The following is a 72089-nucleotide window of genomic DNA, read 5'->3' on the forward strand; positions in this document are numbered from 1 at the left end:
GAGAATCAGGGTGGGGAGAGAGGAGAGAAAAATCAGAGACATGTCCCAACACCAGCAGGGAGATTTCATCTGGATTTCCCCCAAATATGAGATTATTCAGAAATAATTCCAGAGGCTTCTTTCTTGCCATCCTACCAGAGTGCAGGTGCAAATGTTTTGAATGGCCTGAATGGATAACTTATTTATGCAAATGAGTATTTTGCATAGTCCCTGTAGATGTGCCTGTCTACTCTCTGATATCACTTTCAGGAGGTTTTAAGATACACTGGGTTCAAGGGTATAGACAGTCCTCGCTTTATCTGGAAGACATTTTTAGGGGAGACCATCTTGGTGGTCACTCTGAAACACCCTAAGCTGCCTGTGAAGAATGATGGCCACCAGATGGTGACCCACTTTCCCAGTTAGGCTTTCTTACTGCTATTTGTCTTTGCTGCTCTCACCAGCACGGCCCCCATGCTGTTCCTCAATTCTGGATCCAGAATTTCATTTGGCATTTAGCCTGTCCAGTGCCACCAAGCCTGGTGAGCAGCAGGGTGACCTTTGTGTCAAAAGACCCTCATGACTTGCTGGGCAAGACAAAATCAGTACTTATGCAGTGGGGTTTCCCCTCCATTTTTATTCTGAATTTTAGCTTTTTTTCAGTATTTGATATTGAACTATAGGGGCTGAAGACTGACCTGTAAGATCTAGGCCTGTCGCCTGTTGCCTGTCTTCACATTTAGGCTTTTTTGGCTTCCAAGGTTCATTTTGCTTTTCTGGTCATTCATTTTTTATTTATTTATTTATTTATTTATTTATTTATTTATTTATTTATTGAGACAAACTCTCAGTCTTTAGCCTGGGCTGGCCTGGAATTCAGCCCAGATGCTGTGGTCATCCCTTAATTGGTTCTATATTTAGGATTCCATGATAGTGGGAAGGGCAATCTTATGCAAAACACACATGTGAAAACAGCTGCTAATTGTACAACATGCTGACTGTAGTTAAAAACAATCTATTGTGTGCCTGAAAACTGCTGAGAATAGATGACAAGTGTTCTCACGGTCCAAAAATGCTAAGTATGTGTGGTAATACATGTGTTAATTGGTTTGGTTTATTCATCCCATAAGATATACATATATCAGAACATCATGTTGTAAAGCTTAGATATATATCATACAATTTTAATTTGTCAATTATAAAAAGAGTAGCCCAGAAAGTAGAAAAAACCTGCTAGAATTATGAAAAGCTTTTCCCTGTACAGAAAAGAAAATACTGGCCAGAGGAAATTTGTCTGGCAGGGGCCAGCTTTTTGCTTGGTCTTCTGAACTTTTCTGAGGCTGAGAATTGAACCTGAGAGGCTCAAAGTAGTTTGATTCAAGAACCAGAGTGCCTGTCCCAGCAGTGAAGTTTTAATTAAGTTGGGACAGGGTGTGAAGCTCTTCATGGGAAAGGTAAAGCAAGAGAGAACAGCAAGATATGTGCTGTAGGAGACACGTGGCAGGGGCCACCTTGCTAGGCAAAATGGAGGGGCCCTGAGTAAGATTGTGTGTGTGTGTGTGTGTGTGTGTGTGTGTGTGTGTGTTTGGTTTCTTTGGTGCTTAAGTATAGTTGGGGACATATTCAAATGATGGAGAAAGCCCCCCCTCTCTCTCTCTCTCACTCTCTGTGGGTGCGTGTCTGTCACTGTGTCTCTCTCTTACCACACTGAGCACTCTTCAGTACCACCAGATTCCCCCACCTTGCTGTTTCTCACCTTGGCAGTTCAGAGGGTTTGCTCAGCCTGTGGGTGCCCAGATGTGAGGACAATAGCCACAGAATGTTCCATGCAAATGTTAGGACAACTGTTGACCTGTGACCTCCCAAAGAAACTGAAATGCCATTTTCAGGGCCCATGAGCCATCTCAGAGTACAAGAAGATACTCTAGAATCTAATCATTAACATTCAAAATTTAAGGAGGATGGTGTAAGGCAAGATATGTATGAGCCCTAGTTCCTTATTTAACTATGGCCAAGAAAATGATTGACTTTCTGTCCCCTGTGAATTTTACAGGATGAGAGAGACAGAGACAGAGACACAGAGAGAGAGACAAAGACAGAGAGTTTTGTTCAGCTTGTACTAATATTTTTGTTGTGTCTCTTATTACATAGTTGTCCCACTTTGCCCTCTTTGCCCTGGGGGTAGATCTATATCATCAGCAGAGAAAGAGAGACAGAAATATATATAAACACACATTTGCTTTTAAAGATAAATATAGTCTTCTAGTTAGGAACTGATGTGTACATCAAGTGAGCATCTGCCCTTGTACACAGCAAGGGCATCACTGTCATTGGTCTGTAATGACATCAGGGCTTAGTCTGAGACTTGGACCCCTAAGGGCTTGATAATGTCAGAGAGGCTCTTTGTCTTAGCCTTGCTTTAGCAGTTAGGTCTATTTGCTTCCTTGATTTTGTGATACGGATCTTTTAGTAGACAAACCAACTAAGGCAGGAACTCCAGGCCACTGCAAATCATCCTGTCTTGTCTGCCCACACCATTTGTATGTGTATGGTCTGTATGTGTATATATATATATACAGGAGTGCATGCACACACATGCACATAGGGGCCAGAGCTTGATATTCTCTTCAATCACTTTCCAACTAGTTTTGAGACAGGGACTATCACCAATTCAGCAAGACTAACTGGCCAGCAAGTCCCAGGGAACCTCTTGTCCCTGCATTAATTTGGATTGCAGGTGCATAGTGCTATGCTTGGCTTTTTTCCTGGGTGCTCAGGATCCAAACTAAGGTTTTCATGCTTGTACAGTAGGCACCTTATTAGTAGAGACAACCCCCTCAGGACTTGACTCAGGTTCCATGTCTTTGCACAAGCCTAGGCTGGGATAGAGCTTGTGGAGAAGACAAGGCAGGTTTCTATTCAGAAAATACGTTTCTAGACTGTATTCCAGTTCCTGATATCGTCTTGGCTTTTACTTCACCTCATAACTCTATTTCCTTTGTATCTGTTTCTCAAAGAATCATAGAAACAGAATGAATGGTAGAAATCTGATGATCATAACACTTTTACTGCTTCCCTTTCAGGAATCTATTCTGTATTTGTGTAAAGTATCTGCTCTGTTTGATATGTCCATAGTTACTATTTAAAAATTATTATGGGGTTTACTATCTATCATCTATCTACCTATCTATCTATCTATCTATCTATCTATCTATCTATCTATCTATCTATCACCTATCAATCAATTATCTACCTACCTACCAGCATTATCTTGTTGAAGTTGACTATCAGGCAAACGGTCTCATCTGTAGGAATTTTTCCATAGATGCATGCCTGAAAATCAGTTCTCTCTCCCCCACCCCATCTCCTGAGAGGGGACGTATTGTTTTGGCTGTTGCTTTTCTTCTAGGAGGGGTCAGTTCAGTCTCAAGTAAAGAAAACAATCCATACTTAATAGGACTTGCTATCAGACACTTTGTTAGGTGTTTCATATGTATATATGAATATCCACAGTGGCTGTGGCTACAAAGTGACATCTTTTTGTCTCCTCACACCTCCACCAATACACCAGATTGACTCTTCTCAGGAGTGTCCATCTACTTGTTTAGAATAAGAGTGGAGCTAGAAATAGACTGCTTCATTTTGAAATCAAAGTAATCAAAGTCACTAAAAGGTGGCTGACCCTGGGCTAGGATCCCCATCACTTTCGGCTTTTGCATTTGATGTGTGTACCTCAGGTCTATATAACTCCTACATACCCCTTATCACTCCTGCTATTTCCAGTTAAGTCAGGCAAGAATATGGAGGAGGCTAAGGTTGCTTCCCTAGAGCCCTCCCCTCCCCTCCCTCCCTCTCCCTTCCCCTGCAAACACCCTGGTGGGTGGAGTTAGAGCAGCTTGGGTTGCTCCTGATTCATCTCTCCAACAAAACTCCAGCCGGCTGTTCCCTGGGGCCTCTCTCTCAGATCTGGAGCTGATAAACTAATTGGGGCTAATGTGATAATGGGCAATGAAGACATTTACTGTTTTTATCAGGCCCAGGGCATACATTTGCATGTTAACAGGGCCTTTGGCAGGTAGACATGATTGAACTGGAGGGGAGGTGGGTTTATTGCTGGAGGTTAGAGAAGCAGAGGGGCTTCACAGACCTACCCCAAACTGTACCACATTAAGGACCCCAAACTCCTTTAACACCCACCTTCTTCCAAGACCCGTCCAAACCCACCCTTGCCCCACCAGGGACTTTTGCACCTGAAAATTCTCTGCATATGTTGCTTAAACCAAGCAATAATGCGGCTGCCTGGCTCCTCTCCCCGTTAGCAGTACAACAACCATGTGGGGTCTGCTCCTTTTACGAGCCTTTGCTTATATATTTCTTTTTCACAAATGGGACTTCTGGGTTATGATCACAGAATTGTTATATCTTTGCCAAGACTCCTCCTGTCTCCCACCAAAGAGGGAGGAGGCTCAAAGAGTTCAAGAAACCTGCCTGGATGCTTTGCTCATAGAAGGCTGCTGTCCAGAAAGACTGAAGGGGGAAAGTTAATGGTTAGGGGATTGTATTTTTCCTGGCCAGGGCACTCACTCACCTGTGCAGGTGGAGAAACATTTGGGACCCAGTGAAGCAAGGATAGGAAACTCCCTGCACAGCCATGTCTCAGGGGGATGGGGTTTGTGAGATCAGACGATCTCAGTAGTCTATATCTTGCTCAGACTCTGTTGGCATTTTAGTTTTCTCTGTTTTAAGTCCTTCAGGGAGGTTTGATAAACAGTCAAAAAGCATCTCCAAAGTGTAGAGGGTGGACCACTGCCCTTAGACATCTCATAGTGGACCCTGCCAGGACCATCCCCTTCTAGTCTTCCTCCAAGGCACTTACCTGGGGCTGGGGAAAAAGCCTGTTCAAAGTCCTCTGAAACTGTCCAGAGTCACTACAAAGAGCCAGTCATGGTGCCCAGAGAGAGAATGGGCTAGAAGCACCTTCCATGCTTGGTACCTGCACAGCCAGGGCAAAGGTCTTGATGCCAAAGCGGAGAGGACCACATACAGGTTAGAAAAGGAGACAGATGTTCAAGAGCACCTGCGCAGCCCTCTTCCTTCATCTGCCCGCCAGGAACTTGGGTTTTTATACCCCTTCCCCAGGCGGCTTTGGGAGTTGAGGTACTTTTCACCTGAAACTGCCTGTAAGCTGAAAAGCACAGTCACCACCAAATCAATTCCTCATCCATTAACAGGTTGTCTCTGTTCTTGAGACACAGTCATAACCTGGTTAGACCTGTTTTGTTTGAACACTAACGTGTGAGTTGGCCAAATGCAAATGAGCCAATGTTTGTAATCCTTTATTTTATTTTTTTAAAGGGCCGGGCAGCCAATCAGAGGAGGGGGAAGTGACTTAGGGAATTCCCGGTTGGTGGCTTATTGCTTAACATCCTACAAAATGATTTTAAATTATTGTCATATGCATTTATCTTCACTCTGATGAGAGCTCAGACGTGATAAGTTTGTGGCTTCCCATCCTGGTAGGAGCTAGTGTGGTAGCTACCTGCCTTCTTCATCGACAGAGCTATAGGACTGCCCACCCAGAATCTTTAGGTAAATGAGGTAAGTCCTTGATTTTCAATCTTCTTTTGAACCTGGAATTCAAACACCTGCGTGGAAAGAAGAGAAGCCTGTCTTGACTCAGACAGGTGAAAATAAACCAGAGGCTCCGGGAGGCAGCTGCCAGGAAGTAAAGCTTGTGTTACCTGGCCTCACCTACTGAATCTTGTTCGAGCTTATTTGGGTGAGAGCAGCTAGGCTACTGTGAGTGTTATCTGTGAATTTCCTATATTGTCTGGACTTCCAATCAGCAAGAGTCTAAAAGTCCCCTCGTTTCTCTCTGTCCATGTGGTATGACAAAGCCATATCCCTGGGTTATATTTTTCTAGAACAAAAAGCAGATGGAGACCGATGGTTCTGATGTCGCTCAGTGATGACCTGTTGGCTAAAGGCTGGTAGGGCTCAGGGAGCATGATCTCATAGTCTAGAGGTGGCTTTGCTGCTATTTTTTCCTGACTTACAAGCAGTAAGGAAAAACCAGTTCACCTTCAGCATATTCCAGTTTGGGAAAATGGGTATAGATAGGCAAAAAGAGCCTATGTTCACAAAGGGAACAGGAATCAGCTTGCCAAGTTAGGCAGCCTGTAGCCTTAAAAATGATCTTGCACAGAAAGAAGACTCAAGTTAGGTAAATGATTTTACCATATCACAAGGGGACAGACCAACCCTTTGTTTTTCCACAATGGGGATACTATGACCAGACAGGCAGACATGACTCACCAGCAACAAATGCCTTCGATATAGGGACTCTTTTGATTTTGTTTGTACACCATGAACAAGTGTTGGGCCCAGTGTCGATCGAGCAGAGAAGAGAAAAATGAGGGGATGAATCTTGTTGGATTACAAGAGCACTTTCCTTTCCTTCTTTCCTTCCTTCCTTCCTTCCTTCCTTTCTTTTTAAATATCTCTTTTCAGGTGCTCTGAGTATGGCTGTGGGTGATGCATCTTTAAGATGAAGTATAAGATTCTCTGAGTTTGAGTCCTCGAGTGTCTCTGCTGTTACTCCATGTTGACCTCAGGGAGAACAGGGGAGTTTGGAGTCTGAGATTTCTGGTGGAAGCAGCAATTGGTTTTGTAGGTATTAGTGTGAGGATGTATAAAACCATATCTTTCAATGTATAAGGGGAAGTTAGAGATCAGGAATAGCTATCTATGTGCTACTTCCCCTGAGGTCCAGAGAAGAGTCAGTTTCTAGCAGAAGAGAAACAGCTATGAAATAAGAAGAATTTCACAGTCAAAGATGGGATTAGAAATAAGAAGAATTTCACAGTCAAGGATGGGATTAGAAATAAGAAGAATTTCACAGTCAAGGATGGAGCCATGTGGGACTGGTTATAGCTGCATCACGGGGCCCATGGTTTTTAATAACTGTAATGGAAGACTCGAGAGTTATTTGGAAGTTTGTAACCACATTTAAACACACCAGATATCATGAGTGCCATCTTCCATATTTCTGGATTGTTCAGCAGATATTCTGAAAGACAGCAATCTTGAGGAAGCTACTGTGTTGGAAGTTGTATGACTATTCAAGACACCTTATTTAGGACCCTTTGTAGGTACAGAAGTGTGTTGGATCCAGGCCTCATTTATGCGAAAGGTCTGAGTCAATAACATTTTGTTGTTGTTGTGTGTGCTTAAAAAAAAAAACAATTATATTACCTATATCCATACAAGCTTCCTGACATTTTTCTTAAATGTTACTATTCTGTGATTTCCCATGGGAGCGCCCTGGGCCTTTCTAGACTTCTGACAAGCTTCAATGACACTCATGAGTCCATATTTGTGGGTTCCACAAGGGTTTCCCATTCATCCTTTTTCAATACCCCTTTTGACTCCTTTGAAGGCTTGAGACAAAAATGGAAACTGAGACTTTAGTTGTGTTTTCAGTGACATTCTGTTAGCTAGCTGTGATCACCAGGTCAAAAGGTGAATGCTTCCAGGCCATGATCAGCTCTAAGGAAGTGGGATTGCGCTTTCTGGAATCATACTGGGTTTTATTTCCTTCTTATCATCGCCCCTCAATCTCTGGGGGTGTTGAGAACTGAGCTGTGTTTGTTGGACGTTCTTGAATTTTTAACTAAATTTGAGAATCTTACTTCGTATCCCATCGTCCACACACAGTTGTGGAGGCTCACACAAGAGCTCATCCACTTCCTTTGGATGAAAGCATCCCCTAGGCCTTTCAAACAGATAAAGCCTTTGAAGACTTCTGGGAGGTGAGGCAGGAAGGTTACCAGAACACCGAAACAGAGTCTGCCAACACACAGCACCACGGTTCGAAGGAACCAGAAAAAACTCAAAACCCGATTCAGTGCCACCACTTTGCTGGTGTTTTAAGCAATTTCTCTTGTTTAGCTGGCTGGCTCTCATCTTTCATGGAGGCAAAGCAACAGACTTCTCTGTTATGGATGGGGCCCAATTGCGGAGCATTGGCTTGGTGTTTCAAGACCGCACACCCTGACCCTGCTTTTGTTACTGTTTAACTGAGCACAGAGCAGTGGCTTTCAGTTTGGGTAAGCTAAATCTGTAGCAGGGGTCTTCCTCAGAGCAGCGAGGCAGGAGGCTGCCACATTGCCCAACTTTTCTTAATTCGATTCCCAACAGCTGATGGGAGAGGGTGGGTAATTCACTTTATTTGATATTTTCACATCTGTTTATAAAATGATTTGAAGTGATATGACTTGTTCTAGGAACAGGCATTTTTGCTCTTATTAAAATTTGTGATTTGTGATTCTTTTTTTTTTTTTTTTTTTTAAAACACCGGTTAGAACTTTAAAGGACCAGAGTATGAAGATATGTAGGAAATCAATAACAGTGATGCCATGGGAACATGGGGAGAATAGCTGCTCATGACAGCTTATTTTAGGATGGGGTGTGTTCTCCAGCCAAATGGCATGTAGTGAGGAAGACAAGATACTCTGGAGCAGACATTTCTATCAGTCCTTTGGAGGTAGTTGATGAAAACTTTACGGCCTTTCCATGGGAACAAAGATCCAAGGGTTGTCCCTGGAGGCTGGCTGGTGCTGTCTTTGGAGTGATCAGAGCAGAGTACTGGGAAGGCAGTTGGTGGGACAGTGCTCGGAATGGCAGTCAGAAGACCTGGCAAGGCTGAGTGGCTCAGAGCAATACACTGCACCTCTCTGGGTTTTAGTTTCCTCTTTCATACATCCTGAATACCTTTAAGATATATTTGAACTCACAGATTCTGCTGGCTATGGCAGCCAAGGGTAGGTGGGACAACTATGCTGAGGGTCAGCAGGATTTGAGCCTATGAGAACATAGAGGGGGTGACAGATGCCCTCAAGGCAGGAAGACTTCTGGGGGCCCTTAAGTGTTTCCTTTAGGCTCTTGAGAACTTGGACTAAGAATAGACTGTTGAAGGGTGAAACCAGCAGCCTTCTTTGGTGGTGGTGGTGTCTCAGCAGTTAATGGCACATGGTGCCCCATCTTAATCAATAGGCCCAGAGCTGATCAGCTTGCGATAATAGGGAGCAGGTGATGCACAAACAACACTTGAGGAAGCCCAAGAGCTACCTCCGGGTCAGCCGAAGGTGAGACTTCCCATGCTGGTATCCACTCAGCCCGAGCTGCATGGGTTTGTCTGTGGGTGACTGGGAAGATGAGAAAGATGTGAAGTCTGTCCTGGAGGAAGACTCGATGGTAATCTTTTGTGGGGAATAGGGTTGGTTGGGTTAAACCGGAGCTTTGTGCTGTTTCCAGATGGCTCAGCTCTGCATCTGCAGCAGACAGAGCTTACAACAGGCTCAAGCATGGTGTCCCACTTAAAGAGGCTCCTAGGGTATTAATTGACTTGGTTTTAAAAGAGACATCCCGTAAAATGCTCCTTTGAAAATGATTTCACTAGCACCTAACCACGGTGTGTCTTAGGTTTGCTGTGTGGGGCTGGGCTCCTTATCACCTGGCTTTACTTGAATCACCTCTCCCAATCTCTTGCTTATTTCTCAGTTATAATCATTGTTAAGGGGGTTTGACCATTTATTTAAATTATAATGTGTATAGATGTACCCAAAACATGACTTCTGATGACATAAGCCTAAAATAAAAAAGGGGCGAGGAGCCAAGCAGATAATTGTGTGCCTGTTAAGAGAATTGAACATCTCATTAACCCAACTATTTCACTATGAAAACTTAGCTTAAACAACCTTGTCTAGATGCATGCTTTCTTTGATGTAACCATGGTGAAGTCAAGGTGGCCTCTCAGCTGCTTCTTGCTCTCCATTTGTCGCAGACTCATGATAAACAGTCTTCGGGGCTGCAACTGTATGCCAGGTATGGATCTGAGAAACTTTAGTCACTATTAATCTTTCCACCAGCCTAACTATGACGAGCCTCTCTCAGAATAAAGAGGTCATTCTTGTATTACAGAGTCTGGTGAACATGACCATCGTACGGAGTTTGCTGTGGAATTTCTTAGGAGCCTTTGGCAAGCTTCCCTCAAGAGGGCTGCTGTTATAGTCTTGAGGAGAGATGAGGGGAGAGCTATTAGCAGTTCTGTCTTCCACAAGACTACTGACCAGACTTGTTTTGGCTTTGTGTGGGCTGTAGATTTGGCCTGAAAATTAGTCTATGCCTAACTTAGTTCTTTTTAAGAAATTAAAGAATAGCTAGCTGTGATTCTGCCCTCTTCTTTCCATTGGCTAGAGCTGTGTGGAAGATCACAAACGAAGAGTAGATTTTCACTGTCTGTGTCTGAAGGGGCAGGCAGCATTGAGCTGTCATGAGGGTACAGGTTTTGCTGGGATATGGAAAGATGTGGAGTCAGAGTACCTGGCTTTAAATTGGATACTGCCACTGAATAGTTAAGTGCTTTGGGGGAAATTCTGTAAACTTCAGCATCCAAGTCTCTTCATCCAGAAAAATAGGTGAATAACATCTACTATGCAGGGCCAATAAGGATTAAATTAAGCAAAGAATGTGACAGCACCCAGACAATGCTCATAAGTGATTCGTAGTAGTAATTTGCAGGCTGGATGTCAAGGAGAAGTATTCAGTCTGGGCGTTTTCTCTCCATCTCCACTGAGTTGGAGCAGATGAGTATTAAATTCTGTTTTTTTTTTTTTTTTTTTTTTTCAATCGTGATTCTTTTCCTAATAATGGCCAGCTTGCATTCTAGACTCTGACTCTGGGGAAGAAATTGGATACTTAATTTTTACTATAGATGGTGGCATCAAGAAATGGGAAGGTGCACGTTAATAGGAGACCCCAAATTGAGCCTCATGTCGAGCTGTCTTCAAGGCACAACACTCATGGAATGGGCTTACAGCACATTTGTATCCTGTGCCTTGATGCCTGGTATGTAGGAGGCCCCAGAAGAAATGTCTTTCTTCAGATTGTTCGCCAGATAACCCAGTTCTTTTGTTTTGTTTTTGTTTTTTCGAAATAGTGCTCCTCTGTGGCTTTGGAGGCTGTCCTGGAACTAGCTCTTGTAGATCAGACTGGTCTAGAACTCACAGAGATCCTCCTGCCTCTGCCTTCCAAGTGCTGGGATCAAAGGTGTGTGCCACCAATGCCTGGATCCTACAGTCCTTAAGAGTTTTCTCAGACATCTACTGATCACTGCTGCAGAAAACATGTGCCTTGGGCATCTAGAGGCTCTGTGTGTATGTGTACTTGCTTATTTTGCTAAGACTTTGTAGGTCTGCCTCTTACTAAATTGCTGAGATGTTGCAGACAGTGCAAGTCATTTCTAAAGACCAAGTTGAATAGTCCTTGCTGTTAGTTTTAACCCTCTGCCAAGAGGAGAGAATTCTGGGGACCTAGAAATTCTGATGAGGAAAAAAATGACATTATTATTTTCAGTAACTTTCTATTATAATTTAACATATATCTCAATATGAATGTAAGCAAAACTCTCTATTACTATTCACTATGACTGTGGTAATTCCTAAGAAAAGTCATATTTTTATATCACATTGTACTTGTTACAGATGTATCAAACTATTGACGTCTGAGATCAAAGAGATGATTAGATATGTGACAGATGTTCTAATTCAGCATGTTAATGAAGCATTCATTTAAATATCACAGTTCCATGTAATTGAGAAGAGGCTCACAAGCCTCAACAGACTGCACAAAGGGTCCATGGAGAACGAATGGGGGGTTAGGAACTAGGGTACAGCCTTCTCTTGCACAAGAAATATCTGCTGAGTAGATCAGCTGATCCACATTCTTCACCATGACAGGGGAATGTGTTCTTTCTGCTTATAGATGGCCTTGGAGTTGTGGATATACTTGGGGGCAGGGCATGTGAAGATAGTGACAATAATGCTAATGTTAGTAAATGCTGTTTGCTGAGTGTATGCTGCAGGACATGGATGGGAGGGGGAGTCCCAGCTATGTTCAATGTTAATGTTTTGTTTCATTCTCCAATCTATCTGAGAAGGCAAGATCATGGGGGCAATCAGAGGCAGGAAAGATCTGTCTACCATCAGAGTGATAGTCTTGATGGGGTAAAGGAAAAAATGGGACTGATGTCTTAGTGAGGGCCAGCATCAGAGGAGACTTATATGGCTTTATAGGTGGGGCTGTGTTACATGGGATCTGTGCTTAGGGAGACTGTTCAGTTTAATGCCCTGTTGCTATGTTGTTGACCTGTATATTCTCTCTGTCTGTCTCTGTCTCTGTCTCTCTCTATCTACTATACAGCTAGGACTGTCTTGGAACTCACTATGTAGTCCAGGCTGGTTCACACGCCTTATCTATTCTCTCTTGTCTGTATCTCATGTTCTGGTATGATAAGCATGTGCCATCATATCTTGCTTAGCATTCTTAATAAGGTTTGAACAGGGGGCTCTGCCTTTTCCATTTTCAGAGTCCTTCATTCTATAGCTTATGCTGCCTTTTATCATGGTGAGGTTCTTGAAATATGTGACAATTCTTGGGGCCCCACCATCTGGGAAGTTGTTTTGGAGAACCTCTATACATGTTCATCTTACTCATAAACTAACCCTGGTATAAAGCAGAGGCTTGGGTCAGAAGAGGGGAAGATGGAGTTGTGGAGTTGGTGAGTTCTTGTTTTATTTGTACACTGAGAGTTTCCTCTGAAATAACCATGGGATGGGGCCAAGTCATTATTAGTGTGGTGGTATTTAATTCCTAGGAAAGATTTGTGGGATTAGGTGCTTGACTTCATGGTGGGTTTTCATTCTTGAATTTCCAGAGAGATTATTATATACATAGACCATTAGGTTAGGAGAAACAGAGGTGTGTTCTGGAGGGAAATAAAACCCAGTGTACTTATTTCTTCTTAAGTGTGCTTATTGACTTCTTAAGAAGTCAAGTTTAAATTTGCAAGGAAATCTGGAAGTTATTTGCTTCTGAAGCTGCAAAGACGATGATAGAACTTTACAAGGGTCTCTGGGGTTTCTGGGTTGAGTTTGGAGACCTACAAGGTTTGGTTCTGTGGTGGGATAAATTGTGGGAGGCTTTGCTGGATCTCTCTTGGTGGAAATCAGATCCCCATAGACACACCCAGTCTCTTTTGGTGCTATGGTGTTCCTGACACTAGCAGGTCTTCCCTCAGACCTCCAAAGGGGCTATAAATTCTCCTTAATTTTCATCAGGGTTTCCTGCTATTATTAGTGCTCTTTTATTAAGGCTAATAGGTCTGAGGTGGCTTCAGGCAGCTACTTTAACCCCTGAGTCAATCTGGGGCTTTCAACAGGAAGCCACACAGAAGGGTTTTGGTTCTGTTTGGTGTTGGGGATTGAAGCAAGGTGCTGTTACACACTCAACTGTGCTGTATCACCCAGAGACATCTTCAGTGTCTCCTCCATCCAGATTTAAGTTTTCATGAGTATGTTTTGGGGGTCATGAGTCAGTATCCTTATAGGATCTAGACTCATGTTCACTCAAGGCCACCCTTCCTTCTAGAGCACAGGACATTCAACAGATCTCCTTCTGACATTTAGGGAACAACTTCAAGGAGCCATTCTAAGATGCTTTTGTTGTTGTTTTGGTTGGTTTTTTGCTTGTTTTTGTTTTTTGAGGCAGGGACGGTTTCTCTGTGTAATAGCCCTAGCTATCTTGGAACTAGCTCTGTAGACCAGGCTGGCCTCAAACTCACACTGAGATGCTTTTAAATGTAAAGTATGAGGTTCTAAGAGATGGCTCTCTATTCTTTAGTGACAGAGAGACCTATTTTCAAAGCTACAAAGAACCATGCTGCTTTCCCCATCCCTTTCCAATGCACTTATAAGCTCCCGTCTGTTTACCAGATCGTCAGGTAAATTTTTAACTTCACTGTGCCTTTTCTTTTGTAAAATGGAGGTAATAGTAGCTATGTTTAGAGTTCTCAGGAGGATTCCAGGAGATCATTCATGTACAGTTTGGCTCTATTCAGACTATGTAGTAAACCCTTGATAAATGTGAATTGCCTTCTCTATCTTAGTTTTTGTTGCTGTTCTGTATTTATACAGTTTGTGAGATTTCAGATTGGTGGTTGTTGGCTCGACATTTTGGTGTTTCTCTCAGAGAAAACTTGACTCTTGAATTGGTCAAATCCATTGTCCTAGTCCATCCGAACCCCTCCCTGCCTCCAATCCCCACCCTGTACCTCCCTCCACCCTTCCCACATTCCTGTGCAGTTGGTCTTATTTATTTTTCAGTCATCTAAGGGTGTTGTTAAACCTCTTCTTTTTCTGCTGCCTGATTTGATGTGAGGAACTCCACTCCCTGCCCTGCTCATGACAAGAATGCCTGGGAGTGCTTAGCCAACCATGTTCCACCCCTACAGGATCACCCTGTCCTTAACACTCAGAGGAGAAGGCACAAGCCCTGCCTGTTCCACAGTCTCTCTCCATTGCTCTCTGACCCTTTAAGCCCCTGGTGGTAATGGGCCTGTGGTTTAGAAAAGGCTGGGGGAAAGGTGTTTTTGTGTGTGGGGGGGAGGGGATTGACATCTATTGTCTATGACTATGCTTGAAAAGAAATATGAAGATGCTTTCCTCTGACTATGCTGAAGGCTGGGTGATGAAGCCACTGGCTAATTGATGCTGCTCATCATCTTTGTTTGAGTGATTTGTTTAGAACTTTATGGCTTTTGGGGGGGGGGGCTAACTCATCATGTGTTATTGACAAACTAATGAGAATTGAGAGTACCATGTTGTTTGGATTAGAGACAAGAAATCACACCTGGGGCTTCTCAGGTCCTTTCCCCCTGGGACCTCAAAGCCCTTGGAAGAGCAGGAGTGAGTTTTTCCAACCTGGTTTTGATATAGGTATGGCTAGACTCACTTCTGAGATGGGAAAGCCATGGTCTAGTAACTAGGCTTTTCATCCTGACTCGATGTTGGGCATCTGTGGGAGAGGCTGGAATGAGACTGGGGATGTGTTTTCCACTTTAGGTTCCCACCTCCTCCCTGAATACCCTGACTTAAAGAAGTCAATTGTTTGAAGAATGTGGTTTGGGATCATCACCCAATAGTCCCTTCTCCACCCTTGTTCATCTCATTTCTGATCTGAACCCAGGCTGGCTGGAGGCTGGCCATATCATTCTGCAGACCTTGGATACCCCTCAGTGCCCTTGCAAACCAGCCAATGGAAAAGTACAAAGTCTTCTGGCTCCTGGGCCCTGCCAGTTCCCACTGGCCTATTCGATACTTCTTTTCTTCCAAGGGAGTGGGAGGATAGCTTCAAAACTGAAAGTGCAGGGTTTTCTCTGGTTTTTATAGGAAAAACAAATTGGCATGAAGCTGAGACAAACCAGCTCAGGCTGTCTGGGCAGATGCCTTTCTTTGCTTTTTTTTTTTTTTTTTCTGTTTATTTTCCAACAAATCAATGCTTAACTGCATTGTTATCGGAGTAGAGCAACAGGTGCAAAAAAATAATCCTGCTGCCAACTCAAATGAAGAGGTAGGGCTTATCCCCTCTAGGAGGTATTCAGAAGATAACAGAAGCCCCTGCCAACAACTGAATTAACAGCTCTGTGGATGGTGGGTTCTATGTTAAAAACCCACTCCTAACCCTCTGACACATAAACACACCATTGTCCTGGGAAGAGACTTTCAGCCATGTAGACAACCAGCTGCTTTATTCTGCCCCAAGTGGAGATTGGTTTTGGCTGAGACTGCTCTGTGAAACTTAGAGGCATTATCCTGTGCCAACTCCATGTCGCAGCAAGGGTTTTCTCAGAGGGCAAGGGGATGGGGTTGTTGGAGAGAAGAGGATCTGACTTGCTTTTTAAAGTTGTTGAAATTCTTTCTGTGGCTACTTCTCCCCAGATACCAGAGAGGGTTGCCTGGCATTCTCTGTTCTTGCTCTCGCTCCATTACCAAGGAGATGAATGAGCTCAGGCGACTTTGGAAAGATCAGTTACTGTTTTGGAAGTGTGTCTTGGCTGATAATCTATTAGTGCTGGGTGGCATCTGTGTTTTGTTCGCAATTATTTTTTTTCTCCAGCACCTAGCAGGAGGCAGTGCACCTAGTATGGATGTTAATTGGAAGGGACCAGTACATATTTGTAATAGTTGAACAAGCATCTCTCAGAGACGGTTTCTTTCTTCTGAAGGCTGATTCATCAGTTTTGAAGGCTTAACACCTAGGTGGTTAAATAATCTTTTAAAAGTGGAGGTGGGGCTAGGTCAGGTCAAGGGTCACCCAACCAGTCACAAGATTCTTTTGAAGCACAACAACAACCAAAGACATTAAGGCCTGCCTAGAAATGCTGGGTCCTGAGTATCTGTTTATCTTCAGAGGTGCACATGTGTAACTACACACTGTTGAATGTGGCAGTTTGGGGATCCTAGCATCAGTAACTGGCCTGTTTCATGTTGACAAACAATTTATAGTAGGTTCTCCACAGAGAGACTGGGCCTTGAATTCTCCTGATGGAGTCTTTGTCCCTTGGCTTTACACGGGTTGTTTTAATCTTTATGGACATTTCCATGATGGCAACTGTCTGTAGGAGTTAGTTACCTGATAGGGAGAAATGAGTCTCCAGACCAGACGTTTTTAGATATGAGGTTCTCAAGGATTCAAACAGAGGGTCTTAGAAATACAGGCTTTGGTTTGGTGGTTTGGGTAGAATGCTGTGTGGGTTGACATTTAACTCTTCCTGGGGTGGTGAGCAGGGCATGATGTATCTGCTATGCTTGAGAGTCAGTTCCAGTTTCTCAAGATAATTTGGAAGGTGGTTGTTGTAGGCATCATCTGGGATGTTCCAGTCTCCACACCTGTCAAGTTCCGTCCAAAGCTGTGGTGGGAACGAGGCTGTGGCTTTACTATACTTTTTTTTACCGTGGTCACTGGGCTTTAAAATTCAGAGGGGGCCATAGTGAAGAGACAGGTTTTTGAGGTTCAGAGGTAGTAAGGCAAATGGTGAATTCCTAGGAATGACCCACCTGAGATGTGGCATGGTTTAGGTGCCAGTGGTCCCAGTGGGAGGCACCCAGGCAGCACCTAAGCCAGGTAAGAGAACAGGGCTGGAACCTTGCAACATCTTTCTTAGAGACTGTACCCCACTTAGCTCTATTAACCTGTGTCATAGTTTTCTTAAAATTCTAATCTCACATGAGCGCAGAGATTTATAATATGTTTTATATTAACTAAAATGTTATCCACGGTAACTACAATGGTGTCAGTAGATCTTTAGGCATCAATAGCTGATCCTTATAGGGACTGTGACCCATAGGGCAGAGGTGTCAGAGCAGAAGCACATGCACATTTTTGTTAGAAAGAGAGAACAATTACTTCTATTGAGGTCTCAATAGGCTCTGTGATCTTTTGAGATTCAATCTAGTGTATCGTATCTGAATGAAATTGACAGAGGCCGTGTGGGTTATTCCAGGTAATCTTATTTTGATCAGTTTTGGTGCCTGCCACTGTCAGTATGTGCCATCTTGTCTGGGTCTGGCACCGAGGCTGATAGAGATCAGGACAATATGTCTATTTCCCAGTGGCCTACAGCCAACAATGTGTATCTACTGTAGAGCCAACTTCACCCTCACCATATTGCATTATTGATCATGAAAGCACTCAATATCCCAGGAATATACTTCAGATGTTGCGCCTGGAAATAAGAAGTGTCTGTCTCAAAACACACTAGGAAGATAGGAAGTTAGTTACGGTGTAACTCAGAAAGGATCAGACATGTTCTCCAAGCTTGCTTCACATTTTGGTTCATTTGTAAAAGCACAAATTGTGGCCGGTATTCTACTCAACTACCTTTCACAGGAACATGAATTTTCTTTTCTCCCGCTTGGGAGTAGTCCTTTGAAAGAACAGTCAAATTGAAACAGGAAGTCAGTAAGCTGTTGCAACATCTGTAGCACAAATGCTGTGAATTCACCTGCTGGCAATTTGAGTAAGGATGGAGAATGGTCTGGCTGTTGCTGTCACAGAACAAGTAATTATTTAGGAGTCTTAATTGCTTCCCTGGCTTGAGAAATAAATGTATCCCATGGCAACCAGTTCTGTGACAGCATGAAGGGTATGTGATTCACTGAAGAAAAAGGGAACTGTGAAAGAGTGGCCTTCACTCACAGATCCTGGGGCTGAGGACAGGGAATATAAACTCTCCACCTGTACACACACACACACACACACACACACACACACACACACACACACACATTCTCAAAATTTTAGTCACTATAATAAAAATGATGACTTTTATAGCATTTGATCCTTGCTGGGATTCTTACCACTGAGCAAGTCTATATTGGCCTTGTTTGTCTTTTCTGGGAGGTTCTCTGCTTGTTGCAGAGGAGAGGCCAGTGGAGCAATCTTTAGTTTTGTTAGGAGTCTTGAGGCTAGGCAGAACTTCCTGTATGATACAGGAGGACTTCATTACTCTCTCAGAATCACAAAGTTGTCTCCTTCCTTTCTTTTTCTGTCCCTATACCCCAAGTTTCAGAGCCCAATCTTTGGAGCCATTGAGTATTTCTGTATTAAAGGAATCCAACAGGGCAGAGAAACCTGTGGCCATGTTTTGTTACAGCCATGCTGCTCTCCCAAGCTATTACTGTTCCAGCACAATAGCCATGGGCAAAGCTTTGGGCAAAGCAAAGCCTGTTGTGGTCACATAGAGTTTGGGAATGTATGCCCTTCCACTGGGCTTGGCAGCCTCAGGCACAATGTGATTGGTGAGAGGTGAGGAAACAGGTAGGATAGAGTGATGGTTTTTAGTCCCCCAGGCAAGAACTCTGCCCATAGGGGAAGAACACAACTCCTGCGAACAGTCCAGCTGTTGCCTGTCAGCTGTGGAGCAATGGTGTACTGGATAGCACCAGGTTTGGGATAGCACGGGAACCTGGGGAACAAGCTCAAGGCTTGGCTGCTCCAGCAGCTGGAATTGGAGATTTGTACAGATGGCAGAGACCTGAGGCTTTGCTTGAAATGAATTTGGCTCCCAGTTTTCGCTTTGGAGGTTCAAAAATGATGAGGAAAATGATTGCTGGTAATATTATCATTATAAAAGCCACCAGATGTTTATGAAGCCTTTATCATGTTCCAATATTTTCCTCAGCATATATTAGTTGTCACTTCATTGTTCTCACTCAGAGGTCCTTTTCAGAATATCCTCATAGTGTAAACAAGGGAATTGAGGTCTGGAGAAGTTAAATAACTTGTGTGAATTTGCCCTGTAGATAATCTGGCAAAGCCAGGGCTTCAAGTATGGCCATTGGACACCATAGCTAATGGCTCCCAGACTCTTACACTCTTTTGCTTTTGAGGAGTCTAGCCATACCCTAAGAATGTTCCCAAAGTCAGTCAATTTCCAGATTAAAGAGAAATTTTATGGGTCAATCCCATCTTAAGAGCTAACGAGGACTGAACAGTGACAACATGTACAATGCTTGGGTCCTTTCTAAACATTCTTATTTACCTTTGTAACCTTTACATTTTGTCATATGGGGACAATGAGGCTGTAAATAATCAACATGGCCACCAAATTCCCACTCCTCATAGTTTATGTCATGATCTTGGCATTTAAGGACTATCTTGGAGACCCAGGCAAACTGAGCTGAGTTGAAATTTTCTGATACTCTTGACATATCTTTCAAGCTTAGATCTAGGTGAGTCAGTTTCTGTGGCTAGGCCCCTCTAACTGCAGCAAAAATCTAAGGCTTAAATTTTAGAGTCAGGCCAAGTGTTCCATTTATCTTCTCTCCGTATTTCTCCCGAGTGGTCCAGTCTGTGTGTGGTGGCTGGGCTGTCCCTCATCTGGAAGAGAAAGGAGGCTTTGATGATGGCCTGGAAGAAGAGTGGTCCCAAAGAAGCTCAGGCGCAGCTTCTAAACTCAGCATTTTAGAGTGCTATGTTGTTTTCAGTAAATTATCCATTAAGACAGCAATGGACACAGGGCTCTGCCTCTCCTGCAAAAATAAGATGATAATGACCCTTCACCATAGCAGTCTCTCTGTAGAATTAAGTTCTGGGCTGGCCAATCCTTTAGTGGCCCATGATCCTCAGAGAAGCTGACAGCTCTTTACTGTAGGGAATTTGTTGCTGATTGTCCAACAGGTCACCTAGCATGAGGTGGTTGTCTGGATTTTACTCTGTGAGTAGCATGACTGGCCCCTCTTCTTTAGATAAAGTACAGACTTTTGTCCCCTAAACATACTCCTATGAACTTCTGCACAGAAGGGTGTCATGTTAGGTAAATGGAAAAGTCTAGCTTATCAATAAGGATACAGAGCCAAATACTCTTCTCCATGATTATCTCTATCCATGAAGAAGGGATAAGAGACTGAACATTTTTTTTAAATTCCTGTATAATTTATATTTTATTTATGCCTCAGGTATGAAATAAAATTTACTTTGTTATTCTATAGTTTTCAATAGACCAAGTCATGATTTATATTTTATCTTCAGTTAAATGCAATCTGGGACCAGGACGTGCCTAGGTACCTGGTGCTTCTTCTCAACCACTGATTAGCAATGGCTTTGTGTACCAGGCAAGGCTCTGTAAGCTCACCAGTCCCTGTTGAGTTTAATTCTCAGTGAGCCTATGTAGCTAGAACAGATACTGTCTGCTCCTCAGGAGAGGCGAGAACAATTTAGAAAGGCCAAGGTCCAGCCCACGGTTGCCATACCAGCAGGATCAGAGCCTCAGCTGCCACCTCCACAGGCTTTAGTTTGAACCACAATTCTCAACCAGGGTTGGTGATTTTGCTCTAGGGAATACATAAGGAGAGATCTAGTGGGTAGAATCCATGGCAGCTGCTGGGTACCCTACCTGTGTGTGACAACTTCTGTACCAAAGAATTCCCCAGCTCTACCTGCATTCCCATGTTACAGCAGGATTGATAGTGGCCAAGATATGGTTCATTGACAGATGAATGGGTAAAGAAGAAGAGGTACATATATGTAATAGGCTAATATTCAGCCATGAAATGAATGAAATCTTGTTATTTGTAGCAATGGGGATGGAACTGGAGGGCATCATGTTGAATGATAAGCCAGACAGAGAAGGACAAACACTGCAATACTCCTACTCCTTGGTGGCAGGTTAAATAATGATCTCATAGAAGAAGAGAGAATAGTGGACATTAGAGGTTAGGAAGGTAGAGAGAAAGGGAGCACAGAGGAAAAAGGTTAATAGGTACCAAAATGCAATTAGAGGAAGAATTAGTTCTAGTATTTTCCAGAACAATAGTGTAATCACAGTCTGCAATCATAAAATAAATATGTATTTCAAAACAATCAGGACAGAAATACTGTAAATATAAGCAAATAACATGTTGAAAAAGAGGAAATACTGAATATATATTATATACATGTATAAATTGCCTCCAAAATATGCACAAATACTAGGTCTTAACTAGAAATTTCAAAAAAGAATTATTTAGCCCTGATTTTGGTTGTGGAGATGCTGTGGAGAAACTGGGATTAGCTATTGTCTGGCATGAGGAAGATCTGGTTCTTTGTGCCTCTACCCTGCCCCCTGACAGCATCATCAGCATCCCTCAAGCTGAGGATGGAGAGAGATGAGCCCTTTCTTTGGCTTGCTTCATACACATAGCATACATAGAACATCTCTCTCAGCCTTGGAGGTATAGACCCAAGGCCAAGCAACACCTTGACATCTGCTGTTTAAAGAAAGAAAAGGCTACTTTTAAATTGGGATGTGTGCACGTCACGTACTAGACTGCACACTTCTAAAACCATTCTTATCCTCCAGAACAGCTTTTCCTTACGCTTAGTGAATCAGAATACCTCATCTCTCACCCCCATCATTCCTGGCTGGGAATGAGGAGTAGATTCAAAGTCATAGAGCTAGGAAGTGAAGTCTGGAACCTATCTGGGATCCTGCAGACTCTAGCTAGACTCAACTTACTACTTGCTTTTTAAGGAAAACTATGCTGAAGGCTAAGTAGAGAGCTGAAAACAAATCCTAAATAGCCCTCACTCTTCCTTTTAATTAAAAGGGTAGCTCTTTATACCCCATAAAGCAATCAATATACAGCATGGAAAGTCTACATTAGTATACGGGGGTGTGGGTACCTTGGTCATAACAGGGCCTTTTTATAGTTCTCAAGGCACATTTATTATCCATTATCTCATTTGATCTCCTCAACCGTCCTGAGAGTCTATTGGAAGACAAATGTCTGCATTTTATATTTGAAAAGCTAGGCCTGGAAGAGAGTAGGCTTGTCCAAAGGCCTTGGCTAGCCTAGTTCACATAAGGTACCACCTGCTGCTCTCTGCAGCTACTGTCAGGGTCCAGAACATCTCTACTTGCAAGCCTGGGGGAGCTCCTGTGAACTCTGACTCACTAAGGGTTAAGCCACATAAACTCTTTTATGAGTGGTAACCATTTAATGGGCCCTGTAAAAAGGGCCCCTCACCATGCTGCCTGCTTTCCCCTGGAAGGGGGGTGCTGGCAGGGAGGAGGGCTTAGGAGGGGGTACAGAGTGGGAGGTGACAGGACAGCTGAGACCCTGTTGTCCTCAAGGCTTTTCTGTGAGTTGGAAATAGTTGTGGAAGTTTCCAGAAGGTTGCGTGGAGAAACCTGCTGCCCCAAGGAAAGGAGTCCGACTAGAAGCCGAAAGCTGGCCCAAGACACCTACCAAATTCTTTCTTTAAATGTTCTTATCCTTCTTATTATTAATTTGTTTAGATTTATTTTGTTTTATGTGCATGAGCGTTCTGCCCACATGTGCTCCTTAATGTGGGGACATCAGATTCCCTGGAACTTGAGTTAGGGATGGTTGTGATCTACCATGTGGGTGCTGGGACCTGAACACAGGCCCTCTGCATAAGCAACAAGTATTCTCACCAATAGAGCCCCAGTTCTTATTATGACCTCCTAAGGTCTTGACATATATAGTGCCTGATGATTCTTTTCAGGCTTTGGGTTTAATGATCTACCCATTTTGCAGTTGGAGACAATGAGGCTCAGGAGGTTTTGGACCAGACAGCTACAGAATTCAGCATCATCCATAGTGAGCAGAGCAACTAGAGTTTCAGTTCCTTCCTCAACTCAGAAGAGTGGGGCCAGCCCCCAATCTACCTGCTTTTTCTTAGCAAGTGGTCAAGAAAACCCTTAACTGGCCCAAAGAGAGGCTCCTACTGGATCCAATAGGTCTTGTCTCTACTAACATAGCCCCTTTGAAGCTGTCCTGTCACCTCCCACTCTGTACCCCCTCCTAAGCCCTCCTCCCTGCCAGCACCCCGCTTCCAGGGTGGGAGGTCTATCTTCGTCTGTTCTCTGAGCCTGCAGTGCTGCTCTCTCCAACAGGGCTGGGCTCTGAGCTTCAGCCCTCTTGGGGTTAAATAGTAACCTTTCTACTGCTTGTGGGTGAGCAAACGCTGCCAAGGCAGAAACCCAGCCTTGAGCAAACATGAGCCAGGGCTGGGCCCTTGTTCCTCCCCAGACACCAAGTCCCCCATGGTTGAATTAGCTTAGGGGGATTGTTCTAAAAAGCCTAATGGGAAAATGCCTCTATTACTGTATGAAAGAAATGTTTGATTTAGTTGGGTTTTCTTCTCTCAAGGTGAGAACAAAAAATCTTTTCTAGAAAAAATCTTTGGGTGGTGGTGGTGGCACCTGCCTTTAATCCCAGCACTTGGGAGGGAGAGACGGGGATCTCTGTGAGTTTGAGTTCAGCTTGGTCTACAGAGTGAGTTCCAGAACAGCTTCTAAAACTACAAAGAAATCCTGTCTTGAAAACCAAAAACATACAAACCAGTTTTCACTTTTTAGATTGGAAAATGGAGGCCCTGGGGTGTTTTAAGTCCAGTTTATCCACAGAGGTAAGCCACTTCCCTGCAGTGGTTTCACTTAGCTGTCAGACTTTGTGCCAAGTGTGAAAAGTACAGAAATGCATTTGATCCCTAACCAGTGTCCAGGCTAGATGTGAGCATCTGCATTTACACACAGGGGAATTCAAGGACTAAGAGATGTGTGAGCCAGCATTCACTATGGCTAGTAAGTGGGAAAGCATGCAGGAATCTCAGCTCTTCTGACTTCAGAGCTCTCATACTGGTACCAGGATGGAGGCTAAAGCTCTCCTGTGCATCACTAACTGAATTGTCTGCCATTTCTACTCTTCCTTTATTTCCCACTTTCCACTCATGCCAGAGGCAAGCCTACGTGTTCACCAAGCAACGACGGTGATGATGTCAACAATTACAAGTGGTATCTAGTCCAGCTTAACCTCTAAGCACTGCTTTGTCCTTTTAACCTATACAGTACCTAGCTCTTCATCAGGGCCATTAGTATTTGCTGAATACATGAATGTATGAAAGTATTACATGCTTTTCCAAGGTTATGTATCTTTTCTCTGAGGTTCTACATAGAAACAACCAGAGGAGCTGAAGCTCAGTTAAAGAGTTAAGGGGTTATTTTTTGTTTGTTTGTGGTGTGTGTGTGTGTGTGTGTGTGTGTGTGTGTGTACGTATGTGTTCTATGAGGGGACCATTCCAGTCTGTTGACATGAGTGACACCTGAGGATGCAAAATTTCCTCCAAATAGGACAAGAAAAAAAAAGTCATGACCTGTGGCTATCCATACCTCAACATTTTATAAAGAACAGCAACATTGCTTCTCAGCCTTTTGGCCAAGATCAAGTGTGAAGAATGAGAGACTTTTGCAGCCTCACTAGGTTCAGAAAACACCCTGCCCTCCCTTTGATTATTGCACACACTCCCAGGCTCTAACCTATAGTGTGGAGGGTGTCTAGTTTGGGGCAGGCACTTCATAAATGCTAGGGAAGTTTTCTGAGATGCAAAATTTTTATGTTGTTCCAACATGCCAGATGGGCTATGGATGGAAACTGTTCTCCTGGGTCCCACAGTAGAAAATCTGAGGAAGTCACCTTGAGAATGGCCTCAAAGCCTGTTGAATTTTCCAGGTCTCCATCAGAAGAAAAGCTATTCATAACTTTGTAGCAGCATGTAAAATCTTAGTTTTCTATATCAGAAAGATGAACTGTATGTCCCAGAAATCAAAGGATTCCTAATATTAGCTCAAACCAAACCGCTTAAAAAGCTCTACTGAGATATAATGGTGTCCTCAGAGGATCAGTTCACCTACAGGAGGACTTGGCACTGAGGAAGCCTTCCTGTGTTCTCAAACCTAGGACTGCTTATACGGGGGACTCCCGATAGTGTCTCGCATAGGGGCTGGGTCTGAGATTTCACTGTTTGAAATTCCACTTCACATAAAATCTCTCTGGTATTTTCACTTTTGTGAAGCACTTGGATACTGGCCAGGCTTGCCCTGTGAGCAGGTATTGTGTTTTCTACACGGCTCTGTTTCTGATCAGAGATTATTCATTTATGAATGGGTGGCTATAAAAACTTGCCTCATGCATATGAAAATTGAACCTGGAAAATTTTAATTGCCATAAGTTTTGCTTTTACTGAAAGGGCTGTGGCAATGGTGGAAGGACATGGTCCTTCCTTCTTCCCTTCCTTTCTTTTTGACTTTCTTTCTTAAATGAACTCCATGAGCTGCACTCTCCAGTGACATTTGTCTAAGAGGTGCTAATTAAACGACTGTTTGACCCCTTGTAGATCATGATTCTGGAAGGAAGTGGTGTAATGAATCTCAACCCAGCCAACAACCTCCTCCACCAGCAGCCAGCCTGGACGGAAAGCTACCCCACATGCAATGGTAAGGCCTCTGCAGTTGGTGGTAGCACTGCCCATGCCCCTAACCTCTCCTGGTCTGACTTCTTTTCCGACTTGATGCATGGGAAAATCAGTGTTTTATTCAGTGATGATATGGAGGCTAGGGGCAATTCTCTCTCTCTCTCTCTCTCTCTCTCTCTCTCTCTCTCTGTCTCTCTCTCTCTACTCTCTTCCCCTCTCTCTTTCTCTCTCCCTTCCCTCATTCCTTCCCTCCCTCTGTCCTTCCCTCCCTCTCTCTGGGTAATTGAACTCTGTGCTTTGCTAATCACAGACTCTACCACTGATCCATATTTTCTTATATGAGGAAACTTTTAATGCTGTTTGCTCTTTAGGCCCCCGGGGCTCTGTGCCAAAGCCTATTGAGATAGACCACCACCTCCTTACCAAATGCAAAAATCTGGGTTGGCAATAAAGGTGGGAGATGAGATATCCCAAGGGAAGGGAGGCATGTTGGTGAAGTTTTCAGTAGTGCTTTCTTGGGATTTCAAGAGAGGTTCATGGAGGTGAGTGTGTACACGTGTATACATGTGTATTTAACCACAGCCTACACAGGATAAAGAAGAAAACATCATAGTAGTTTAAACTTTCTAGCGTTTTTACTTTCACTTCTGAGTTTAAGGAAGAGATTTGTCAGGGAACCAGGTGCCCATCTTTTAGTGCTTTACCCCAGGACATACGCATGGACTTCAAGCAGGAGACTCTCATGACAAGACTCGTATGTACTGTTTGGTGATCCAGCCTGTGGCTCCCAGTGAAAGCTGAATCAGCGGCTCTATGCCTCTCGGTGAAGGCATTTGCACAGCCAGGCTTCTGGGTGTCCAACAATATCAGGCATTAGCAGCTCAGGGACTTAGTTACCCCCCACCTGCTGCTACTCCCCACCCCATCATGCAACTCTTTACCTTTTTACCTTGCCACACAGATGTGTCTTGTTTGAGAAGAGTTTGAGGAACAGGAGTGAGGGTAAGGGTAGGGTGACATTCCCTGCTGAGTGGCAGACCCACGTGGCACTCCTCACTTAATTAGGAATCCCCAGCCAAGCATGGCAGGAAGCTTGAAGGTGGCCTTCCAGTCTCAGATCACTTGTCTCCTAAAACTGCTGCCCTTTCTGGACAGTTACATATTATGTGGCAGACCTTGAATTTGCTGTGGGGGCCTGGGGGAAAAAAAATCTTCCAAAGAGAGCAGGAAGTCTCAGCATGCCCCAGGCATCATCTCTACTATTTGCTTTGGAGAAAGCCAGAGCAGTGGACTTAGCAGGGAGCAGAACTGAGATGTCACTTTTATTTCTTTAGCTCTGGAGGTGTCAAGAAGACTCCGATCTTTATCAAGACTGAAGGGGGGTGGGGGAGTCAGCTGCATGGCAGAGAACAGAACCCATTGACTTTTCAGTTTCCCTGACATGAGGGACTCTGATGATTCCCTGCCTGAGGAGGAAGGCATCTTCTCCCAGCCAACTCCAGGCAAGTTTCTGGCTCTGCTCTCCCAGGTCAGAAGCTGCCTGGAATTAGGTTCACATTGAGTGCACAGCAGAGAGGACCCTGGGCCCACCACTGAGCTCACGAGACTTGTTCTTTTGTTGGCAAACCCACAGCTTACTTATTATAGGAAATAAAATTATTTTAGGAATACAGACCTAGTTCTCATCCTTGAACAATGCCATGTGTGAGATACAATGATAATAAAAATATTAATAAGGACATGGGAATGTTCATCATGAGCTTTGTACTAGAGGAGAATTTCTATAGACCTCAAGTTGGGGGCTACATTTTTCCAGGCCTTCCTCCATTTCCCCTGTTGCTCCCTCGCTCCATAGGAGAGGCTGAAGGGATGCATTTATTTGGCTGTAAAGTGGGGACAATGAAGCTCATCCTATGAGTAGCAGATATCAATGGCAGGCAGCTTGGTGCCCTGATTTGATCTTGCCTTCTTGCTCTTGTTGCTTATAATGGCTGGAGGCCAAGGCTGGATTATGAAGTGGGAGAAAAGTGAGATTTCCTAAGACCCTCCCCCTTCCTATCTTTCTTCTGCTAGGAGAGGGGGTTAGTCCAGAGGCATTGTGGGAAGGGAGTCCTGAATCTCCCTGTCACTCCACAGTTGAGCAGCAGCATGGCAAATCTTGCTAGAAATGCAGAAATTCAGGCTTTAGCCCCCACACCTCTTGGACTGGGATCTGCATTTGGGCAATAGTCCCTGGTACTTACAGCTGTAAGTATTTCACTAGCATGATTTTGAAGGGACAGTTAGGGGTATTTTCCTTGTAATTATATTTTCCTCATAGACTATTGTCCCCTGACCATGGCTTCTGGAAATTGGTGTATCTGTGACCACTCATAGGAGTGGAACCTATTAACATTACTTTGTAGAGGGAAAATTAATGTAGTACACAAGACTCCACCCCTCTCTGAAGATAGAGAAGCAGTTAACAATAAAGGGGTGGGCTGGAGAAGACTTCTTTGGTGGTACATTGTTTAGCACCACCTACACTCCAAAAGGAGCCCCTCACCCATGTTCCTATAAGTAGCCTTAAATTAAATTCAACAGCTCACCAAGATAGACTTTGGGACTGATTCTTTGGTCTGCTATTAGTGACTTATCTTGGGTGAGCAGACACTCGTTTACATCTCCCCAGGAAAAGCCATGCAACAATGGTCCAGATTATTTCAAGTTCAGTTATATTTGCCCAGCTTGGGCTTGCTGGGGTACAAGGTATCTGCCTCTTGGCTTTGCTACTTACCTTTCTTGGAAGAGGGCTCTTCCCCTTTATCTTTATTTTCAGAAGACCTTGAGATCCCTCAACCTTGAAACACAGCTCTTGTCCCCAGCTCCCATGCCTTTGGACCAATTCTGTGAAGCTCTCTTACATTAGCACAAGGCAGCCATGTTCATAGACCAATATATATAACATGTTCAGCAACTTATCTACTAGAATGTACTTCAGGTCTTCATCCAAATTATCTCACAGTACAACTGTATTCCTCCATTATTTGTCCTTCAGCTGAAAGTGAACCATACTGAGTTGGTAATGACTTCCACTATGGCTCCAAAGGATTTTTATGGATATATGAAGATGAGTAAGACTGGAGTCTATGACCTTCAATATACAGTTTGCAGAGGACAATGAGCCAGAACTTAGAAGCCTATAAAGATAAGCAGAACATAATAGGTGCCATTGAGAGAAATCCTAAGCATGATTCCTGGAAGTTTGGTTACCAAAGCAAGTTGGGGAAACTGTAACCCTAAATCCCAAAGAAAGAGAGCTAGAGGCTCAACAGCAGCATAGGGTGGTACAGAAAGGGACCTGGGGACCACACAGAAAGAAAATCACAGAGGACACTAGTCACTTCAAAAGCAATTGACCAAGTGTTTCAGTGCCCGGAATGGTAGTTTTCTGTCTTATTTCAGTGAATAGTAGGGACTGAGTGGAGAAGGGGTGTTGGAGCACCTGTAGCCACCAGTCAGGGGCAAGGAGATGTGTCACTTCAGGGAGAGCAAAACCATCAGAGAAAGGGAAACGTCATTTAAAGCCCCATTTTTGGTTGAAAATGACCTGTGTCAGCTTTTTCTCTGAATCTTTGTCTCTATCTCTGCCTTTCTTGTGTGTAAGAGGACAAAAAGGGAGTGGGGAGTGGGAGAGAGGACCATGGTCAGCCCTCTGCATCCCAGGATTCCACACCAAAGACTCAACCAACTCCTAACTTTCAAAAGATACCTTTTGGTGCTACAGAGATGGGCCCATGGCTAAAGTGCTTGCTGGGCAAGTATAAGTATCTGAGTCCAGACCCCCATTTCCTACTCGAGAGCCAGGCAGGTGTGGTAGATTGCATCTGTAACTCCAGCACTGGAAAGGTAAAGGCAGGTGGATCCCTGGATCTCTCTGGCCAGCCAGTCTAGTCAAATCAGTGAGCTCCTGGTTCAGTGAAGAAACCTTGTTTCAAAAAATGGAATGAAAAGTAGGAAAGTGATGTTAAACCAAAGACATCGACTTCTGGCCTTCATGCACCCACTCAACATACAAGTGCATGCACTTGTATACACACGCACACGTGCGCACACACACCATACATCTATACTGAGCAAATACAAAACTTTTCTTTTTGTCATTTCCCAAACAATCTAGCATTAACTATTTATACAGCATTTACATTATTGTGGGGATTGTAGTTAATCTAGAGATAATTTAAAATATAGGGAAAATGTGAAGGTTAGATATGTAAATATGACATGCTATAGAAGGAATGGTAAGATTTTGGTGTTCATAAGGTATTCTGGCAAGGCCAATGTATTTGCATATGTGCAATCAGCTAGAAAGTAGATGAAACTATAGCCAACCCTTTCACTTTGCTACTTACTTGTGGGTGAGGTAGGGAGTGAGCTCAGAGTTCTTCAGGTATCATGTGTTATCTAGTGTTCAGAGATGGATGTGACATTAGGAAGAACATGAAGATGCCATGCCACTATTGGGTAAAACCCCCCACATGCTAAGAGCCTACTATGCAGAGCACATTCAGTAGTCAGTATGGTGTGTGTGCGTACGCATGCATGTGTCTGAGACTACCCAGGAACAAGAAGGGGCCACTCACAGGGCTGTATCCTATTTTTGCAGTTTCCAGTGGTTTTTTTGGAGGCCAGTGGCATGAAATCCACCCTCAGTACTGGACCAAATACCAGGTGTGGGAATGGCTACAGCACCTCCTGGACACCAACCAGCTGGATGCCAGCTGCATCCCTTTCCAGGAGTTTGACATCAGCGGAGAACACCTGTGCAGTATGAGCCTGCAGGAGTTCACGAGGGCAGCAGGCTCTGCTGGGCAGCTGCTCTACAGCAACTTGCAGCAGCTCAAGTGGAATGGTGAGTGGTCCTGGGAAGTGCAAGGGCTCCACAGCTGGCTGGGCTCCCTGTCAGAAGTGACCCTCCAACTTGCCATTTCCCTAGACAGGGAAGTAGCAGAGAGAGGAGAGGATAGGCACAAAGCCTAAGGAATGATGCATCTAATCCCTCAGAAGCATTGATGAAACTCTTCTTGTGGCCACCTTCATTTCCAGAGAGACATAGAATACTTGTCTTAAATACTTGTCTTAATAAGACAAGCTTTTCCTTTACACTAAAAACAAAACAAAACAAAACAAAAACAATTCATATGCACTTTATTTGATTATTTGAGTGTTTTGCCTGTGTGTGTATGTATTTGTACCACATGCATGCCTGGTGTCCCTGGAGAGGTCAGAAGAGGGTGCCAATCTTCTGGAACCGGAGTTCCCATGTGGATGCTGGAAGCTGAACCTGGTTCCTCTGCAAGAGCAGTAAGTGCTCTTAGCTGCAGAGCCATCTTTCCAGCCCTCCTTTACATTTTCTAACAGAGTCTAATAACTTAATTCTCAGGCATTCGTTTGCATGTTATAAAGATCATCAATAACTTTAAAACAGAAAAAGAAACTTTATTGACCTAGGAGTTTTTAATTTTAGTTTTTAAAATTTTGGTTTGGTTATCTTGAGATTGGGTTGGACTATTTGGTTATATAGCTGGCCCAGAACTCTCTCTGTCACTCAGGTTGACCCTGAACTCAAAATCCTCTTTCCTTAACCATCCATGTTCTAGGATTACAGGAGTGTACCAGTATACCCAACCAAGACCCAAGTTCTTAAAGTGGTTTGAGTCCAGTGTATTTAAGATGGCAAGTGAGACTAGCCCCATGTTGTATCTGGAGGGGAGAAGGCCATCCCCACCCCTCTTTTTTTTTTTTTTTTTTAGAAGTGTATAGCCAAGGCTGGAGAGGTGGATCTGCTGTAAAGGGCACACACTTGTGTTGGTTCCCAGCACCCACACCAGGGGCTACAATCTCCTGCAACCTTGTTTCATGGGATCTGACACATATGATGATCTGTGTTGCACCTGTGATCATGTGCACATACTTACACACATGGGGACACACACAAGTAAACATAATAAAAAGTATAAGAATAGATGTATAATTAAAATACTTCTGAAAACAGAATGAACATCACTATTTCTGTAGTGATTTCTGCAATAGTTCCAAAAACCTCCTTGGATCTGTCATCTCACACACAGGAGACCACCTTGCAAACTGTCCATGGTGACAGTTTACACACACACACACACACACACACACAGAGAGAGAGAGAGAGAGAGAGAGAGAGGTGCATTTATGTTATAGCAGAACCTGTGTTTGAGCACGCAGTAAATGTGAGCTCTAGAGCCCTATGGACAGCTGCCATCAGCAGGGAGTGTGGCAGTGATGCTGGCAGCCATGGTGTCACTTTGGATGTTCTCATCTGGCACCCTGACACTCCCTCCTTTTCCATTTACCTCATGGTGGTGGTTACTCATTTTTTTCTTACTAGCATCAAACAAAAAAAGGCTCAGGAATAACCCTCACGAATCTTCTCAAAGAGCAGATTTATAGATGAAAAATTAAAAATACTACCTCAATTATGTCCACTCCTGTAAAGCATGAGGCAGGGAGGCTATCTTTGACCTTCCATGAATTGTTTGGTATAACTGGTCTTGCCTTTAAGTGCCAAATGGCAAGAGTTTCCACTATGGGGTTGTTTCCTTTTCTATACATATTCTATTAGTTTACATTTGTTGCGAATACATTTATAATGTGAATTGACTCATCAAATGAATGAACTTATGGCAAATATTGTACCCATTTTAAAGATGGGAAAACTGAAGGTCAGAAATAAGAACTACTGGTAATCTCTACAGGGAAGAAAATCATTGTATATTCATTCACATGTGTGCTTTTGGACATCATCGTTGAGGGGAGGGTATATGGCATGCATCATATGTGTGAGTGCTGAAGGCATAGGTAAATGGAAGAAAGCTCATGGTATTTTATCCATATGTGACTCATAGATGAATCTAATAAAGGTGGGGTTGATTGAGTTTAAGGTCAAAGTCGTAAGTGCTAGTAAAGTTAAGATGTCCTTCTGTGCATTTTCACTTTCACTTCACATGATAGCGTATCGTGAGTACCATAGAGATCATGTGAGTAACTCTATCCAGGTTAATCCCCTGAATTTACAGAGGAGGAGACTGAGACTAGAATAGCAAATGTTTTGCAAATCCTATTATTGAAGAAGGTGGCCTTCTTCAATTTTTTTTTACTTCTAACACCAATTACTTCCACTCCTGCAGGTGCCTGGAACTACCAGTTCTCTGGGGCCAGAGATGGTCCCAGACTTGGTGGTGCTGAGGCCGGCTGGGGAGACTCCCACTGGCAAACCAGGAAAGACAGCAAGATGGCAGACACTCTTCAGAGAGTCTTATGTTCTTTCTGAAGCTTCAAGTTGTGACTCTGTCTGAGCTCTCTGACTTTTCCATCTGTCCTTCACAGGCCAGTGCAGCAGTGACCTTTTCCAGTCCACACACAATGTCATTGTCAAGACTGAACAAACAGGTGAGTGGTGAGAGGCAGAGGGAGCCAACTTGGCCAGGCAAAGCCCTGGGGAGAAAAAAAGGAGGGAGAACGGGAGGAAAGTTAGCAGGGAACCCATGGAGGTCACTTCCCTGCCTCTAAGGCACCACCTCGCCATAAGCTTCTTCCTTGCCAAGGGACAAATGACCACCGATTTTGTCTAATGTGTAGATGGATGGTGAGCCATCCTTCCATCAGTCACAACACTGTCCAGACACAAGGCCAGTAGCAGGGTTAAAACAGACTCTGAAGTGGATTTCCTTCTCAGAAAGAGTGAAGCTGGGTTCAGAAAAGCAAGGGGAAGGAAATCTTTATTCTCCCTCTCCATTTGGGTGAGCTTCACAAGGAGGGAGCCACTGTCTTGATGTGGCAGGTAGCATCGTCTCTGGGCCCTAGTGGAGAGCCCAAGTCTTATGAACATATTTTTACTTGAAAGATCCTTTCCTGGGCTCTGAAAAAAGTTTCTAATTTCATAACGCCTACATTCATTTTTGTTCTCTTTCCTCTGTCCCCCAAACTTCATGGGCACAAAAAGACTACACAGGTGCCACTGCTCCTGGGTCACTCCCTATGTCCACATCACGTAGATTATATGCCACGTGGGCTGAATAAGTTTGCCTCAGGTATCCCTGAGGGTTGCGTGCTAGTCACCAAGGGCAGAATTTGACCTGGGGGTGGATTTTGAGTCACTTGGCACCAAAATTAGCCCATGCAGTTATTTACTCTTTTATAAGGGCCCTGGTCTACCATTATTAAAGAAAGAAAATAGCTGCCAAACATGTTAATTAGGCCTTCCTAGGCCTGCCCTTTTACTTGGATGGTCTATGTTTTGTAGGTTTGCCCAGGCTTTGCAGACAGACCAGGATTTGGCTTAGAAGATGGTCTTGGCCTTACATATAGCCTTACCTCAAGGGTCAGGGTGACATTGGAGAGGCCCCAAAGAAAATGATAATCCTCCTTGACCATCCAGACTTTCTTGTGTTGCCAGTTCAGAAAAGTTGAGCTCAAGGGTGGAGAAGGTCCACCCTGGGAATAGGGGAGAGGAGGCTCACAGAGGGGCCAACACCCCCAAACCTCTTTAGAGGTTGTTTTTAGAGACAACAACAGATGTACAAGGTGACCCAATAAGGACAGAAGGTGTAACCCCAAGAGATTGGGCTTAGAGTGTCCAAACATGTAGCTATGAGTTCAAATACCAGCTAAATCCCCATGTTGTAAACAGAAGGACTTAGCCAGTGAGTCAGGCTTTATATCATTTATGCTATAAAAACAAAACAGAGCTCAGCCAGTGGCATGTCATCATGGCCCTCACATATGGAACCTGGATATTGGGGAAGCCAAAGCAGCCCAGATTGGGGGCCAAAAGCTTGATGCCAGGGAAAAGGCAAGAGCATCAAGCTCTTGGCCAGCCTGCAAAGAGAATGCTTGTTTTGGAAGCTGGCCTGGTTCTGGCTATTGTGTGGGAGTTGGGCTCACTTGGGGCAGGTGGAGGGAGTTTCCTTCTAATCAGCAATCTGAAGAGTGTGTCTCACTCCAGCTAACTCCTGAAACATGGCATTTAGGAGAAGCCTGGAGGGAGGGGCTCATTTCTGCTTCTCCCAGAGAAGCACACCCCTAAAAAGCTGTGTGACTTGGTAATATTTTCCCCTTCTCCTGAGTTTTGAGACTTTATATCACTCCTTAAGCTACTTGGAGAAAACCTAGACAGCAATGGCTATCACTCTTCTTAAGGGAAGCCACTAAGAAGTTCAGCAGCAAACAAATCATGAGAAAACTAGCCAGGTTTTTCTAAAAGAAACACCATCAGTTCCCTACCACCCTCAGAAAGAAGAATGCTTATAAATCCCTTATTATACATTTGTTCATCCCCAACAAAGCTTTCCCTCCATTCCAGAGTAAATTTAGTCTGATGATTGTGTGGTTGGAGTGAGGTCAAATGAGGTCAAGCAAGGCTGGAACAATTTCTGGAAGAATGGAGTATTGGTCTAGGATAAGATTTTATAGCCTGGAAATGTAATTAAGTGTGTATCACAAGGTTAGATCCATAACAAAGCTATTCTCATGATGCTGGGAGAAAACCAGGCTGATTATCTCTATAAAGTAGCACATAGGTGAAGTAGATTCTAGAGTCTCACTCCTCTTGGCTGCCCCCTCTCCCCACCAACCCTATGAGCTTCTTAGATGAGCAGACACTTGAATATGAATTCTTTAACCTGGAGAGAGCAACTGTTGACCTTTACTACTTTCTGTTCCTTGCAGATCCTTCCATTATGAACACATGGAAAGAAGAAAACTATCTCTATGACCCCAGCTATGGTAGCACAGTAGGTAACTAACTCCCTGACCCCCGAAGGCCCTTTTGCATGCTCGCCCTGCAGCAGTGTTGTATCATGAGGAGGGTCTCTCAGTATCACCCACCCCACCCCACCCTTTTTGTTTGTTTGTTTCCTGCAGATCTGATGGACAGTAAAACTTTCTGCCGGGCCCAAATCTCCATGACAACCTCCAGTCACCTTCCAGTTGGTAAGTTGTCGAGACATGGACTGGGTTTGCCTCCTGCCTGTGTTTACTAATTATCAATAAAACTTACCACTACCTACATTTCTACTTTGCTGGAATCTTTCTCACTGAAAAGCTAGGGAATGAACTGAGTTGTCATCTGAATGAGTAGTTGTGCTTCCCAGACAGTATGTATACACCAAAGATTACCAGCTCACATCCTGCCAGAAGAATTCTACTATGGCACTCTGTGCAACTCTTGAGACAACAAAAGTTTCTTGTGTCTAAATCTATTTATAAACACAAATTTGCTTTGGAAATAAACTTGGTAAAAATTAGTTGTATTTGTTGGAGAGAAGGTTCAATTTAATTTTCAATTGCATCCCAACCATCCATTTTGAATTACATTTGGCTTTAGAGAACAATGAACTCAAAACGCCCATGGACCTGTGGGCATGGTCTGTAGAAACAGTGATTGGGAAGTCTGGACAGCAGCCCTGCACTCATATCTCCCCACCCCCAGCCTGGTTTCCATGCCTAACCTTGATGGCTCATCAGCACTTTGCAGTTAGAGCATCTGCCCTGTGTTTGTCATGTCCTTACCAGTTACATTGGTCACGATTGGATACAACTAGGGGCCATCCACAGTGTTTTGTCAAAGATTATAGCAATGTTGGCACCTTGGGGATTAGGTCTGGGAAGGGGCTTTCAGACAATAGGTACATTTATATGTGTACTATAAGAATTAGCTAAACAAAAGATTTTGTGTGGTTCCTTGACCTGGTTCTTTCTGGACCTCTTTGGGTCTGTGAGGCTGAGACATTATTTGTAAGAGAAGTATTCTTCTCCAGGGATTGACCTTGGGCCGGTGACAGAACTGGAAATTAACAGGGTGTGTGTGTGAAAGAAAGGACGGGCTTAAACAATAATGCCCCCTCTTCTTTTGCTATGGTTGAATGGTGTGGTTGTGTGAACTGAACTAATGAGAGCTTTTAGTCTGAAGTTTTGTTTGGGTCAAGCTCCTTGAATGAGAGGCTGGGAGCTAGTTTAAACACTTTTGGAATTGTGGTTGAGATCTGAAGACAGCCTCCCTAAGCCCCAAGTTTTTAGTGAGCACTCTTGAAATGATCTGTTTAAATCAGGAAGCAAGGCCAGCGTCAGAAAAGTAGTAGTGTTATCTGCCACTGTGGAGCAGCAGCGTGTCTGGGTAATTTCCTGTGGCAGTTGTTGCCACCTGGAAAAGACTACCAGCTTCAGGGCTGAAGAAAGCACCCAAGTCACCCACTAGTTTCCACTCTAGCTTCCTGTCCTGTCACCTTCCCTTCCCCGTCTTTCCTGTTGGGTCTTTAATGTGGTGAAGTGTTCCAACTAAGGATCAGGTCATAGTAACTGCTCCCTGAAAGCTTCCAGGAAGTCATGGCCCTCTTGCTGCAAATGCAGGTCTGCCTTCCCCTTTAGAGCAGGGGCTCAAGGCAGCAGTTTATCCTGCAGGCTGTAACAGCAGGGAACTTCTGCCTCCTCTATCCACCTACTGTGGCTTTAGATGGCCTTTAAAATGAGCTTCATGAATCTGTCCTCCTCACCTCTGCCCCACCATCCCCAGTCTCCATTCCCCATTAGTGCCCTTCCTGATGTAACAGGCTTGAAAATGAGACGAATAATCCAAGCCTTCTGTCTTTTTTTACTTTTAAATCAATGTGGTGTCTGCAGTTGATAGATTCTTTGGCTTTTGGGTCTGGTAGGATATTAATTGCAACCTTATATGAGTCAGTCCCTTCCAGAATAGTTTAATCTCTACTGGATGAGGCCAGAATGCCCCCAAAGACCTTTGCCATCTGTCCTCATCTTGCTATCCAGGTTCCTATGAAATAGGATGCAGTTAAACATCTTTCTATGTTTTCATGCAAGTTCAAGCTGAGCTAAGGTGAGGCTCTGTGTCAACTGATGGTCTCCTTGATAGTGCAGATGGGGAAGCCGGCTTTGTTTTGATTTTTTTTTTTCCCTTCATCTGCCCATTTCATAAAATGGCTGCCACTAGTGTTCTGATCTACTCGATAGTCCCAAGGCCAGTCATGCCAACTCAGGCTTGATGTGTTTATCTACTGACTTGCTAAGCCTCAAGCTAGGGTGGCACGGTCTATTAGGACGCTAAAATTTGTATATCCCGTAAAGAAATGTCTCACAGCTGACTCATATGCAAATACATCTAATCTCTGCTTTCTTGCGAAGCAGCTAGGCTAAAAGCATAGGCTCCCACTTATATTGTAAGCCTGGAACTTGTTACTGCTTCTGCCTGGACCCCACAGGACACCTTGACTCCAAGTGTCTGAGAGAAAAACAAGAGAAAGCCAGGCTGGACAACCTCTGCAGAGCTAGCCATTATTTTATCAAAATAAATCACTTGACCACGTGGCTCATTTCAAAGGTCTGGCTTTTGTTTTGTGGCTGTGGGGAGTACGAGGGGGTGGGAGCAAGGCAGTTGTACTAAATGTATTAAATGAGCTCTTAGATCAAAAGGCTTTAGAGCTAAGGCTGGTAGGTTTTTTGTGGCTTCCTCTACATGTTGGTAGGAGAAGAATGCCTGGAAGAAACATTCGTCTTTTGTCCTGGATTCTTTATTCTCCCATGTGTGGATGGGAACATGGAGACTCTATGCACATGCATGTGTGAGTGTGCATGCATGTATATGTGTGTGGTCCATCTTGAGGGAAAGGCTGACATCTCAAAGAGAATTAACCCAGTTGTTTAACCTAGAGTCCATGAACCCCCTAAGTGGGCCAGGGACCCCAGGAATTGCTAACCAAATTTCATTAGTGTAACACATTTTCTGGGGGCAGAACATTTATGTGTTCATCCAACTCTCAAAGATAGCATAACCCCAAAGTAGATAGATTCTGTGTCAGGCTGAAGCCCCCATGCACTGAGAAAGGCCAGTGTGCCAAGATACTATTATGTTTTTCCGAAGCCATCCTTGGCTCTGAAATCATGGCCCATTCCCTTCTGGATCTCATTGGGAAATGAGCTTTGCTTGTGGCCTGCTGGGTAGAAGCTATTCTTTGTCTCCAGAACAACGTGGCCCTGTCAGGGTGATGTATCATTGGGAAACCGGGGTGGGTGCCAGACCTTTCTCAATGTCCTCATGTCCTGGTGGGGTGTTGCAACCTTGGCCTGTGAACTGCAGGGGGCCAAGAGAAGTGTTCTTTCCAGTTCTATGTATTGGTCCATTTGCATTTCAGAGAAAACTACATGAGGCCAGGGCCTGCTGGCATCAATGCCAGGAGAGAAATTTTTACTCGGAATGGGGAGTTTTTCTTTTATTTAATCCCTCTTCTCATCCCACCATGGCTTTTGAGAAACAACTGGGGATGTGGAAGTGTGAAAAGCTCAAGGATGGATGGATGGGTGAGTGGGCTCATTCATTGGGAAGTATAGAACCGGTACACTGTGAAGACACTGAGGAAGTGGATTGACTCCTGGAAAGACGTTTGAGAAGTGTGTTGTGTGAGCAAGATCCTCCCTTAAGTAAAGTGTTATGAGCAAAGTTTCTGGATTTAACTATTGGTATTTACAGCCAGGCTCTACTTTCAGGCTGGTTCTTGGATCCTCCATTGAAGCAAACCCAACCTTGTAGGGTTTTTGTATGAATTATATAATAGCACCTACCTCATATCATTATTGTATGGATGATATAAGATAAGCCATGGGAAATGTTTAGTATTGTGCCTGGTACATAGCCAGAACTCAATAAGTAGGAGTTACTTTTCTTAGCTATTTCATCTATCATTTTACTTTTGGTGGTGCTGAGTATCAAGCCAGCCCAGGGCTTTCCTCATATGAGTGCTCTAACCCTGAGCCACAGCCCTAGTCACTTTAATTTTGTGGCACATAGACTCTTTTTGAATAGCACCTTCCCTTTGTCACATGCATGCCTAGTCCCCTCCCTGTGCACACAGTGTTGATGAGTCTAGAATGCTCTTGAAAGCCTTGATGGGGATCCCTATGTTAGGAAGTTCTGCTATGTCACAAGAAGAGGCATGTCTTGCTTAATTCCTTTAAAGGACTGACTTGTGTTTAGGGGACTATTTCGTATCAAAATTGGATAGCTGTTGATTATGGGGCTTAGGGTGGTATCACCAATGGTCCACATAACACCTGAAGTATCCTTGAACATATACAAACACAGAGACACACAGACAGACACAGACACACAGACACTCTTTCTTTCTTCCTCTCTCTCTCTCTCTCTCTCTCACACACACACACACACACACATACACACACACCTGTGGGAGGGTCATTAAGTTGTTAGTTTTCCTTTCCTTTACAAGTTTTTTGAAGATGTATTTACTTTAATTTATGCACATGAGTGTTTTGCCTGCACATATACATGTGTATCATGGGTGTGCCTGGTAACTGTGGCAATCAGAGGAAGGCTTCAGATCCCCAGGAACCAGAGTTACAGATAGTTGTGAACCACCATGTGGGTTCTGGGAATCAAATGCAAATCCTCTGCAAGAGCAAAAAGTGTTTTTAACTGCTGAGCTACATCTCCAGTCCCTTCTTCTTCTTTAAAAATAAATTAATCCATAATACTAATGTATTCATGAGCCATGCTGTGACATTATCATATATATATATCATGCTGATATATGATGATATATATATATATATATCAATATGATTTGATTATCATATATATATATATGATAACCAAATCAGACTTGGTAGCTAGCTAGCATGCTCATCTCTTAAATGTTCATTGTCTCAGTGCTGGGAGCCTTAGGACTTCTTGGTTCTAGTTCTTTGTAATCTATGCAATAAATCACCAGACATTGTATTTTTATTCTATTGCCTGGTAGACAATTGACCTTATTCCTCCAGGGTATCTGCTTTTGTGGCATGTCATCCAGTCTCCTGATGTTCCTCTCATCCCCTTTTGATCTCTAGCCTTCACCATTCAACTTTTTGTTTTGCTGGGATTAACCTTTCTACCTGTCATATATGACTGAGAACATCAGTGTTTTAGTTTTCTTTCTTTCTTTCTCTCTTTCTCTCTGTTTTTTTGAATTTTCACATCATAGATCTGCCTCTGTCTTCTTTTCTATGGAGACAGTGAAATGATTACCATAAAGAGTCATTTGTTAAACTAATCTGTGTTTCCATAGTCCACTGTGGCCCTCTGTGCTGAGCTCAGGCCACTCAATGGCCCCTTTGTCAAGGTGATTAAAATGTAACTTTGCATGCCAAAAAATGGCACTCCTCTGGCTTAAATGATACCTTTCTTTGTTATGAGTGTTTACATTTTTGTATTATGTTATAAAAACATCCTTTAGATGACCTAAATCTTTCCATGGCTTACCATGTCTCTCAGGAGAAGCAGAACAAAGTCCTTTCAGAACTTTCTGTAAGGCATTAATGATCAGAACTTCAGTTCCTATCTCTGCCCCTTGTTCACATCTACTGGCTTCTTTCTGTGCTGTGTAAACACTTAATGCACAGTGACCGGAGGCCCTTTGCTCTTACTGTCTTCCTTTATGCTAAGTTTGTCCCTAGGTTTTCTGAGTGGCCACTTTGCCCACATCCCATTGGTCCCTTTATCACAGAAGTCTTCTTTGACTTTGTTGGATTAAGTTGCAAACTTTGACCCTCATTTCTACCCTGCCTCATTTTCCCCATAGCATGTATCCTCAGTTTTGGCACTGCTACATAGCCGGATAGTGAAGGTATGGAGTGGGTAATCAGGGAACAGCGACTAAGTGTGTAGTAAGAACAATACTTGCATGAGGTGTTAAACTGAGGTGCTTTCATTCTTCTCCTTAGCAGAGTCACCTGATATGAAAAAGGAACAAGACCACCCTGTAAAGTCCCACACCAAAAAGCACAGTAAGTTGCCTGGCAGTATTGTTTCTATCCCCATTCATTTACCACTAAAGGGGGCACCACTAAAGTGACTCCCAACACGGCTGTTTACAGAAGTGGGGCATCCTGGGAATTTCTCCCTCATCTTAGTTTCTCTAAAACTAGGACACTTCAGTGGATAAGAACTTGTGGACAGAAGGTTAAAGATTCCCCTTTGTACAATCAGCACCCTTTGCTAAAGGGTGGGGGTTTTGGGACCATTTTCCTGTAGTTTTTTTTTTTTTTTTAATTTTCCTTTTCCCCTCCTGTCAGATCGACAAGTTTCTTGTCTAAATAAATCCTGAAGATCATTTAAAATAAAAAAAAAAAAAAGATTTCCCTTTGTCTAGGAGAGCCCAGGAGGGGGCAAGGATCAAGGTGGAGAGGAGGGGTTGAGATGCATCACTCTTTCTTTGGAGGAGGTCTTTTCCCAAGAGATGACTGCTGGGTGGAATAACTGAACCAAGCGAGATATTAGACAAATGGCTGAGGACTGCTGTCTGAAGTAAGCCTAGGCCATTTGTGAATGGTAATTAGAAAAAGAAAGCTCGGACTGGATTACATGATTAACACCAATTCTTTAGTCCTGGCTTTGCCAGGAGTTCATTATGCCACATTGGTTCCCCATGCCTTGATTATACTAGTTGTTTGTTCTAAAATGACTATTTGGTGATTCTGCATCTCAAGGAAGAAGTTGTAACTCCACATTCTCTCTCTCTCTCCTGTCCTCTGATTTGGGCCATTAATAAATCCTTGTGTCTTGCTTTTCATCAGACCCAAGAGGGACTCACTTATGGGAGTTCATTCGAGACATTCTCCTGAGCCCAGACAAGAACCCAGGGCTGATCAAATGGGAAGACCGTTCAGAAGGTATCTTCAGGTTCCTGAAGTCAGAGGCTGTGGCTCAGCTGTGGGGGAAAAAGAAGAACAACAGTAGTATGACCTACGAGAAACTCAGCCGGGCCATGAGGTGAGCAACTTCACGTTCTTCTAATGGCAAGGCCCCAAGGGCAGGCACTCCCTGCAATGCTCAGATTGAATGGGCACCTTACCCATCTCCTTCTTACAGATACTACTACAAACGAGAAATTCTGGAACGTGTGGATGGGCGACGGCTGGTCTATAAATTTGGGAAGAATGCTCGTGGATGGAGAGAAAATGAGAACTGAGGCTGCCAACCCTTGGGACACAAACCAAAAACACAGCATATGGATTAAAATCAATGAAGAACTGGACGTAAATATTTCAAAGACTGCTTTTCAGTGATATTTATGTACCATGAAGGGACAAAAACGATCTGCTTCTGTTGGGAAGAACAGACACTACAGTTGATAAAAGAAAAAAAATATTTTGTTACTTTGAAGTATGTCCTATGTGGGGAACAAACGTACACAGTTTTCTGTGAACTATGAAGCTGTATGTGGTTGTGATTTGCTATTGCCTCTGTTGTGATATTCTTTTCTACTCCAAGAACAACAGGGCCTGTAGCCTTGTGTTTCTTGCTAAGAGGAAGGGAAAAGAAATAAGAGGGCATTAAATGTTTTCATATACAAAATGATTTAGAAAAAAAGGTGATGTGTTCTCTGCACATAAGCATCCATGTGACCTCCTCAAGAGAAATGGGATTTTTTGGAGGGCAAAGTTCAAGGTCTCAGATTGATGGGATCAACCCTAAGGATGCTGGGAAATTTAGCCTGACTTAGGAGACAGTGAATAGACAATGGGAACTTCCATAATCCAGAGTGGCCTATAATCATTGCATGATTACATACTGGGAATGTTTCAGTAAATGGGATTGATGGGGGGGGGGAGGCTTCACCCTCATTCATGGATGAGTTTCCTGTATCCCTTTTACCTTGGATAGTTTAAAAAAGTCATTTGCCACATGGGGCTACTTCTAGCTACATAGAATTCAGCCCAACTATTGAAAACTAAGTGGGAAAAGGAGGTGGTGGTACTGATGAGTGTGTTCTTGCATCTGTAGTTTAAGGTTTCTCCCCGGGTACAGTTGACATTTGGGTTGGTTCATTCTTTGTGGTGAGAGTTGTACTGTGCATTGTCAAATGTGTAGCAATGACCTCCATTAGCATTTTGTACTTGTGTCAATCCAAAGTGTTCATAGAAACTGTCAAAATGTCTCTAGAAGGACAAAAATACCCTTGAGTGAGAACACCAATTGAACCAGTCAATATAAAGGTAGTCATTCAGTCTCAGAACAAAGAGATGTGTAGAATCTTCTAATTCCTAAAGAAAAAGCAAGACCTTGAAGTCAATATATTTTTATTTTTTTTTTAAGTATTAGAGACGATGGGATTCGATAGATGGAGGAAATTCTTTTCAGAATGCCATGAGAGCCAAAGTCAGAGAAACGCAGTGATGTATTAGCATGTATTAGGAAGTACAAGAGAAAATGTATGTACTGGGAATGCAGAGAGAAACTTGTAGAAGGAATTTTTGAGGGAAGAATCTGAGTGTGTGCCTGTGTGTGTGTGTGTGTGTGTGTGTGTGTGTGTGTGTGTGTGTGTGTGTGTGCTGGTACTGGGGGCATCTGCCAGTTTTCTGTCTGCTTTTCCTTGCATGGCTTTCCTTGGCTTTGGTCTAGGGTGGTCAGGTCTTTCTCTGGGTTCACTTTCTCCGAGCCTGTGAGTTTCTCTAATTCCTGTACCTGGCTTTGGCTCTTTCTCTAGCTTCTCCATCACAGAGCTATCCTTGTCAGAGAATAGAGGAGTCTGGATAGGACCAGTGGAAACAGTTCTGCAGATAAATAGATTGTGCTGTTTGAGGAAAGTGGCAGTTTCTTGGCACCCAATTCCTATTTAAATAGGCTGCAGTATTAAGTGCTTTGCATATCTATTTTCTTGGCTTGAATTTGTGTGTTTTCTATGTGCTGTTCATGACTTGGAAAACTCCAGGTAGGAAGTTATGCCAAGTTGGGGTGTAGCAGAGTGCTTTTCACCACAATTTGAAAGAAACCCTACAGAGAAGAAAGAACTCCTTTCTTTAGAGAATAGCCACTTTATTGATAAGTTCATCTGTGATTAATCTATTAAAGGCTCACAAAATACAGTCTCCTTGAATATTCACAAGTGACATATTAGTGGTTTCCATGGGAATATAAGTCAAGTAATAGACCATTAATACTTCACAAGACTCAGATCATCTGAGGCCCCTATATGACTTGATAAAATTAAGCAAGGTCCTGAATCCCAGGGATAGGTCCACAGCGTGTTCAGCATGCTATTTGAGAGACCCAGGTCATGAATTTCACACACAGAGCCTTCCTTCACGTTCCTGTCTGATTAGATTGTAAGCTCTCAGAGGGCAGGGACCAAGTTTGACCACTTTGTTATCCTCATACCTAGGGTGCAACAGGATAACTATTCACTGAGTGAATGGTGACTATCTTCTGGGAGACTCCTTTGACTGGGCAGACATCAGTCATATTCATAACTGGGATGTGAGTCACTTCTCCAGAACACAACACAATAACCAAACCTTCAAGGACATAACCTCTATGACGAACATTTACTGTGACACTCTCCTTTGCCTCCTACCTGTGCTGAAAAGAAATTCAAACAGGCTGCTTGGTTGCACACATCAGTGTCTGCTGGATGAGAATTTTGTTGCCTTACCCAGAACTGTGAGACTTAACCTGGTTTCAAGATGCCAGTAATGAACCCTTGACCTATTTAATCAATGAAGATTATAAGTGTGTTTATATGATGTCAAATGCTATTTAAGCATAAAACTGTTTTCAGTTTTAGTATTTAGGGGTTGGTTTTTATTTTTTTCTTCCTTTTTGAAAAATGCTGAGGGATATTTTGATAAGGTTAGCCATGCATGTTAGATGTTAGTTTTGCAAGTGTGCCTTTTTTTTTTTATTGTATAAAATATAAGAAAAGGGAGAACAGTAAGAAGGAAAAGCAATTACATTATTCTTCTGTAGTTTAAATAAAGCACCTACTGGGTGCCTTGTGTATATTGGAGCATCATATATCTGGAGTGTGTGTGAAAATATAGATTGTAAAAGGCACATAATCTGGACCTATGGAGGAATACTGACTCTGAGACTGAAATGGCAATCTTAGTGTCACAGGTGAATTCTCAGCTGTGAAACTTTTGAAACACATAGGCTTCAGAGTTTAGCTGAATTGGGGTTAATCATTCTGTAGGTATAAATTTAATTCTTGCCATCTGGCTTCTGGGTTGATAATTGGTGGGCAACAACCCTACTGCCACTTTTTTTTTAAATCAGAACCTTTAAACCCTTAAACTGTTAAATCCAAATGATGTCTGTTTAATGAAAGAATTATATTTTTCAAAAATATGTTTTTATTTGTTTGCTTGATGGGTCCCAGAAACACTAATAAAAACCACAGAGGCTATGCTGGAGATGTGTTTCCTTCTTTGGGATAAGCCGTCCTGCAAATTAAATGCAGGAATAGACATGCACAACTTCGGCTTCTGGTTACCAGTCAGTGAAATTTTTTTAAAGATTAATTTGTTTTGCGTGAATTTGTGTGTATGTTTTTATGCTATGTGTGTGAAGGTACTCTTGGGGACTAGAAGAGGTGTCAAGCCTTATGGAACTGCAATTACAGCAGTTGTGAGCAGTCCAATTTGGGTTCTGGGAACCAAACCCAGGTTCTACAGAAACATCAAGCATCCTTAGCTGCAGAGCTATCTTTCCAGTTCCTACTTGTTGGCATTTAGGTCTTCCGCGCCAGGTGTGGAGCATGGCACAGATGAGGACCTCAGCTCTAATGTAGCTTATGTTCTGTCAGGTGGAAACATAAAGAAAATCAAACCTAGCATATCAGATGTGTTGCGCAAGGAAAAAGATTGGAGAGGACCAGAGCAGGTGGGGTTGTGTTGATAATTTAGGGAGAGTTGAGAAGAAAACACTTCAGTAAATGACTGACAGTTATAAGAGAAGGAGGCTTGGATAACTGGAAGAGCGTGCTATACCAAACAGCCAGCGAATGCAAAGACCCAGAGGTGAGCGTGTTTCTGTCATAACTAACACACAGCAAAGAAGTCGTTCACAGATATAGACTCACAATGGTTGGACATGATGAAAGAAAAACATGGGCAGGGCAGACCAGAGCAAAGCAAAGCACATGCACATACAAAGTGTCTGATCTTTGCTTTGTATGGGGGTGGACAATTCAAAGGATAATATGCTTCAACTCCTGGCTCCCATGGTGGTTGTGCCAAGAAAGGCATTTGGTGCCAGGTGTACATTCATAATAGTGGGATGCAGCATAGATTCCTCTCTCATTCTAGTTTCCAATACAGTGTTCATGAATGAACTCTGGTTATGGCACCTTTCTTTCTGGACCCACTGTCTGTCATTCAGTCACTTAACCCCCACACAGGTGTTATGAAAGTAATAGGTAATTACTTAGGGGACAATTTATCAGATATGAAGAACTGTGATAGGCCCATATTCATTGTGTTTAATCCTCATGAAAGCTGGTGATATACTAATTCATCTTATTGAACAAAATAGTGAGAAAGGTTGATTGACTTTCCTAAAGTCACGAGCTAGTAATGAGTCCATCATTGTTTGCTATCAAAGTCCAGGTCCTTACCCTGCTTCTGTAGTTTCTTGTGATGCTTAAGGTTTTATACAAACACACACACACACACACACACACACACACACACACACACACACCACGTGCACACAGGATCTTTTCTTTAGCATGTTGGAATTTCTAAGTCAAATTGTGTTTTTTGGAGCTGTATACTGTAGGACTTCTTGGAGTCTTTATTATGTTGATGTACACTGTGGATCTACAAGAGAAACAGAAAGCACAGCCATTTTGCAAGCTTATTTGGGATGAACCATTTCCATTAAAGAAAACTTCACCATTTGCTTTTGAACACTTAATGAAATGATTTTTAGAGATGACTTCTGAGATATGTATTAGGTGGCCTTTTCATGACCTGGCCAAATGACTATGCTGATATATTTCTGCATGCCAACTTGGCCAACCTTAAGAATGTTCTATTTTTCAAAAGAAATTTCTCACTAACTGACATGTGTATTGCTTATTTGTGTGAATGCATTTCAGTAGTTTTCCCAGTAATCAGAAACAAACAAAAAACTATTTATATTAGCTAAAATTCAATAAACTAAGCATTTTGTTTCTTAAATTGTCCACTTTTCATGTTCTGAATGACCACAGATGGCTAATGGCTCCTGCATTGGACAGACAAGATGCAGACACAGCCATCATTAGAGAATTGCCTATTTATCACACCGGGATCTGAGATGGAAGGAGCAATGGGCCAAGGTAACCACCAAGAAACAAGATCCCATAGCCGTAAAAACCAGAGGTGACTTTGAAATGTAGAGAACAACAAAATAAAGCCTGAATTAAATGTCCTTGAATTTGCTGGAATGATGACAGTGTCTTCAAGAACAAACAACTTTGATGCTGCCAATGGAGGCCTGGAGTGGGAAGATCCAATCATTCCCAAACCCCACAAATACCTGACAGTTGTTAATATGAGCTTGAATCTGTGGCTTTCTTGTTCTAAAGGTTGACAATGACGGGAAATGGTTGACACAGGAACAGGAATAAAAGGTCCCCAAATATGAATGGCTGCCATGCACCAAAGCCATTGTCTTTCTTCCTTTAGAGAACAACCCTCTTGTAGCCCCTCCTCCAAAGTTAAAATCTCCTCTGTGCTGATCACAGTCTGTTCTCTCTCAGTGACAATGCTCTGCTGAAGGTCACAATCAACTCTTTTTTTTGCCCAAAGGCCTCACTATCCACTTCCTTCCACCTGCAACACCCTTGTCACTGGCTTCTTTGAGGTCTCACTTCAGAGTCACCTTTTCCGATACCTTTGCTGCAGCAGCCTGCCTACTCCACATCACCTTCTATTAGGTTTTCCATGTTTCATGTTTTTAAAAAAACATAAGTTCTGCCATCCCATTTTCTTTTTTATAATAATTTCTACTTTTTGAAATTATAATTATTTCCTAACTTCCCGTTCCTCCCTCCAACCTTTCCCATGCATTCACCTTGTTCTCCCTCAAATATATATATGTATGTATGTATGTATGTATGTATGTATGTATATGTATATACATTCATATATGCAACCTGGTGATGTATTAAGTTTTGGCAAGCAACTTAATTAAATGGTGAGAATGGTTAACTGATTTTCTTAAAGTCACGAACTAGTAATGAGTCAGGTATTGTTTGCTATCCAAGTCCAAGTCCTCATCCTATTTCTCTAGTTTCTCAAGACATTAATGTTACACACACATACACAAAAAACCCTTTTATTAGAATTTCTAAGTTAAGTTTTTCAGAGCTGTACACTATAGAACTTCTTAGAGTCATTATGTTGATGTACATTGTAAATCTATAATATAAAGCACAGAATACAGATTTGTATGTTCCCAAATACATAAGCAAAACTGGCTTAGTCTATGTTCAGTACATTTTTTTATATTTAAAATGTTTACTTTAATTGCTAGGTCATGAATAATTAGAGAGAAGAGACCAGACACCAACACATTCTCAGAGCTAGGATGTGCATCTAAGAGATGCACTAGACACCATCAGTATCTGTTGAACATGTGAGTGAAGGACCTTATTTTGACAATAATACTGTCTGGTCTTTGCTTTAGGTAGGAGAGGAGTCCACCTTCCCTTTCTTTTACTAGCCATAAATCCTTCTTGGTCATGTCACATTCCTCCCATCTCCAACAGAGCATCATAAGAATGTTCCACTTCAATGTTGATGTCATAAAACCTCCCTATGTCACAGCCAACTTATCTTCTCCTCTACCTCACAGCAAGTCAGAAGGTCACACATCCTAAATATTAAAAAAGAGCAAACATGGAGCTAGAAGGTGTGGGTTAGAGCCACTAGGGCATGATGAGTTCCAGTGCTGAGGTGAACCCTGGAAAATGCTCCCGTTAACCATCAGCTTCTTGTTTCTTTTCTGCTCCACTCTGTGTGTATGTGAGCAGACACATGTGTCCCCTGCCCTTTTCTCCCTTTCTCTCTGCAACTCGTTCAATGACCCTGCTTTCTTACCATACTCTTCCTTCCTTTTGCTCACCAACCCTTTCAAGACTCTTTCTTTCTCCAAACCTGCCTTTCCAGGTTGGTGAAAGACAGAGCCAAAGAGGAGCAGGTCCAGGACCAGGGATGGTGCCACCTCTCTGGAAGGCTCCTAGGTGACAATAACAATTGGTATTTACTTAAGAGTTATTAGCACACCAACTGTTCTCCCCTTTGCTGTTTAGTCATGTCAATCAACACTAATGGACTTTTCCAACAGCAAACAGAAAGAGAAGAAGGAAAACAAACAGTGCATTCACACTAGATAGAGGCAGTGATCCCTGCTGGAGCTGTGAAAACAGAGGTGATCTCTCAGGTTGGCTCAGAGGACACAGCTCACCTGAGCGGGCATTTACAGGACTCTCTACTCTCCACTGAGGTTTCTTGTGCAGGAAAAGCAGGAAGAACTGAACAACATAGTTTCATGGTACAAGAAAAATAAAAAGCACCTCACTTATTCAGCGACTTCCAACTAGTCGTTGACGACAACCCTGAGCCAAGTACTGCTAGAGCACACCAAAGACAAGGTCAAGCGTCTGCTCCAACCTCGTATAGTAGAGCAATGTCAGAGGTCACCTGACAGTCAGTGCTACTCTACCACCCTACCTCTATTGATGACCGTTTCTTTTATGAAGGAGAATAATCTTCAATGAGCAGGCTGGGAAAACAGGCTCACAGCACAGTACTTACAGGCCTTTGAGTTGGAAGAATTCCAGCTCTGGTTTTCATCTTCAGTTATGATCTGGGTGACTGGGCAAGTGACTTTATGTTACTCAACTTCTAGTTCCTCATGGATGAGCAGGGAGTTCTAATTTAGAGTGAGTGCTGTGTGTACGTGGGGGTGGGGTGGGGGGAGGGAACCGGTCATACTGTGATCAGTGATAGGGAACTGTGGGAAGACAGGACACCGGTCCTGGCTTCTAGTCACAGCTCCACTGCTAACATTAGGAAGTTTCTGAAGTTCTCGTATGGTAGTTTCTCCATCTGCCAATGAATGGGTTGGAGCAGAGCCATCTCTGAAGTTGCTTCAAGAAGAGAAGTGCTAGAATTTGTGAAAATAAGTTTGAATCCAGTACAATATTCATTTAGATGCATGTAATTCGCCCAAACAGCTTGAAAATGGATTTTTTTTCATTGTTCCAAAATGGATTGTGGGGCTGAAGTGACCACTGAGGCATCTCTGGTGGTGGCGGAGCTTGAAGAGCTTGTCGGTGGGAGGAGGGTGAAGGCAGATGCAGTCAACACTGGATTCCTGGATGTATGTAACTATTTCCAGGGAAAGCAGCCCTTTCAGATCTGAAAGTTGAATGTGGAGTTTTGTCAAAAATACAAACAGGTGCTGGCAAGATGGCTCGGCGGCAAAGAGTACTTGTTCTTGCAGAGGGCATAAGTTCAGTTCGCAGCATCTGCATGGTAGTTCATAACCATCTGTAACGCTAGTTCCAGGGGACCTGGCACCCTCTTCAGGTCTTCATAGGCACCAGGCACACACATACATACATGCAAGAAAAACTCCCATACACATAAAATCATTTTTAAAAGCACAAATAATAATTTGAAATTCAAAACTCATGAAAGACATTGCCTTTTCCTGAGACTGCCAGGTCCTCAAAGTGACCGTGCTAGAATGAGACTTCATGCCCAGCAATATCAACATGGGTCAGGTTGGACTTGGGTTTAAGGTTATCCCACATACTAGATTTTTCAGCCACAGAGCTGAAATTTATTAATAAAATTTATTAAATTTTATTTTGGGTTGTTTCTGACAGTTAATACTATCATAAAAGCAGCTAAAGGGGCTTATGGTAAACACAGTCTCTAAAGTACATGATAGGGACAAAACTTCAGAGGCCAGAAGCTCAAAGCATGTGGTCCAGTCTTTGGGAGTATAGTTTCCCAATATAAAAGAGGCATGGAATATGAGATAGCAGTCTACCTAGAAGCCTTTGCTGACAGCTAAGAAAACTCAAAAGGACTAAGAAGGCTGGGTGGGGAGAGCAGGGAGTTGGAGAAAGGATTGTCCTGGCAAATGAATGGAGCCCATTTGATTATCTTGTCATTAGGTACTGTGCAATACTTGGTAAGAGAAATCTGGAATCATATTAATAAAGGTAGCTGACAGCTCTTGTTAGAAATTTGACTACAGTTATCTGTCTGTGGGACAAATCCGTTTCTCCTGCAGCCTCCTGGGCATCCAACTCCTCTTAGACCTGGCAAGATGTTGGCAGAGCAGAGGACAAGGCTGCTTTTTTTTTCTTACATCTTGGTACTTGAGGGGAAGAAATTGTAAGATGAGGGAGGGGTTCCTGCGGGGTCCCAAGATGAAGGAAGGGAGTCCCAGAACCAGGGAAAGGTTGAATGATAGCTATCTGGAGTGAATTTGACCTGTTTAGGTGGGTTCAATTCAGGTCTCTGGAATTTATAAGAATCCTTTGAGTTTGTGAAACATTAGTTTTAGACACATTAGCATTTTTATTGCTTGTGATCTGTACTGATAACTTGCATTTATATACATACCTTAAGTTACTTTGTTATACCTTAAAACATTTTTAGATCCTTACATCTTAAGCTTTTATTTTCTTTCATAAACTTTATACCTTAAAACATCTTTTTAAATAAAGGAGTGATAAGAAGTTATATTGAAACCAATCAGCCATCAAATGCATTAGAGTTCTAGAGGAGGATAAAATTTTAGCTGGATTAATTAGTAGAGAACAACAGAGACTTATTAACTGGCCACTTGGACAGCCAGCCACTCCCAGGTACTTCATAGTTGTTGAGGACAGAGGCTTTAAGGACACCTGCTTTCTGTTGTTAGCATGCGAAATGTGGATTAGGAGCTTTAGAAAGACTGGCCTACTATTGGCCTAAGCAACATGGAGAAAGTCGATTCCATTGTCCTCTTGTCCACAGTCTGAAGAGTCCTTCATAGAAGTTGAGGTGAAAGGCAGGTTTGGTCAGTGGCACTACCACTTTTGTGGGTGGAGTTTCTTCAGTGTCCATCAGTCTTTTGGAAGGAAACGGGAAACTGGGTAATGCCAGCAGTTGGTCTGTCTCTCTGTTACAAAAAAACTTTTTAATAAAACATTTTAAATGCCATATTCTCTAGATCTCTGAGCATTTGAAGGCTGTCTGTCTGTTTAATGTATCTCAGCAGACAAAATTTGTCTTTAGTTGTCTTACACACATAGGTAGCTAGGAAGGGCGTTATCACTGTATAATTAATTAATCTGTAATTAATATGGCTACAATGACATTAGTGTAGGATCTGTCTTTAGAACTGGATCCATGTTGACAGGCTATGGAGGGATGTTTTACCCAGAGGCCTCCAGCCTTACTGTAACTGGTTTTAACTTAGTAGGTTAAATTTATGCCTGGGAAGGACAAAGGCGTGAAGGAAAATCCCCTTTTGTAATAGAAGTGAAGGTCACACAATATTGGCACCAATGTTATGATAAAGCACGAGGGGAGCCTTAGCAGATTCCATGGCAGGTGAAAGTGATTGATGCAGGGGGACAAATATGCCAGTCAGACAGAGCTTAAATGAGAGGTTTTATTAGAAAGGGAAGTGGGGGAGAGAAAAGAAGTAAAGAGACACAGAGACAGAGAGAGGACAGAAAAGAAGAGGGAGACAGAAAAAGTCCTGTCTGCCCCAGGGGAACAGCTGTAAAGAGAGCATAAGTGTGTGTGGATCTTTCTTTTAAAGGGGTCCTTTGCACCTGTGTGCAGACTAATAGTCATGGAACCCTGGGCTGACCAGAGTACTGCCTGAATGCATTCTGCCAGGTGATGAGGCAGGCCAGCATAATGCCTGAACCCTTACAATATCCATTCCACACCCTACAATTCTGCCAACAAAAGAATTATAACATATAGTTTTGGTCATGCTGTCTCTGGGCAACGAGGTCTTCCAAAGATTTCCATCACGTGAAAGTCCAAACACTATAGCTATCCTTCCTATTCTTATCTTTCATAAAAACAAATAAAATAAAATTGTGGGTTCCCATGAAGTCCTTACTCCTCAGATTTGAAGCAACACTAAGATTCGCACTCCCAATTATGATGCAATGTCCCCTGTTGAACGGGAAGTTTGAGAGCACCAAGAGATACTCAGGTAAGCAGGCCTCCAGGTGAGAACACCCTTAGAAATTGATCATCATCGGGAAAGAAAAATGACACTTTAAGCAACTTTTTTTATCCCGGGGTATTTTTAAATTTTGGAGTTTTCTGTTTCTGTGAAGAATGTTATTGGTATTTTGGTGGGAATTACATTTTGGATCACATGGATATTTTAATAATATTAGTTCTTTCAGTTCATGAATATGTTAAGTCATTTTTCTTTCATTTTTTGCGTGTCTTCCTCAACTTTAAATCAGTGTTTTACATTTTTCATTGTAGATATCTTCCATTCCATTGATTAAATTTATTCCTGATTTTTTTTTGGGGGGGGAGGAGTGATTGTGAATGGAATTACTTTTTTTATTTATTTTTCACTAAATTCATTCTTGGTGTAGAAAATGCTTTTATGTGTATGTAAATGGATGTGAATGTGGATACAGGCCATGAAACTAGAAAGGAAGCCATAAGACAGCAAAAAGAGGTGTTGAGGAAGAGGAAGAGGGCAGTAGGAACATTTGACATAGGCTAGAAAGGAGGTTACTGAGAAGGGAATAGTACAAGAGGGGTCACAAAGGATTGGGGAGAAAAGGGTGGATGAACACCAAAAACCAATTTTGTTTGAAAACTTCATTGGGAAACCTAACACTTTGCATGCTAGTTAAAAATAAGGTGCCATTATTGATTTTTGCATATTGCTTTTGTATACAACATTTCTATTGACTTTATCATTCTCACAATCTTTTTGTTCAGTCTTTACATTTTCTATATATACAATTATGCCATCTGGAGTAAAGGCATCAAGACCAGGCTGGAGAAACCCACAGAAACAGATGACCTGAACAAAGGGGAGCTCATGGACCCCAGACTGATAGGTGGGAAACTAGCAAAGGACCAACCTTTGGGTATTAGTTAGGAGTACTGGGCCGTCTATGGGGCCTCTGGTAGTGGATCAGTATTTATTCCTAGTATATGAATGGACTTAGGGAGTCCATTCTACATAGAGGGATAATCTCTCAGCCTAGACACATAGGAGAGGGCCTAGGCCCTGCTCCAAATGATGTGACAGACTTTGAAGATCTCCTATGGAAGGCCTCACCCTCCCTGAGGAGCAGAAAGGGGATGGGATGGAGTTGGGAGGAGGACAAGGGAGGAAAAGAGGGTGAGGGAACTGGGATTGAGAAGCTTATTTCAAATTTAAATAGAAGCTATTATCAAAAAAAAAAAAAATGCCACAGGGATAATTTTACTTTTTCCTGTTGTATTTGCAGTCCATTTATCCTTTCTCTTGTCTAATTACCGTTTAGGATATCTAAATCTATGTTGATATGAGTGGTAAAATAAGTGTTTTTTTCCCCCTGTACCAGGTCTTAGAGGAAATGCTCTCAGCTTTTCCAAATTTAGCATGATGGTGACTGCATGCTGTATATAGAGTTGATTGTGGTGAATATGGTTCTTCTGTATCTAAGTCATTGAAGGTTGCTGACTCTTCAGAGTATTTTATGTTTCTACTGGTAAATGCTGAAATATATCATGTAGAGAGAAACCAGATCACTTTTTTCTCTCTTGTGATGAGCATAGAAATTTGTTCTTTATTATTTTGATATATTAAGTTTCTCAAGTTATTTGTGTTGAACCATCCTTGAATACCAGGGATAACTTTCACTTGATCATGGTATGTAAACTTTTTCATATGTTGGATTTGTTTGCTTTGTGGTTTTTATTTATTTGTTTATTTTTGATTTTTGAGACAGGGTATGCATACACAGCCCTGGCTTTCTGAGAACTTGCTGCGTGGACCAGGCTGGACTTGAACTCACCAAGGTCCACCTACCTGTGCCTCTCAAGCAGTGGGATTAAAGGCATGAGTCAGCATAGCTAGCTTGTTTGTTAAGTTTCCCAAATATGTTTGTGAAGGAAATGGATCTTCATTTTTCTTTTGTTTGTCTTCTGTTTCAATAGTAGGATCAGAATGAATTTGACAGATTTCCTTCCTTTTCAATATTTTTGGTAATAGTTTGCAAAGGAAAACAATTCTAAAATCCATACAGAACCACGAAGAGCCCCACATAGCTAAACCAATACTGAGCATGAAAGGCAGAGCAAGGAGAATACTATTACCTTGATTTCAGCACCATCTGTGAGCCTATAGTAACATCAGTAGCTTGGATCTGCCATATGCATCAGTATTAACACTGATGGACCAGAATACAGAACCCAGAAATAAATCCATTTATCTGAATTAACTTAAAAATGTCTTGTTTACTCTTTGATAATTTCATACAGGTGTACAATGTATCTTGTTCCCATCAACTCCTAGCTCCTCCTTCCTATTCCCCTTGGGTATGCCGGCTACCCAATACATCCCTCCCCCACCTTCATGCTATTTTCTTTTCATTTCTACTGCTGTATTTTGTTTTGTTTTGTTTCTGTTTGTTTGTTTGTTTTAATTTTGTGTTTTGGTAGATTGTTATGAGCACTTTCCTGCCAGCCTGGTCCCACAGCCATGTCAGAGCCCCAAATGACATGAAGAGACCCTATATTCATTATAAAACTGTTGGCTTATTACTAGCATTTCTTATTGGCTAGCTCTGTCTTAAATATTAACTCATTTATATCAATCTAAGTGCTTTCTCGTGGTATTATCAGAGTAAGGGTCTGGACTTCTTACTCCTCTTGCATCGTACATTTGACTCCTCTCTATTATATCTCCCAGAATTCTCCTTGTCTCCTAGTCCTGCCTATCTTGCTTCCATATAGGGCAACAGTGCTTTATTCATTAACCAATATGAGAAACATATTTACAGAATGATAGCTCCCATTAGTAGATCACTAAGTTCAGTTAGTGCTGCCTGCTGGAATGTTAAATAATGTTGGTTTGATCATGTGCAAGTAACCATACCTGCAAAGGGCTCATTAACTCAATGGACATACCACATCTTGAAGACAGTATTTCATAGCATCCTTTGGCATCTTCCAGCTCATATGTTCTTTTCACCCCCTCTTTGATATTTGCTGAGTCTTGGGGCCATGGCATTGATCTAGCTGTTGCTTCTCTCCCTCCTGCTCTTCTTCCTCCCCTATTCTTCCTCTCCCTCCTCTTACCCTACCTTCTCCTTCTTCTCTGTTATGTCTACCTTCAATTTCTTTCTCACTGCATAGTCTAGGCTTGAATTGCTCTGTGGTCCAAGCTAAAGTTAGCTTGCAAACCTTCTGTTTTAATCTCCCAAGAGCTTGGACTACATGTATGTCACTAGCTTGGCTTCTTCTGTCTGTACTTGTGGACTTCGGGTATGACAACAGACTTTTCTGATGTTGTTGAGTAGTTGTAGAGTGAAAATATTTTTCTTTCAACAGTTTGTGAGCTCTCCTTTGGATAGCTGCTTTGCTGTGATGTTGAGTAGGCACAGAACTCTCTCCTTCTTATTTCTTCAGTTGCAATAAGCGTTAGTGGTATCTGCAAGTGCTTAGCAGTATATAGGCTATCTATAGATGTGGTAGTAGATGGATGTAGGCTTCCAGGTGTATGACCACAGATCTCCTAGAAGTAGGTATAATAGTAATGGCAGTTATAGTCCTTGATGTGTAGGCCAGAGAATAGCATGTCCTCAGATCCTGAAAACTAATACTAAGGATGGCAGGGCCTTTGGTTGTGGCAGCTATGACCCTTAGGGGTTCAGGTAAAAAAGAAGTCATGTTAGGCCTAGAGAGGAGCCCTGAATTATGTGGTTGCAGTTGTATACCAGGAATGTGAGAAAAGAGTAGAGGTGTTGAGTCCTCAGATCTCAAGGGTGAGCACATCAGTTCCCATTGGTGATAATGGGAACCAGTGGGAATTCCCTTCTTAATGTTTCCTGATATGTGGCATGAACTTCATTTCTTTCTCTAAAATGCAAGTCAGACTTTTCAGGTCATCTGGCATTGATGCCACTTCTTTGGTGATGTCTTAGAGCTCGCCTTCTGTCATTTCCCTTTATACAATTTTTCACCTGTGTTCCTGATTCCCTTTTGTGGTAGAGGCAAGCACTGAGCACTGCACCACTATCCAGCCTTCATTGATCATCTTCCTCCTCGGATGATGATAATGAAGACAGTGATTGTGTCTGTTATTTATGTGTGTACAGGCCTGTGCAGGTGCACATGCATGTAGAAGCTAGAAGGTATAAACCTTAGGCATTCTTCACTTTACTTTTTGAAAAAGGAGCTCTTACTGAAAAAGAACTTGATGTGCCCCCTAGTCTGGCTCACCAGTGGGTCCCAGCCATCCTCCTGCCTCTGCTTCCTCTGTATGGGAACTGCCACTGTGATCAACATTTTTACAGTGTGTTTCCTCCCTCCAGGTTCTCCTCTGTTCCCTTGTCACTCTTACCTCTCAATTTTATGTGCTCTTTATTCTAAACTTACTGAGCCTACACAGTGTTGTCTACATGCGCACAGGTGTAGGACCATCTACTGGAGTATGGGCAGCCTCTCAGGGACCACATCCTGAAGAAAAATGATTCTAACTTTCCCAGAAACCATCATTGTGAGTTTCTTCTCCTCTCCATTCTGGGATTTTGTCAGGCTTTCTCTTGTGCATTGCGTCCAAATGGCTATGAATATATGTGGGCAATTCCCCTGTTGTGTCTAGACAACACAATTTTACTATAATCACCCACTACCTCTGACTATTCCTACCTCTTCTACAGATATCACTGAGCCTTGGAACAAGAGGGTATAATGTAGATGACTCATTTAAGGCTGAGACCAATATAACCTCTTATTCCTCAGAATATATTTAAAACTAATGTCTCTGAAAGGGAACAGTGAACAAGGTTACGAGTTGTATTTTTGTTGTTGCTTTGTCCGAGACAAGGTTTCTCTGTTTAGCTTTAGAGCCTATTCTGGAACTAGCTCTGTAGACCAGGCTGGCCTCAAACTCACAGAGATCCACCTGCCTCTGCCTCCCAAATGCTGGGATTAAAGCACCACCACCCAGCTGAATTATTATTTCAAAAATGCCATCATTTTTTCTTCATATTTCTTCTTTTTACAATATACTGTAGAAATTAGACTCTGTTCTAATTTCTCAGTATATCCTCAGGTAATCCCTCTCTGCTTCCAAGAGTTCTATGTTTTTAGATTTTACAATTGAATGAGATGATGTGGACTTGTCTTCCTGTTCCTAACTCACTTAATTTACTATAAAGCCTTTCAGTTTCATTTCTATTGCTACAGATATTTTTAAGGGGCTGAATGGTATTCAGCCTTTAAAAAAAATCCACTCACCCAGGTATAGACCCTGAATCTTGATTCTTGTGAATAATGATACATTACATATGGAAGTGGGGATAGTCTTTGGTACTCTGATTTCACATCTTTTGAGTGTGTACCCTGTCCTGTGGTTGAATTGCTGGGTCACATGCAGTCATAATTTTTAGTTTTTGAGAAACCTCTATACTGCTTTCCATGACATCTTTACTAATTTATGTTCCTACCTACAAGGGTTCCTTATTCTTCATGGTTCTTTATTCTCCATAACCTTGACAATTCATGTTACCACCTATCCTTTTGATAACAGCCATTCTGACCAGGATGAAGTGAAGTCTCTTCCAACAGGGGAAGTGAAGTCTCTTTGTTTAATCTGCATTTCCCAAATACTCTTCAAATGTTTTCTCTTGGGGAAAAAAAAGTATCCAGTTCCTTTGATCACTTTAAAAATTTGGTTGATTTTCTGTGGATCTATTTGAGTGCCTTAAATTTTCTGGATAGTAACCTTTTAGCAAGTATGTTTAGACTCATTCCATACATTGTCTTTTTACTCTGGTGTCTGTTTCTTTTGCTGAGCAGAGCTTTTCTGTGAGAAATAGTTCTATTTGCCCGTTTTTGCTTTTGTTATTCGTGTTTTGAGGTCCCATTAGAAATTATTTCCAAGATCTCTGAGTAGTTTTATAGTTCAGACCTAGTGTTTAAATTTTCAATTCCATTATGAGCTCATTTTACACATGGTGAGCCACTAGTGGAAGCCTAGCCAGAGCCCTCTGTGCGGTCATCCCATTTTCTCAGCATCATTTATTAAACTTTTTCTCTGTGTGGACACCCCATTTTCCCCAGCATCATTTATTGAGCAGACTCTTATTCCCCATGATGTGTTCTTAGCATCTTTGTTGAATATTAATTAAATTCCTCTTTCTATGCATCTACTTTAATGTCACTATAATGCTGTTTGGAATACTTCATTTTGCAGTTTATTTTCAAGTTTGATACCTCAATGTTCCTGGATTTGTTCACTTTGTTCATGGTTTCTATTTAGACTCCTTTGAGTTACCATGTGAATTTTATAATAGCCTTCCTTGTTCCTGGTACTTTTATGAAAGTGTTGCTGAAAAGTTCACATGGCTTTTAATGAACCTATAACTACTTTGGATAGTATTAATTTTCAAGCTCATAACCATGGGATACCTTCCCATTATTTACATCTTGTTCCATTTTTACATCAGATGCATGAATGACCTAAGACATGGGATATCCAGATTGTTATATCAACCAAAATATACTACCCCAACCCCAAGTACCCTGAGACTATAACAGCAATTGGGATCTATACATTTTGGAGTGGGAGAATAGAGATAAATAAGCTTTACCTGTTTGCAGGATGTGTTCACTTTACTTGTCTTCTATTTCTTCTTACCTTTATCATATACATTATGTTCATAAATTGCCCTGTGTTGTTTAAGCTTATTTAAAGTAAATTCTGGGAGGGAGAAGGCCCTCTCTTGTCTCAGACTCAAGTATGTTTATGTCAAATGTCCTCCAGTACCCATTGCCTTATGTCAGGCTGATCACTTGGCCCTATGGCAAGGAGAAAGGAGAACTAAGTAGATGAGGAACAACACTGTGAAGAGCTAGATGGAAGGCAAATCATTTTCAACAGTCATTACTATTATTTATACCAGGCTATAAAAATACCTGCTATGAGAATTCCCATTGGGAGCTCCTGCTGACTGTCTTGATATAAGATTTCCCCAGTTGATCTGTGTGGATGTTGTAGGCAGCAATGTGATGGGCTTCCTTTATTTTCAGTCTCAATCAGACTACTCTAGTAGTCTCTGCTGAATGTTATGGGACTCAATTTAATGATGTTTTGATCTCCAACTTCTTATTGTTTCTTAATTTTTTTATTTTTTATTTTTTTAGTTTTTTAATTTTTTTGTCAAATGCTTAATAAATTCACCCACTGGAAACTAAAAGTTTTTTGTAGCTCTTTCTCTGGATCATGCGTGAACTTTTACATTACCTCTTAGTATAGTGTTTGCATCATCTTCTATGACATTTTTCCTATTGAGTTTTCATGTGTAATCTCCAAACTATATTCTATGTGACCCAGGCTCAGTATCTTATTGATCAAAGGAGACTGTCCAGAACCCCAGAAGTGAATTGAAAATAAGGGGTATGTGTGAATGTGTGTCATATTTTATACCTTTTCTATTACTTTTTGTGTCCTCTGTGTGTGTGTGTGTGTGTGTGTGTGTGTGTGTGGTGCATGAAGGATCTTCTATTACTTTCTGTCATGTGTATGGTGTGTGTGAGTGTGAGTGCTGTATGCATCTTCTATTACTTTCTGTCTTGTGTGTGTGCGTGTGTGTGTGTGTGTGTATGAGTATGAGTTGTGTATGCAGCACCTTCTCTTACTTTCTGTCTTATTACCTCGAGATGGTCTCTCACTAAACAAGAAGTTGCCATTTCAGCTAGGTGCATGAACTCTCAGATTCTTTCCATCTCGACCATCCCCACATGCCTTAGTGCTGGGGTTACAGGCACTTGCAGCCATGCCTTGCTTTTTATGTAGGAGCATAGGATTCAAACTTGAGTCATTGGACTTGTACAGCAAGCATCTAATCTCCTCAACTCCCACACACAAAGTCTTCAAGTTGTTTCTCACACCTCACCTCAAAGGGTCAACATCTACAGCAACTTTAAAAAAGTTTTGTCTTCTATCCATTTCCTTCACAATTGTGGCTGTTGCTTTTAAACTCTTATAACCTTCCTTTCTCACCTAAAATTTATCCCACTAGCTCTTGCTTGTCCTTTTAAACTCTCATCTCTTGATTCTAATCTCAGCCACTGGATTCTTTTAGTGATGGAAGAGTTCTTCTCCAAATATTGATCCCAGGAAACAGTTCAGTGACCCAAATCAAAGCAACAATTTGCAGGCAGAGGGCTGGGAAAAACTTGAGACTGTTGAATATTAACCAAGTTATCTGTTCACATAACTCTTTCATGCAGAGTAAACATTCTGAAAATATGTGTGGGCATGTATGCTTGCATGTGCTTGGGATATATGGCCTTTCTCCCAGGCTATGCTGCTCATCATTAGATATGTAGTCTATTATTTATTATCATTGTCTCTGTTATCTCATTTTTAGATACTTCAAAAACAAGTTACAGGACTATGGCATATTTTAATGCATTTATGAAGTGCTAGACTTTGGAGAAAACCTAGTTTCTTGTGTATTTTGCATCAGCAAGGATTCTGAAGGACAAAGATAACACAGGCTTTGGAGCTATAGAGTGCTGCGTTTCCAACTTGGCTAGCCCACCCATTGTTATGTTGCATTTGGGCAAGCCATTGCAGTCTTATGGGCCTTGTCTTTAGTTGTCATAACTTACTTTGCCTGGTTACTTTGAAGATTTAATTAGAAAGTTTCATCAGTAACTGTCTATGGAGAATCTCTATTCTCACAGTTCCTCTGTCACTCTTCTAGGTGTTGGGGCTGTGATAATGAAGCAGCAAACAAAACCCGGTGCTCTCAAGATGCCTGGTGTCCAAGAGACATGCTGTATAAACATGGCCTAACATAAATTGGGTAAGGAAGTGACAGCCACACTTTCATTAGACTTCATTTAAAAAGAAAATAGAATATTTTCTTTGTGTCTGTGTACATGTGCATGCATGTGGAGGCCAGAGGACAACCTTGAATGTAATGCATATTGTTTTAGATAAGGTCTCCCACTATTCACTTTGTAGGCTAGGTTGGCTGGCAAGTGAGCCCCAGGGACCACCTCTCTCTTCTTCCCCAGGACTGAGATACAAGGATATGTCATCGTGTCCAGCTAATTATTTTCTTTTCAAATGTGGGCATCAAACTCATGCTTGACAAGCAAACACTTTACTGGCTGAGCTGTTCCACAAGACACAGAATGCAGAATGGTGAAGTCTCTGAATTCTGAAGCATCTATGTTGGCAGAGCTGCTGTCCGGTCCACTGTTTCAGGACAGAAGATTGTATCCCACTGCAACCCTGCCTCTCTTTGATTCCTGATCTATGGAGGTCTGTTTCTCACAGCTTCCTTCTGTGCTAGGTTCATTCTGTAGGACCAACATAATGAGGCAGTATCATGGTGTGTAGATTCTACTACTAGGCTTAGAAGATAATGGGGACTTCCACCTTAAGTCTTCCCCTTCTGCTTCCCTCAGATGAGTTACTCTGATGGAGACTTGCTGTGCCATATTAACCTAATGATGATATCCACAAGGGGAGAAACTAGGGTCTCTCAACAATAGTCATATCAGTGAACTTGAATACCCTAGCCTCAACCCATTTGTCAGATAGTTGTATCATTGACTAACAGTGACCACAGTTTTATGAGAGGTCCTATGCTGGGCGATGGTGTTGCACACCTTTAATCCCAGCACTTGGGAGGCAGAAGCAGGCAGATCCCTGTGATTTCAAGGTCAGCCTGATCTACAGAGCTAGTTCCAGGACAGGCTCCAAAACAATACAGAGAAACCCTGTCTGAAAAGAAAAATTATGGGAGGCCCTGAGCAAGACCCATTCTAATAAATAACTGTCATACACTTATACTATTGGAAAACAAAATACTTGTTACTTTGCACATTTTGTATTTGAGAATTTCATTTGAGCATTCTTGGTCATGATACCCCCCCAGCCCCATTCTCCTTATACTCTTTCATCAGCCAGGTGACACAAGGAGGTTAGCCCCTGGGTTTTCAGACCAGGGTTGGCCCTTCTGTACCAGCCATGACTGAGCCTTAAGAGATGATAATCCTAGCCCTATTGCATATCCAGAAGTCACAGGACATTTGTTTCCCCTTTGGGTTGATTTTATCTATACATTTCAACACATCAGCTAAGAAAGCTTCCACCTGAGCTGCTGAGGAAAAGTGTCACTTCAAAGTTATCCCATTGTCATTTTCATACTCCTCTTTGGAGATTAGGTTCAGGGTGTGGGACACTTGTGCTACAGCAGATGAGCTTCCCTCCAGTCTTGTCAGGCACGGACTGAGACTATCAAGGCAGAGGCTGATAATGAATTTCAAGGTCAAACCAGGTCTTGGATATTCAGATTCTAAGGCCTTAGGCAAAGCCTGGCCCCTCTGAGGAGCTGCTAGGTTCATCTTGCTGTGATCAAAACCAAGTCAGGATGGCTCATACTGGGAAGAGCTTGGAACTGTGTGTATTTGAGTGCATGCATACTGGACACCAGGTAGGTAATAAACCATATTTTTTTCTACCGTGTGTGTGTGTGTGTGTGTGTGTGTGTGTGGTGTGTGTGTGTGTGTGTGTGTTTTGGTCTTCTGAGTCATATGCAGTTGGAAGCTATCCTAATTTATTGCACTTGTTCCATCAAGTTCATACCACGGTCCACTTCCTCCCCCAGATCTCATGCTTCCTAAGCAGAGGTGAGATCTAACTCCTAGGGTGTGTGGGTGTGAAAGCCTGTGCACTTTCCACCATGTACATAGCTTCCAACTGTGCATGGGTGACATGGTCCTTCAGTTTCTAACTGCATGGCCACTCTCCTGAGTGAAGAGATGATGTGCATGCAAGGGTTCCTTGGGACTCTGTGCTGTCCATTCACTATTGACAGGGTACCTCCACTTTAACCTGTTTTCCAGCTAGAAAGTTTCATTTGGATAAAGCATTTCAAAGCAAAACCAAACTAACCAAACTGAATCAAGCTGGAAAAAGCAGAATATACTACCATCAGTGTCTTGGTCTAAGATTTCCACTATGAAGTTCTGGCCCAGTTCCCCACTCTCTGAGCCATCTATGTGCCCATCTCAGAAAAAAAGTCCAGAGCTATACCTGGTACAAGATGGTAGCTATTCTCTCCCACACAGGCTCAACTTCAGAGACAGGATCCTTGTGAAATGATGGAGAAGCTTGGAAACGTTAGACCAAGGAGATTCAACATCTAACAGCTTTATCATTAGACCTGCAGCCCAACTGCTACCCCAAAGGTTGGGTACCAACTTTGGACTCAGACATAGAATTAGAATTATAGTGAAGTTTTGACTGATTTCTAGATTTTGTTTTTCTAGAACACAGAAAATTCCTCTAGCCTTCCCCACTAAGCCCTGGGTCATCCTTAGTGGTAAATAGGAGATTCTAGTACTGACTGTCTCATAAAGAGGTTACAGAGATAAGAATATATAGATGCAGCTCTGGCAGCTGAAATTGAATACTTCCCACATATAGGCAGGCACTCTACTGAGAGTCTGGAATCACTGCTCTAGTGAGTCTCCCAGCAACCCCAAGAAGGAGGATTTGTCCTGTGACTGATGACTTAAGAAGCAACCAGTGAGTGGGAGTTGTCATTACTACTGTGACATGGTATTGGGTCAGCCACATAGGATGTCTGAGTGCCTGCATGCAATGGTGCTGGGTAGGCTCCTCCAACCGGCTGCCTTCACTAGCTTCTCCTGCTGGGGAGGAGGATGGCATCCACCCAGAGCTGAAGAAGACTTCTCTGTGACCTCTTCCTGTTGAGTTTTCTTGTTTGTAGTGAAAAACTTCACTCCTCTCTCCAGCCCAGGCCCAGTCAACTTCCTGTGGTGACCCCAGCTGACACTGGTCAGCAAGAAGGGAAAAAGTAATATTTAGAAAATGCATTAGTGTGTGTGTGTGTGTGTGTGTGTGTGTGTGTGTGTTTATGTGCATACACGCACGCACAGGCTGGGAGTCAATGTGAGCTATATTTCTCAAATGTTTTCTACCTTAGTTTTTGAAACAGGATCTCACTAAACCTAAAGCTCACAGATTTGGCTAGACTGTCTGGGCGGGGATTCTCTTGCCTCCCTTGCCTGGGGATTACAGGTAGATGCTGTCACTACTGGCTTTTTATGAGTTCTCTCAATTGAAGTTAGGTTCTCATGCTTTTGTAGCAGGCACTTTGCCAGCTAAGCCATCACTTTGCTTCAGAAAATGCATCCAATTTAAGGTCAGAAAACCAGACCTGAGTTCTTTTTCTCCCACTTTCAGACAGAGATTCTTGTCTGCCGTCTGCCATAGATATGGGAGACAGTAGAATGGTAGTGGGTCACTAAACCCGAATCTCCCTATGTCACAGAAGTGGAAAAGACCATACTATGGAGGACCAGCTACATGTCAAGGGATGGTTCAATGCCTGGTCACTGTCACCACTTGAAAGATGATTAAAAAAAAAACAACAACAACAACAACAAAAGCAATTTAGGGATGGTGAGACTCAAGATCTCCCTCTCCCTGAAATGGTGGGACCACAATTCTCACAGCCTCCCCATTCTCCCTTTGTCCATATGTGAAGTCACAATAATCTACTTTCCTGGCCATTTTGTTGCTGAGTATCTCTGTAAACGTGACTAATGCTGTTCATTGGGTTTTCAGGGCTACAGTACCACCATTTGCATTCCACCTAACCTGCCACTTTTTGAAGGTAATTTGAGCAATAATAGGAGTTTCTAATTAGTTCCTGATATGGTTTTCTCTCTGAATCTTCAGGCTTAAACAAAAAGGTAACTTTGATCCCTGTCAACAAACATGACAACACAGCCAGGTGAGTCACCTGCCACTCATTCCCAACACCTGGGCATGGTACAGCACTGACCACTTAGCTTGTCTAGATCATCTTCATAGAATCTGTTTCTTAGCACATGCCTGGCAAAAATAGTTCACCTGTCATTCACCTGTGCTGCCATCCTGTCAACACACATCAGGGAAACATGGGGAAGTCTTTTAGTAAGAGAGATGCCTCTTTTCTGTTTGGGGACATCATAGACAATTGATTTTGAATTGGATGAGAGACAGGCTCCTAGATTGGAAAAAACAAAAGAGTCATGGACTTGGAAGATGAGAGCAAGTTTGGAACACTGTTGACCAACACATATAGAGGTTCTTTCAACATTATGACCTTGTGGAAAAATTTGGAATCTTGACATACACTTAGGATATGGGGCCATGTCATTAATCTTACAAGCTCTTGGTCAAGGAAAACCAAATAAATGGGAAAGAAGTTATTTTTCCAAGTCTCTTATTCTATATATTGGCCACCTAAACTCTTGTTTTGAGATTTTAACATATAAATATTTTATTGAGGAATACATGGGCGGAGGAGGGATAGACGTCTCCTAGGATGCTGTCTCTATTGACAGTACAGAAGCACTAGGCCACTCTGTTGAAATCTCTTGTGGGACAGGTCTCTTGAGTAGAACAAGAAATGATAAAGTAGGTACTGTATGGGCACCTTTAATAACCTTATAGTAAGGAAATGCTCTTGTTTACTCCTTCAGTGGCGGTACTTGAGTGTGAAAGAAGCATCTAGAAGCAAATCTCAAAACTAACCAAGATATGTTTCACATTAAAATTTACAGAGGTTAGTAAGCCACCCCCAAAAAACGAGTATTGGGTGGGACAGTTCATCTCTCTTCCAAGTATATGGTGTACCTGCTAACACACTTATCTGCGGTATCCATGAAGGACTGGTTGCAGGAATCCCTTGTATACAAGACCCTCAAGCTCCTTTGTAAATTGGGATTACATTTGCATATTCTTTCATGCACTTAAATTCATCTCTAGATTGCTTATACTTCCTAATACAGTGTGGTGATACCAAGTATATTGCTGTTATACTGTTCTTCAAGAAATAATAGTAAGTAAAATGTCTGTACATGCTCAGTATAGGCATTGCTCTTCCTAAATATTTTTGATCTGTAGCTTGTCAAATTTTCAGATATAGAACTCATGAATGTAGAGTTCTCACATTCTTTTGTGTGTTGTTTTGAAAATATAATTTATATTATAGTGCGATTTTGTATCTTCCTTTTTGCTATACTAGACCATAAGCAACTTGTACATTATTATAAATTTTAATTAATACTATAACTAACTCCTTAAGTAATGTTAATTGGATGTGCTAGACACCATACAGAAACACTTTACATTCACTTAATTTCCACCGAAGCCAGCAGCCTCTGGTACTGCTCTGGTAACACAAAGGCTGACCCTGAGGTTTAATGAAGTCAGTTCACTTGTCAATAGTCACTAAGGTAAAAGCCAGAGTTGGAACGTCAACTTCAGTTTGCCAGCCTACTAAACATGAACTAATTTTCTTTGAAAGGCTCCTTGCACTGACTGCTTTTCTTTTACTTAATGATACAAAGAATGTGGATGTCTTACAATCAATAGCACTCTTGAATACATGAAAATAATGGTCTTATGCCAAGATTACTCATTGTATCTCTATAACCCTCCCACAGGAACTGGTACACACACGTGCACACACACACATAAACACGTATACACAAATGTATTTTGTATTTTTCTCCATGTGTTGACCTGATATTGTAAGCAAGAAGTATTCCAAATTCCCACTGGACTGGTAGAAGTGTGGAATCCATTTAATTAAGCATTTTGTAGTGAGGAAGAGACAAAACACCAGGTTTACCAACCTAATAGTTCACCAGAGGATGGCAGCTCTTCTCATTAACTTATGTTCCAGGCCAACAACATGCCACTCCCTTTGCATGTCCAATCTTCCTTTTCTCCAACATTATTTCAGTGGCTATAAAATATTCTAGCAAGCGCAAAGAATAGATCAGTTGATGGTTTCCTTATCTACAGGTATTTCTGTTGAGTCATTGTTTTTACCATATAAGCAAGATAGGTCAAGGGAGTAAAAGATGATGGGAGAAACTCAAGAATAAGAAAGGTAAAGAGAATACAAAGAAAATGTCCACTTTCTCCTGGTACTATTCTTGTACAAAACTCATCATGAAACTAAGGACACAGACCATGTCTTCTTAATAGTGCCTAAAACAGATGCATATACAGGGCTGTCCTTCATTATTGATCCTGATGGTCAATGTGCTTGTGGATATTCTGTACAAGTGATGCTCTTAAAGTTTTTCCATTTATTCCTCTCATCAGTGTGTGATAGGATGCCACAGAGTGATGCTTGGATTTTTCACTGAATGTGTTTTGTTATTACCCTCCCAGAAGAACTGTGGGGGATCAGTCTTGAGAAAAAAAGAGGAGAGATATTGGTCTCTCTGCCTTATATTTTACTATATCCTATGCAGATTTAGCAAAAGCATTTATACACCAATTGTATTGTGTCCTCTTTGTCAAAACCATATGAATAACTTAGTATAGGTAGGAGTTAATTGACACTTGTAGCCTCTTCTGAACAAAACAATGAACATATAGAGGACAAGAACCTGTCATTGGGAGAGCTCATCTCAGTGCAGTTTCTGGAGCATATTTCATTTGATTCATTTTTGCATATGTGTTGTTTTCCTTTTTCATACCCACTCCCATATTCACACCCATTCCTATAAGCCATATGTCTTCTTATGACAAATATGTAAGTCCTCTAAGAAGTTACTTATTTTTCATGTATTTATTTACTTATTTTTGAGGCAGGGTGTTACTGCATTGCCCAAGATGACCTGTAATTTGCAATCCTCCTGCACCAGTCTTCCATATGCTAGATTTATGTACCACCATGCCCAGCCTACAACTAGATTTTTTTAATATTTCATTTAAATATATATATTTCTATCCACGTGCTTTATTTCAGTTATATGCAAATTGTATTTAACTGCATATCTCGACCTATTTACTTTTCCCACAGAAACATTTGTGAGGCTCCCTTCACACTGCTATTTACAGCAAGTCTACTCTGTGCCCATAGCTACATAGTGCCCCATGGCTAGTGCTCCCAGCACCTGCCTCTCTCCTCTCCAGTAGAAATGCTGGTTGCACTCAATGCTCTGTAACTGTAAACAACATTAGAGTGAACACTTCTGTACACAGTCTCTCCTTGGGTTTGTAAAGGATTCATTTGAGAAGCACAGCCAGGCTGTGGAATCACAGGCATTTAACACCTCCTCAGAGTACAAGAGGGTTCTGATGACTCCTCATCCTTGCCTACACCTGTTCTTTCTCTCTCTGTCACAGGGTAAAACTCAGAATTCACAGTGGTATTATTTTCTTTCATTTGCTTTCTCCATTGACAGCTTACACCTAATTAGGTCTTCTGTCCATCCTTGTTTGTATATTTAGGTAGGCAGCCAATTTTCTTCATCTTATAGTTTTTCAATTTCACAGTGACCTTTGTTGACCAAGTGTTGCCCTTAATGAATCTGTGGTCAGTCTATTTATGGTCATCTGCTAATATTTTCTTGCCTGCTGTCCACTTCTGTTCTGTTGATTACTTTGTTTCTAATCCAATATCAAATTTTCATTGTTTGTTTCAAATATGCCCTAGAGTTAATGTCTTCAACATTTGTGAGTCAATATAAATTTTCAATGATCCAGTTCCTAAAAAAATAACCGGTGGGAATTTTAATTAGATAACATTAATTGTGCACCTGAAGCCCAAGGGAAATTTTGGCTGTTGGTGACCTTGTGACCGATGGCCCTGAGCCAGCTGTGGCACTTGGGGTTGGCAATGCCAGAACATCTGGTGAAGCCAGCACTTCAAGACACTCCTTGGCTCCTGGAAATCTTGCCATGGTGATGACTCATGGTTTCATGAAAAGCTGCTGATCTCATGAGTTTCAGAAACCATTGCATGGTTGGGCAGGGACTCTCGGCTGGATGCCGTGCTGATGGCTGCCTCGAGCAACACCTCTCACTCCTTCTGAGGTGGTGACATAGCCAGAAACTGGTTCCCATCAAAACCCTGGAAAGTACCATGGGCGAGGTCATGTCCAAGCACGTCAAGACCTTTATGCAATTGCTATCTTCGTATTCCCTAAAATCACTTTCCACCAAATCTAAATGATGGATAGATAAAATAAATCTGATTGTGTTGATTTCCATCCCTTGTTATTACTAAAGGAATATGTGCTAACCACTCCCCAGAGGAAGAAAGAAAAAGCTTAATTGGTTCAGAAAACACAAAAACAAAAACAAACAAAAATCCAGCCATTCTGGAAAAGAAATCCCGAGCCAAAAACAGAAAGAAAGAAAGAAAAATAGAAAAAAAATGTGAATGAACCCATATGCGTAGAGATGACCAGCGCTGAGACCTTGACCTTTCCTCTTCTGGACTTTTAAGATCATTGCAAAATATTTGATATGTTGAGGAATTCTATGGAGAGTTTCCCTTTCTTTTTGAGAAATCAATAGTCAAAATGACAGGTCTAGCTGGAGACCTCTGTCTGAGCCTCATGATTCTCTTCTGAGAGTTAACTAGCATTTGAAATTCCTTGATGCATTTGTGTACATTCGCAAGTTTGCATGCGTGCCTAGACTCCAGTAGTAAAATTTATCCACACTTCAAGGGTTTGTACAGTGCCCTTCCTTGGTCCATGTCATTGTGCTATTTGCTTTTATCAATACTGGTACACACTGCTCTCCCACTATCATTTTAACTGCCGAGTATAACTATAACACAGTTTGTCCACTGTAGTGGTATTAAAATCCTTTCCAGTTTTTCAAGTACACCAAAAGATCATCCCCAAACCCTGCAATAAATCTCCTCCTCTCTCTTCCATCACCTTCTCTCTTCTTCTCATGTGTATCTATGAATGTATTATCTACATGTTCACGTGCATGCATATATGTATGAGGTATATGTGTATACATATACGTAGAGGCCAGAGGTCAAAGTCAAGTACTTTCCTCAGTATCCTTATTTCCTGAGACACGGTCTCTCAGTGAATCTGAAGCTTTAAAATTGGTCAGATTGGCTGACCAGGGGGCTCCCGGCACCTGCTTGTCTCTATCTGCTAAGTGCTGGGATTGCAGGAGGTGTGTGCGGACACCCTTAGCTTTCTTATTGATGTTGGAGAGCCAAACTCAGGTTCTCATGCTTGTACAGAAAGTGTTTTTATCAACTTTGCCATTTCTCCAGCTCCCAGTGTGTGTGTGTGTGTGTGTATTCACATTTACTTCTATATGTTGTTAGAGTTTCTCTAGAGTCGGGACAGTTTTAGAGTTGTCGCCAGACTAGTGGAATCAATAACCCTCCCATCAGCATATGTAAGTACAAACAACAACCCAAGTCCTCACCAAAACTTGACATTGTCATACTTTGAACATCTTTGAATCTGGTGGATGTGAAATGGCATCTCATTGCTATTGTAATTCGTATCTT

At 42.3% G+C, this 72089-nt stretch overlaps 1 protein-coding gene across 1 annotated transcript; it reads left to right on the forward strand.

Annotated features, from left to right (window-relative positions):
• The first annotated feature begins 5522 nt into the window (after positions 1–5522).
• On the forward strand, positions 5523–43072 carry Ehf (ETS homologous factor). Its single transcript, XM_051184090.1, has 9 exons — positions 5523–5577; positions 25558–25657; positions 30281–30526; positions 33037–33099; positions 35377–35445; positions 35572–35640; positions 41437–41499; positions 42289–42484; positions 42584–43072. The coding sequence occupies exons 2-9, from the start codon at positions 25561–25563 to the stop codon at positions 42681–42683; spliced, it is 903 nt and encodes a 300-aa protein (XP_051040047.1). The 5' UTR covers positions 5523–5577; positions 25558–25560; the 3' UTR covers positions 42684–43072.
• The last annotated feature ends 29017 nt before the right edge of the window (positions 43073–72089 follow it).

This window comes from Phodopus roborovskii, unplaced genomic scaffold (genome assembly GCF_943737965.1).
Source record: "Phodopus roborovskii unplaced genomic scaffold, PHOROB, whole genome shotgun sequence".
In the NCBI taxonomy this organism is placed as follows: Eukaryota; Metazoa; Chordata; class Mammalia; order Rodentia; family Cricetidae; genus Phodopus; species Phodopus roborovskii.

What these genes read in the sequence shown, in the direction of transcription:
- Ehf (XM_051184090.1), top strand. Translation starts at nt 25,561, where the DNA reads ATGATTCTGGAAGGAAGTGGTGTAATGAATCTCAACCCAGCCAACAAC. An exon ending in AAGCTACCCCACATGCAATG is followed by an intron (nt 25,658 to 30,280) that starts GTAAGGCCTCTG and finishes CTATTTTTGCAG; the next exon opens with TTTCCAGTGGTTTTTTTGGA. An exon ending in GCAGCAGCTCAAGTGGAATG is followed by an intron (nt 30,527 to 33,036) that starts GTGAGTGGTCCT and finishes TGTCCTTCACAG; the next exon opens with GCCAGTGCAGCAGTGACCTT.